Below are 71741 nucleotides of genomic sequence, written 5' to 3' on the forward strand. Positions count from 1 at the left end.
GATTTCGAATCAGCTTTTATCAGTGTCCGTCATTTTAATTTTCAAATTCTGATAAAAAATTGTTAGAAAAGACATATTTTGCATGCATTCTCTTAAAACTGACTGTTTATACTAAATCCTGATGATATTTCTACATTTCCAACTTATTACATGATTTTTTGCCAGCTATAACAAAAATAATATGGTACTAAGTGTCCAGATTTCGAATCATGACGTTACAACTTTTTTTTGCAATTCCGAAAATACCCTTTGAACAGATTAATACGATAAATGTCCATGCATTGAGTCAATGAATCGTTTAATTAAAAAAATGTTGAAAAGTATAACTTTTCGAAACAAGTGCTGAAAAGTTCAACTTTTCAGCATCAATTTCAGTGCTGAAAAGTAGAACTTTTCAGCATTTGTTTTGAAAAGGGTTACTATTCGATTCTGTTATTTTTGGTATAGAAAAGTAGGCTGTTTCGTCGTTCAAGAATGACAGGAAAAGTAATTAGTTTCACAACGGAATTGCAAAATAGTAGTTTATGCAACTAGTTGCAAAAAGAAGTTTTTTTCAGCACGTACATTTATGAACCTCGTTGGATAAATACGACGAATGTCGATGAAATCAAGTTTTGCAACGTGTTCCATACAACATTTTTTTGCAATTCCGAAAACAACCCTTTGAACAGAATTATAAGTCAAATGTCCATATATTTTGTCAATGAATCGTTAAAAAAAAAATGAAAAGTATTATTTTTCCACTTGTCAGCATTTGTTTTGAAAACCCTAACTATTCGTTTCTATATTTTTGGTAGAGAAAAGTAGTTTCACGACGAAATCGCAAAAAATGCATTTTAAAACACTTTTTTCAACGAAATGTTGAAATCTCGGCTTGTAATTTCAATGTTGTCCTCACGCATTGAAAACAGTTTTGACAACCATTCGTTTAACTATTTTCAGTCAGAGAACGGTCATAACAACTGCTGCACAACATGATAGTTAATAATTAATACCATTAATAATCTTAATTTTAAGCTGTTTATGAATATTTTGACAGAATATCAAAGATGCCAAACAAACTTTACCAGGTTAATCCTAAATGTTGTGTGATCCGAACTATTGATAATATTACAAATAATGTTTAGAACTGAACATCTTAAAGTTCGGGAGGGAGAAAAATTCTCCTCTCTTCCCTCTATCCGACATGACATGGCTTCAAAAAATCGTATAAGGGTGAGTCGGGGTGGGGGGATGGGGCTCCCTTGGCTACGTGCCTGTAGTTTGTACTGATTGACTATATTTTATATACTAATGCAAACATTTCAAGTTCTCTATCTGTTTTAAGCGTTAAATCTATTTTGTGAAACAATGGATCATTGTCTGATGAAAACATATGATTTGTTATGGATTTTGCTTGAATACAATTTAACATTCATTATTTTCAATATGCGTGCAATTTGAGTAGGGCTGTGCGCATGGTCGATATAAACGTACGTATGAGACCTGCCTTGTATATAACACACACATTGAAACAGTTTTATTTGTAGTAGTAATGAGCACGCTTCTGATCGAATATGAACAGACCGTTTTAAGTATTACATATACCTATAATTTTTAATTGACAACAAACTTTTTAAAGACAAAAAATAACTTGTATCGGAATTTTGTTTTATTGAACAAATTGTACATGAGTAAGACATACTTTGGACAAAGCAGACACCGCCCAAAAATTACGTCTGTCGTAGGTAGCAGAACGTATTCAAAAAAGATTTTCTATTTCAGTTCAACCCAAACATAAATATTACGATTTTGAAGCACTTCTGCGGTCCCATGATCTCCCCTTAATCTTCAATTGTTTAAGTTGAAATAAATCAGTGATGATTTACTGCGCATGTTTGCATAAATGTCCCATATGCAAAAAACAGCAAGCTGAGAAAAACACAAGGCAAGTTTGTCCCATACAAAAAGGAAATAACTGGATTTATTCCAGACTTCGACAAAAAGGGCTGGATATTTTTGATTTTTCTGAAAGAACACCCGTTTTTTTTTGAGACATTTATGCGATCAGGGACAGATTACTGACACTTCGTTATCTGAAGAAACTTGATAAGAGCTAGCAAATTCCCATCATAAAGATGCAACACAGAGCAGTTTAATTCATAGCTGTGCTTCGTGCTTGAAGTGAAAACATGGAGAAACAAATTGTAAACAGCGGTAAGATTTTATACGAAAAGCTATTTAAATAAATAATCATCACATTTTTTTGTTTTCCAGTATGTGGGCCTATAGATCCCAAGTCACTTGGATTTACCTTAACGCATGAACATTTTTCGTTGGATTTTGAAAAGTTTTATGCATCACCTCCAGTAGGAGTAGAGGATTATATCGATGATAAAATAACACTGAGCAATGTGGGCTACGTTCGTCAATATCCATACAGTAGCCGATTCAATATAAATTTTCAAGATGATGAAACTCATCAGGCAGTATTGAAGGATGTTACAAACTTTAAGCATTCTGGTGGTGGTGAGTAGGTCAATTTTACATTCACACTGATGTATTTTTTGCAAAATAATGTCACATTTTTGAAACCTTGTACTATTATGAATATAAAAGACTATAGTTTCTATTTCTAAATTTTAGGAACTATTGTTGAAAATACATCTCATGGACTCAATAGAAATTTAGAGCTCATGTATCAAATTTCAAAGAAGTGTAATATTCACGTTATTGCTGGTACTGGACACTACGTTCAAGCTGTACAGACAGGTTCGGTGATAAATTCAACCATTGAGGAACTTACTGATCTATATACAAAGGAGATATTGTTTGGAGTACCTGTTGTTGGATGTGATGATCATGGTGGCCTCATTAAATGTGGAATCATTGGTGAAGTTGGTAGTTCCTGGCCAATAACAACATTTGAGAAAAAGGCCATTCAAGCTACTGCAGAAACGCAAAGCATTTTGAAATGTCCAGTATCTTTTCATCCTGGCAGAGATAAAAAAGCTCCTTTTGAGATTATTCGTTTGTACTTGGAAGCGGGTGGAAACGCAGATAAATGTGTCATGTCACATTTAGGTGATAAATAATTTGGTAATTGTTCTCACAGAGATAATTTCACTTTATTTAATTGCAGACAGAACATTACTACACGATGAGGATTTACAAGAGTTTGCAAATTTAGGAACATATTGCCAGTTTGATCTATTTGGAACAGAGTGCTCATACTATCAGCTAAATCCAACGAGCTATATGCAATCGGATGAGCAGCGATTGACCCACATCTTAGAGCTCATAAACGCAGGGTGTTCTGATAAGATCCTTATTTCTCATGATATCCACACAAAGCATCGACTGGTAAACCTGATAATATTAAAAAATAAAAACAAGGCAATTCAAATCTTATATTAAATTTTTTTCAGATAGAATTTGGAGGCCATGGCTTTGCCCATATATTAAATAATATTCTTATGCGGTTCTCATTGAAAGGTGTGGATTTGAACACAATCGACGATATTACCATTAAAAATCCTGCCAAGTGGCTACAAATGGAAGCTTAAAGAGTGATTGATAAGAAGCAAGAATACGGTAAGTTTACATATATCTAATTTTACTAAGGCAACATATTGTTGTATGAATAGAGTGGTTGTGGCTATACACAAAAGATTGTGGGCTGTTAAGATTTTTAAGATAGTACAGAATTGGCCACTGGAACCATGTTCCGGATCGACCAGAACGGTCCAGTTCTTTTAGCATGTTGCAACGTCTTGAATCCAACAGAATAGGCTTCTACTAGTGTCCAATTAATCAAACAATCTATTTTGAACTTTTGTGACCGGTTCCTGCTGCCCGGGAGAAGAATTGGCCTCTTTGGACCAGTAAAAAGGGCAAGATTCATGTCAAACTTCAACATTTTTCAAATCTTCTGCATGAGAAGTATTTTCAAAATCTAATAAAGAATTTAAAAACTTTTCTTTCGAAAATAGGAAAAATAAAAAATATTTAAAAATTTAACTTTAAAAATGCTTCTTATGCACAGGGTGTTTCAAAATAACACGATACGCGATGTAGGGGTAAGTGTGTGTGTGTCGGCCTGGGTTCGATCCCAGAAGGTCCCAGTGGCATTTTTCGAGACGAGATTTGTCTCATCACGCCTTCCGTCGGACAAGGAAGTAAATGTTGGCCTCTAACCTAGAGGTTAAGTCGTTAGCTCAGTCCAGGTGTAGGAGTCATCTCCCTGAGTCCTGTCTCGGTGGAGTCGCTTGTAGGCAGTTATACTCACAATCCAAAGGCCGTCAGTTTGAATCCCGGGGTGGATGGAAGCTAAGGTGTAAAAAGAGGAAGAATCTCGCAATCGAAATCGAGGCAAAGCTGTAGAGCGAATAATTTGATATTTTGATAATTGATGTTTATTTATTTGTTTATTTTGCCTTCTAGGTACGACGAAAAGCTATAATAAAATGTTATTTTTTAAATCGTGTGTTATGTTTTAAGAAATGAATGGTAAGTACTTTAATTTTTTTCTTCTCCATGAAAAATAAGTAGGCCCTTTGTTTTCAGTTCAGCTTTGACAGTGGACAATTTGACTATACATCCAGTTGCAAAATTTCTTCTTAAAAAAATCAATGAACGAGATTTATGAAACAGAGCAAGGTGAGGAGATTGTAGCAAGTATTCCAGACGAAACAGGATTGAATAATCATCAAAAAGTAGCATTAATTGGTGCATGGAGCTTGGTAAAAAAAGATATAATTTCACACGGAAGAAATATTTTTGTAAGGTAAGTCTAGCCTACGACGATTTTTTGCACTGATAATGATTGCATTATAGACGTGTTATGGATTTTTTTCTAGGTTTTTTGAAGAACATCCCCAATATTTAAATTATTTTGACTTTTCACAAGATAAAACTGCATCGGAAATAGGAGAGAATAAATCGCTCCATGCTCATGCATTGAATGTTATGCATTTTATTGGTAAAATTTTCAATCTATCGATGTTTAACTTTGCATCTTATCAAATGCCTTTTTAAAAAGTGCTATCATTAAGTAGTCAGAACAGTCAATTAAAGCGAAGAACTATGCACGGTTTTATTTTCAGGTACTCTCATTGATTATGGGCTACACAATCCTCTTATGTTCAAATGTAGTTTGTCGAAAATGATGAAAAATCATAAAAAACATGGAGTACACAAAAAAGATGTGACGGTAAGTTATTTATTATGAAAACAAATCAACCGTCAAAATGAAGCTATAATATTTTACGACGAAATATCAATGCGTTTTTCGGAAAATAATACATTATGAAAAGAATGCATCATTTGTTTTCAATCGACTTTTTTCAATTTTGTTAAATACAATAAAAGAATCCATACATTACAGATTGTTTGTGAAGTTATAATGAAGTATTGCCTGGAAGTACTTGATCAACATCACTCCACAACATTGGAAGCAGCATTTAAATCTTTGATGAGGAGTATTGCTGATACATTTGATGAATAATTTGATAAATATATGGAAGAAAAAAATCCTTAAAAAGGGTAGTTTATATTTTCTATTCTGTCATCACACAAGCTGCCAAAAAAGGAAAAATGCATGCACATTGTTAACTAAAGAGTAGAGAGCAGTTTAAGATCTTTTATATACCTAACACATTAATTTTCCATTGTTTTTTTTACCAAAAAAATGCAAGAAATGGGGTTTGAAATTTAAAAAAGGTCCACGTGGTTTATGGGTGGCCTTATCCATTATGAGCTTTTGACATCTTACCTTCTGTCTTTTGACAATTTCTCAGTATTGGGACTGATTGTTTATTTACCCAAATTGTTTTAGTCACCTTAAAATGTGTTGGAATTACGGGTTCTTATCGGTATTTTTCGGTGAAATTAAACTCTCAAATTAGAAGAAAAAAATGAAACTGATAGGTAGATAGGTGACTAGTGCCTTAGAAGAAGATTGAAAATGACGGAAACTAAGTCAGCAAAAGGGCTCAATGAGAAAGCGTGCGTGTGTGATCAAGTCTTTTCACCGTCTAATTTGGCTGTGTAGAAGTACTGAGTCGCAATCGCAAGTGTACACATACAAATCATCCCTGTGTGTCATTCAAATGACTCCAGGACTGTGACTGTGTTATGTTTTCGCGAAAAAGTGGATTTCCTCCAGATCAATAGAACAAAAATACTAGCACACGATTTTGAACCAAACTGCACCAATAACAGAAAAGCGATGCAAGTGTATGGATATTGGACATTCGTGCGAGCTGCCCACTATTGGAAAAACGGCTTCTATCCACTTTTGGCAAAATCGAAATTTTTGCTCCGGGTGGTAGAGGATGTTCCAACGAATCTTCTGAAATTTAAATTTCACTGAAATATTGTTTAGTTTTGGCTGCCGATGCGAAAAACCAAACGGCTAATATCCCATTCCCATTTGAAATAGCCATGGCGAAAAATTGATGACAAACACAAAAACGCGTTTTTCACGGAATACTTGGAATTTGGCATAATAGCCGAATTTTTAATTATGGGCTGAGGGGCAGTCCCTAAACACTGGAACGCCCAACGCATTTCCAACTTACACGGACGCCCAAGCCTCCCAAAAAAGTTGGAACGGTAACTTCAAAACGCCGGTTCTCGGGCATAACTCAACCAATCGGGACGATTCTTGTTTCCAGTGATTTGTAAGAATGTCTAGATGATCCTAAAATTTTGCAGAACTTGATTTGAACAAATCTGTAATTTCTGCGACCGAAAACATCGTTCCACTTTTTTTCAAAACGACTGCCACCGCGGAATTTTTGGCGATTTTTTTTTAGACGCGAAAAAAAGTTGGAACGATGTTTTTGATCGCAAAAATTACAGATTTGATCAATTTGAGTTCTGCAAAGTTCTAGGATCATCCAGACATTCTAACAAATCACTGGAAAAAAGAATCATCGTGATTGGTTGAGTTATGCCCGAGAAACAGCGAGTTGAAATTACCGTTCCAACTTTTTTGGAACCTTGGGCGTTGGAATGTTAAAATGAATTGGTTGAATGAGAATCTGTTTGAATGCTTTGTTTTTCAAATATTGATTGAATATTATTGTATATGATTATTCCTTAATTTTAGCAGTAAAAATATTTTAAAATCCATCTGCAGGAGATATCTTAATATATCGTGAGACCCGTCAACGGGTGATCAAGTGACAAAAAGTTGTTTTTTTTTAACAAATGATAAGATATTTTCTAAACAAGTCATACAATAAATCGAATACAGTTGCCCCCACCTCTCATCGATTTTCGTGAAACTTTGTTCTAAGTGGTAATTTTGATCGCTGATTACGAATCCGTGCTCCATTTGTTATACCTCTGACGGACTGGAGTTCTTCGAATGTTCGCGTAGCAGCAAGTCCAGCTGCGTTCACTAGTTCCTTTGTTTCGTTTTGGCACGGAAAAAAGTGGGAAAAGATTCAGCCAGTTTCGCGGATGTTCTGATTGTGGAACAGTGGAAATGCAAGTATTATTCATTAAATATGCGCTGATCTCATTTGTACTTTATAGGATTGGAAGTTTAAAGACAAATCGAGATCCCGTCTGGTGTTTGCTCTATTTTTAGTCTATGCAGCCGATTTTGCGTAATATCAAACCTCTACATTCGACAGTACTCAACAAATGAAAATGAGTGCAGAATGTTGATTTGCACATTCCAGTCGTATCTTTATTGTACCTGCATAAGTGGCTTGTTTATCTTTTGAGCTACATTTATCTTGACGTCTGGAATTTAGTAAACAAAAACAAGACATAAAAGAACTGAGGATGATAAATTCCCAAAGAAAGGAATGCTTAAACGACTCGATATTATGTACAACCACAAACGGTGGTCGCATCGTTTTGCTACAATTCTGCATGGAAGTATATCAGAATCTGTGCTCATTATGATTTGATCTGGTTCATCATGTCTAGGCTGTGGAGTCGGATAACTTTTCAAAAGGGCACACTCAAATGACAGTTTACATAAAGTGTGAGAGTGAAACACATTTGTTTTGTAAGGCACGTTTTAGTAACTCCGACTCAAACATCGTCATCCTTCTCCCCAAAGACCCGACTAAATTATTTTCAGAAAATTTTCTGTCATGTTATGAGCTATCTGCAACCACTTAGCTTAGAACATCTAAGTAAAGTAAAATAGATAAGTTACTTAGGAAAACACGTAACTATGCAGTTGTTTTTTTACATTTGATATGGAAACGTCAACTTACCGTAGATTTTGAAATTTTCCAATCCATACGTCAAGGTTCTAATTTGATTACTTTTCCATGGTAAAAGATCAGATTCATTTACATTGATTCAAATTCGTAAGCTAAGTACAATTTTCTAAGCTAAGTGGTTGTTGATAGCATGATAGTTCATAATTCCATTATTGTTTCAAAGACTGGGTGAATTATTTGCAATTCAGAATATATATTTCTTTTTATGCAAATTTTACCAAAATTTGCCTAAAATTAAAGTTTTGATTTGTAAATATTCCCATTACGTGTATATATTACTCATTTAATAAAAAAATACAAATTGAATTACCATTTCAAATGAGAAAGGTCCTATTTGGCTTCAAAATCATTTCCGCTAAGGATACTCTAATTTTTTTTTCTCGAGCATGCGCAACAAACGAAACGTAACAACAAAATATAGAGAGCATAAAGAGAGTGATTCTCGTGAAATGTCCTTCGTCGAGGGATATTAGCCTTTTGTCCAAAATAAACCAAAAATTGTATGACAATTTTTATATAAAATTTTCTTGTGGAATTAAAATTAAAATTTAAATAGCCCGTGTTGTCAATTACACAAGTGGTATTTACACATCTGTTAATAACATTATATAAAATTTTAAGCGTTACACAAAGGACCATTTTGTCATTTCAATATGCCTAGAGTTTACCAATTGACTCTCTCTTAAAAAAAAAGCAATACCGAAAAATATGACTCTTCAAGTCTCAGTTTTCAGACCATTTGGTGCTAGTTGCACCTATAAAAATGGAGCAAAATAAGTTCTGCAAGGATATTGAACTCTAGTTCTAGTAGTTACATAAAATGGACAACCAGCATCATTGTATCGTAACCAAGTGAACTTTTTGCATTCGCTGGTTGATTGAACTGGTTGAAAAACTCGATTCGCATTCCGAAATGAGAAATAAATCAATATGAATAATGTAGTCAAGTTGAAAATATCGTAGAAAAGAAAGTCTGAAATTGACTCACTGGCAACCAAAAATTGAGATTCATCGTAATGAAAATGAATAGAGATAAACAATTATCAGATCAATTTGTGCATATCGAATAATTTTACTGAACCTACTAGAGAAATGCTGACTGTTCGTTTGTGATAAAAAAAATGGAAAGTTCCAAATGTGTTAGAGGCTTTGTTGTTACTGCATCGTCCAGCATATCAAGTGCTATAAGATTGTTTTTGTGCTTTTTATTTCTGTTGAACTCGGAAATATTGGGATTGAAATGTGTGTGTAATCCCAACGAGTGCGAAACCATAAGGTCAGAAGATTGTCCAGGAAGAGGAATGATCGTATGGGATCCTTGTAGGTAATTAAAATCTTTGGCAAAACATACCTAAGTTAAACAAGTTTGACAGTTTCGGAAACGAAGACGACAAGAAATACATGAGTCTGGAATGTACTCGATTATCCGAAGCCTCGATTATGCAAGGTTCGATTCCAAAGGTTTTGTGAGATTTCGAATTATCCAATCATAATCATTTATACTTAAGCTAAACTATCAAAAATAAGGCGACGAAACCAAAAATTATTTCGTGATTCGATTATTTTTATTATTGTGAATTCAAATCAGACTAATTTACCTATTCTTCATTTGTTTTGCCTAGGTGCTGCCGAGTCTGTGCGCGTACCTTTGGAGAAGCGTGTGGTGGACCTGGAGATTTTTCTGGAACCTGTGAACCACCTCTTAGCTGTGTGTCGAAAATTCCAGTAGGAGGTTCAGGAATATGCCTAGGTGAGTAACTAATCGAGTTTCGTTCTTTGATTAGAGTTCTAAATTCAACATGGTTTGGATAAAATATGAAATCGTCTTATTGTAAACCGACATTGTATCCTGCTCATTGGCAATTTAGACACTCATAAAAATTAGCGGGATCCATTGTTGAATACGCGCTGAACTGTATAATAAGCCTATGAATTATCATTTTAGAAATACCAGAGTATATCGATGCGGATACACATCTGTTTCAAAATTGTTCTGAAACAATTACTATAGAATCAGGATGTGAGATAGTCAATAGAAAGTGTAAGTGTTGGGACGAAATGCAACTATGTAAAACTAAGTCGATCACAAAATGGGATTTTAAAAACTTAGAGGTAACTTAGAATGATAAGTGTGTTTTCCTCGTATTGATCATATATTTTATTTAAAGGAATGCCAACTTAACGCAGCAAACCTTATGAAATCTGAATTAGACTTTGACGACGATTACACAATGTCTCCTAAACTTTTTATTGGTAAGCGATAATTATAAAAATCATAATTTTTATTGTTTAATACATGATTTTTATATGGTACTATTTATAATTTGGAAACTGTAGAATAACATATAGACATAACATCTTCCAGTGTTTAGTCAGTTTGTTTGAAAACAATTAATTTAATTTTTATTCAGATCACTTAAAAAGTTTTTTTTGCTGTGGTTACAACAAAATTTACATTACATTATTAATTTCAAATCAAAACTTACGACACTCCTATATCAAATATATATTTTTTAATGTTACATCTCCCGTGACCAGATAATGTCATCATGTCTGCAAAGCAGAGGAAATTGGATTTTTTGAAAGTAAGTATTTTTGACATGACTGATATTTTTAGAAACAAAAAACTGCTTTAGTTTACTTGTTGTTTTTGATTGGTTTGGAAAAGCATTATAATATGTTTCTTAAGTTGAGTATGTTGGCATTTTGTTCACATGGTATGTTTAGTCGTTTTTAAACGAATTGCAAAATGAAGATTTATTCAGCATGATAGGCGATGACTTGTAAAATTATGTGACGTCAGGATGAGTGTGGAATAGTTATCAGCTGACGGTGACCGGCTCGATTCCCGAGGTGGATGGATCGATGTAATCTAACTACAATATTAATATGGGTTTCGGCGCATGCATTCTACGAGCTGTAAGTAGCGTTGTCCCTATTGCAAAAAAAATGCAAAAAAAGGAAAGTTATCCACTTTAACGACCCCCGGGTCGTTTGTGGTCTCTGTTGCAAGTTTCTGCTCATTTCTAGGCGTCCGAAGGTTATGTGTGGTGAGTCACCCAAAACCTCTTTTACGCAAATGGACCGACGTTTTACTTCCCCATCCGATAGAAAGCCAGGGGGATAAGGCGGGAATCAAACCCGCGCCCGATAGCAACTTAGGAATCGGCAGCCAAAGCTGCTAACCACCGCGCCACGAGGCCCTTCGCAAAAAAAAAAATTAAGCAGAAAGCAATAATAGCCAAATAAGGATCCTACCCATGAACCGATGGGTTTAAAGCATTATTCTAGCGCTGCCCTTAAGGTCACTAATTTAGATACCATGTTGAAGTCAAGTTATCAACCGTGCACTTTAAGGTTTGCTTAACATATCTTCCTTGCTCTTTTTACTTTTTGGGATGGGGTGTTGCATTAGGTGTGTAGGTTTACGAACGTAATGCAGATAACCATTTACTCATTAAATGTTGAGATTTATGTTTCAACTCGACATAAAATCAACGGTAATGCAAGGTTATTTTTTTTTATACCAACAGCACACATATTGTCAGGTTATCAGGTTCTAGCAGTTGAAAATGCTGGTTAATTTCTGGCCTGGTTCATCTAAAGTGAATCACGTTTTGCTGAAATTGCATTTAATTGTCTCAACACGAAGAAAGTAATGTGATTTATATACCATAGCTTTGCATTTTATATCGTATTGTCAATGTACTACTACTAACGCAGACATGTGTATGGTACAATTCCTTACGATGTTGAATTTGTAAACATTGCTTGTTTTTGCAAGCAAAGCGATGACCTAAGCAAGTAGAGATTTCAATGTGTTAGTTTGATGTGACGATATGAGCGAGTTTCGCTATGACGATACGCGATATAAATTTACCCTTTAAACTACCACATTTGAATTGAATCTTCAATACACTCATAATAATGCTGTATTGTATTGAAAGCCAAACACATTCATGTGTTGAATATTGTATGTTTTCAGTTGTATCAGTGGTCCAAGAGCGACAATTTAATCGTGTTTTTAGTTTCATATTAGCGCTTGAATCAGTTAGTCGATCGTACCTTGAAGTGAATAATAGTAAAATGAAGCACGTAAATTTGCTGTGTACAGTAATTGTAACCGTCTTGTACAAATTTTCATCTTTTTTTTTGTCGAGGGCAAATCAAAATTTTGTAATTCTGAATAAGTCGATTTCACTGATATTGCAAAAAACAGTGCTATACATTTATAATAATCAGCACTGCATATTTTGGTTAAGAAAGGTTGTGTGCTGGTAATTTGCTATGACATATCTGGATATAGGTTGCCATCGATGCTGAAAAACTAATAATTATAGAATTTGATGAGCATTTTCTGGTCAGAAAACAGTGACAAGCGTTGAACGAGAATGTTGTTCTAAAATTTAAAATTATGTCATGAACATCTAAAACAACTAAACAAATGTTTTCGGCAGAAAAAAGTGTTCCTTTGATAGGTATTGAAAAATACTTGGATCATGTTACATGATCGAATGAACACCATGACTATGACAACTCAGATCAAGGAAATACTATTACATTGAATGATCGTAATTGGACTACACGCCAGCAGGATTTTTGTTTGCATTTTGAGAACTGTGCAGAGTTAAAAATATATCGTTGTTGATAACAGTGTCAAAAAGCTAGGAGTTTGGAATAAAACCTAGTCCTTTCACTAGTGTTAAAAAATAAATAGAAAATAAAACAACCCCAGGCTAGCTGCATTGCACCATATATGCATGAATATTTCGGATAACTAATAGAGTGGTATTGTATAATGTTGTACTTTTTGCGGAAGTGTGTTGTACTGAGGTGTACTGTGCTCAAATACAAATAAAAAGTGTAAACGATCCGATGGTTGGGCCGTTTTTAACATTACTTATTTATTCAGATTTTCTTTTTACTCACGCTCATTCCTACTTAGATTCTATTGAGTGTCGAAACACAATAAAAGACTTCTTAGCTAGATGATGCTAGAGTTATGGGTTTGTTTTGTTTATAGATGAAATTGTATTGGAAGGGATTATATGAATCCAACAAAAAGTGTGTTTACAACACACTGGTAGCTGTTTTGTTTTAGTATTTAATACATTAAAGTTTTTTTACAGAACTAATTACCCTGCTAGTGCATTAGTGATCTCGTGAGTGATATCGACTTTTCGAAGAAAACATTGCAGTGACAGTAACGCAGTTTCTGAAAATAAGTGCTGAAGAAATGATTTTGTTTGCCATCTTTACATTGTTGCTTATTCTACCATCTGGAATGAATGCAGGTAATAACTAGATTTAAATATTTTGTCATAGATATGATTGATTAAGCGATTTTTAGGCAGTCCTGCGCAAAACTTATTATCTCAAATCGCTTGAAAAAATATAATCGAGAAATGCATTTTTGTAATTTGATTTAATCATGTAAATATGATATCAGTATTTAAACAAATTATAAAGTTAATATTCTAAAATTGATTGAAAAGACTTGAATTGTTGATAAAATTTACAATTCACTTGAATATGCGCGTGTCTCTATGTGTGTTATCTCTCATTTTTGTTCAATCGTAAATTTTGATGATAAGAATAAACACGATGTGTTTGTTAATGAACTTCTTGATACCGTGCACGGAGAAACTAGCTTTGGCAAATCCAACAAACGATGGCTTAATATTCATCTTAAAGAATGACTAGATTTGATTAGCTCAACGATAAGCTAATTCACCTGTGCATAAAAATGTGTTGAAGAAAGATTGTTAGCAAAGTCAACTTTCGCTAGAACAAAAATGTACAGATCGATTGTTGGATTTGCTTCGCTTAATGTTCCCGTGTTGTATGAAAATCGTTATTTTGGTATGCCCTAAACATATCTGAATCTATATATATATATATATATATATATATATATATATATACAGCAATTCCATTTGAAAAGAGCCTAAACCAAAAAAAAAGTTCTCCGATCGGGCTCAAAATTTTTCTGGGGGTTCCTTGGCCAAAATAATTAGACCCGTATTTTTTTGTTTGGCCATTAGGGTGGCCTACATCGTGCTAGGGTGGTTCAAAAAATGGCAATTTTCGTCATTTTTCGCAAAAACCACTTTTTTCTAAAAATCATATCTCCGCGCCATTTCAGGCTCAGTCCTGTTTTTTCGTGTTATTTTCCGTCTCTTTTGTGTCGCTGTTCGAGTGCATGGGGTGATTGGTCATTATAATTAAATAATGGCATCAGTAGTGCGGTGCCTGTGTGGACGCTCAGTCCTGTTTTTTCGTGTTATTTTCCGTCTCTTTTGTGTCGCTGTTCGAGTACATGGGGTGATTGGTCATTATAATTAAATAATGGCATCAGTAGTGCGGTGCCTGTGTGGACGCTCAGTCCTGTTTTTTCGTGTTATTTTCCGTCTCTTTTGTGTCGCTGTTCGAGTGCATGGGGTGATTGGTCATTATAATTAAATAATGGCATCAGTAGTGCGGTGCCTGTGTGGACGCTCAGTCCTGTTTTTTCGTGTTATTTTCCGTCTCTTTTGTGTCGCTGTTCGAGTGCATGGGGTGATTGGTCATTATAATTAAATAATGGCATCAGTAGTGCGGTGCCTGTGTGGACGCTCAGTCCTGTTTTTTCGTGTTATTTTCCGTCTCTTTTGTGTCGCTGTTCGAGTACATGGGGTGATTGGTCATTATAATTAAATAATGGCATCAGTAGTGCGGTGCCTGTGTGGACGCTCAGTCCTGTTTTTTCGTGTTATTTTCCGTCTCTTTTGTGTCGCTGTTCGAGTGCATGGGGTGATTGGTCATTATAATTAAATAATGGCATCAGTAGTGCGGTGCCTGTGTGGACGCTCAGTCCTGTTTTTTGTGCTATTTTCCGTCTCTTTTGTGTCGCTGTTCGAGTGCATGGGGTGATTGGTCATTATAATTAAATAATGGCATCAGTAGTGCGGTGCCTGTGTGGACGCTCAGTCCTGTTTTTCGTGTTATTTTCCGTCTCTTTTGTGTCGCTGTTCGAGTGCATGGGGTGATTGGTCATTATAATTAAATAATGGCATCAGTAGTGCGGTGCCTGTGTGGACGCTCAGTCTTGTTTTTTCGTGTTATTTTCCGTCTCTTTTGTGTCGCTGTTCGAGTGCATGGGGTGATTGGTCATTATAATTAAATAATGGCATCAGTAGTGCGGTGCCTGTGTGGACGCTCAGTCCTGTTTTTTTGTGCTATTTTCCGTCTCTTTTGTGTCGCTATTTGTGTACATGGGGTGATTGGATTTCTTCTTCTTCTTTTTCATTTATTTTTGTTCGCGCGTTCGTTGGCCGATGAATTTTATTTTTGTTCTCTTTATATAGTTTTCGATAGAAACGATCCGATTTTTGTTTTTGAGACAAGCAAGTCGTATTGCTGGATTAAGTCCTTTCCATATCATCGAGGATCGGAAGGCACGTCGACGGATATGTTTTAAGGCTTATGATATAAAATAATTTTAATGAATGAAGCCCTTCCTACATCACCGTTGATCGGAAGGCACGCCGACGGAGAATTTCTGGAGAATCGCGGTCGAATTAAAACTATATTTAAATCCCTAGATAGGTATCTTTCCGCAGCCGGCTGCCTAAGATTTTTAAAATTTCAACCGATAAACTAATTGCTCAAGGTCGCATCACCTACCACAGTGAATCCTGACCTCATACCCATCTTACTAACCCCTCAAAACTCATGTGATACTTTGTCGGAGACGCAGTCGATTTGGCGGTCCCATCACTCAAGTATCGGACTAACATTCCCATCCACTTCCCCGTGTCTTACCACTGGTCGTGGCCGGCGTCGGTATTGATCAGCACGATAGGGACCTTTGAAAATTGCGAAGGGGTGATGATTGGTTCCTACTTTTCATCTGTGGTCCACGGAGCAATGTTTGGGGGTCCTGGTCAATAACGAAGTAGCAGCTACGGGTAGACACCAATGCTATGCTATGCTAAATCATATCTCCGCGCCATTTCATCCGATTTTAGCTGTCTTAGACGCAAAAGAAAGGTGATGAGTTTGGCTATTTGGGAAAAATAGTAAAAAGTTCCAAAAATCTAGCTTAACTATTGAAAAGTCGTATGAAAACTTAAAATGGCGTTTTGACCGTGTCTGGACCAAAGAGCCTATGTCTGAAAATATTTTATCGGATTCCTCGAAAATTTCACATAACATATCAAAAATTGGCGATGTCGAACCGTACGTTTCGAGATATGATTTTGAAAAAAAACTGCGCGACGCCACGAAAACGGAAATCAACTTTTTCCACTAAAACTGCGATTTAAAATTTCAGCGATGACCTGTAGATGTTATGGTACCAAAAGTTGCGTCTCTCAATTACGAAAATTTTGGTACCCAGACATGTATAGGTCATCGCTGAAATTTTAAAGTTATCGCAGTTTTAGTGAAAAAGTTGATTTTTGCCGATTTCGTCATTTTCCCGTTTTTGCGCGTGGCGCGTCGAAAACGCAGTTTTTATTTTCAAAAAATCGTATCTCCAAAACGTACGGTTCGACATCGCCAATTTTTTGATATGTTATGTGAAATTTTCCGAGGAATCCGATAAAAATATTTTCAGACATAGGCTCTTTGGTCCAGACACGGTCAAAACGCCATTTTAAGTTTTCATACGACTTTTTCAATAGTTAAGCTAGATTTTTGAACTTTTACTATTTTTCCAAATAGCCAAACTCATCACCTTTCTTTTGCGTCTAAGACAGCTAAAATCGGATGAAATGGCGCGGAGATATGATTTTTAGAAAAAAGTGGTTTTTGCGAAAAATGACGAAAATTGCCATTTTTTGAACCACCCTAGCACGATGTAGGCCACCCTAATGGCCAAACAAAAAAATACGGGTCTAATTATTTTGGCCAAGGAACCCCCAGAAAAATTTTGAGCCCGATCGGAGAACTTTTTTTTTGGTTTAGGCTCTTTTCAAATGGAATTGCTGTATATATATATATATATGCTTGCTACATCGTGTAATTAGTAGGCCTTGCTTCTGAATTCTGAGAAATTTTGAAAATTGGCACTTTTTTCCTCACTAAAACTCAAATATCTCGGCTCTGGAGTGTCGAAATTGCATTTTCTCAGAGGGAAAAATGTTCGCCATGAAATTTCCTACAAGCTGCACGTATTGGTTCTACTGGGAAAAATAAGCTACCCTAAATTAAATGAACATTTCTGAAAAAAGTTTCGAAAAAATGCGATTTTTTCGACACAAATCTGCCTGGGAGAGTCCAAAAACTTAAATTTTCGTCCAATATTGATAGTGCATCTTAATCTATGGACAAAAACCTATCGTTTGAAGATAATACACACCTGATCGAAACAATTTTTGTATTGATTCCAAGCGATTTTAGAAAATTTGTTCAAAAAAGTGACTTTTTTCAGTAAATCGACTAGGGGGTGCGAGAAAGTATTTTATTATTTTTTCTTGTCTAAGAAAACATTGTTCCTAACATCATAATCTATCATTTAAAAAGTGAGCACCTGAAATTCCTCGACATGACCTCAAAATGGGACAGGCTACTGATCACGAATCCGATGTTCGTTTTTTGATATCTCGTGACGGAGGGGCGGTACGACCCCTTCCATTTTTGAATATGCGAAAAAAGAGGTGTTTTTCAATAGTTTGCAGCCTGTAACGGTGATAAGATAGAAATTTGGTGTCAAAGGGACTTTTATGTAAAATTAGACGCTCGATTTGATGGCGTACTCAGAATTCCGAAAAAACGTATTTTTCATCGAAAAAAAAACACTGAAAAAGTTTTAAAAACTCTCCCATTTTCCGTTACTCGATTGTAAAAAAGTTTGGAACATGTCATTATCTGGGAAATTTAATGTACTTTTTGCAATTCCGTCGTGAAACTACTTACTTTTCCTGTCATTCTTGAACGACGAAATAGCCTACTTTTCTGTACCAAAAATAACTGAATCGAATAGCAACACTTTTCAAAATAAATGCTGAAAAGTTCTACTTTTCAGCACTCAAATGGGTGCTGAAAAGTTGAACTTTTCAGCACTTGTTTCGAAAAATAACACTTTTCAACATTTTTTTGATTAAAACGATTTATTGACAAAATACATGAAAGTTTGACATAAAATTTCACTCAGTGTGTGTTTTTTGGAATTGCAAAAAATGTTGTATGGAACCCGTTGCAAAACTTGATTTTTTCAGCACTCTTCGTATTTATCCAACTCGGTGAACCTCGTTGGATAAATGTACGACTCGTGCTTAAAAAATCCTCTTTTTGCAACTTGTTGCATAAACTACTATTTCGAATCTACATTGACTCAGAAGGGTCATTTTTTCATTTAGAACAAAATTTTTCATTTTAAAATTTTGTTTTTTTTTTTCTAACTTTGCAGGGTTATTTTTTAGAGTGTAACAATGTTCTACAAAGTTGTAGAGCAGACAGTTACAAAAAAATAAATATATAGACATAAGGGGTTTGCTTATATACATCACGAGCTATCGCAATTTTCCGAAATTTTTTTTTTGAAAAAGTTACTTTTTGCGTTTCTCTTTGTTTCGTCGTCCGTGTCTGTCGCGGATGACCATGAACGGCCATGATCGACGACGACCAACTTTTTCAAAACTTTTTTTCGTAAAATCGCGATAAGTCGTGATGTTTATAAGGCTTCATCCATAAAGTACGTCACGCTAAAATCAGCCAAAATTTACCCCCCTCCCCCCTTTTGTCACGCTTTCCCTATACTTATAACACGCAATGTCACACTTTCTCAGACCCCCCCTCCCCCCCTAGAGCGTGACATACTTTATGGATGACGCCTAAGGAAACCCTATATGTCTATATATCATTTTTTTGTAACTGTCTGCTCTACAACTTTGTAGAACATTGTTACACCCTAAAAAATAACCCTGCAAAGTTAGAAAAAACATGAAATTTTAAAATGAAAAATTTTATTCTTAATGAAAAAATTACCCTTCTGGGTCAATGTAGATTCGAAAAGTACATTAAATTTCCCATAAAATGACATGTTCCAAACTTTTTTACAGTCGAGTAACGGAAAATGGGAGAATTTTTAAAACTTTTTTATTGTTTTTTTTCGATGAAAAATACGTTTTTTCGGAATTCTGAGTACACCATCAAATCGGGCATCTAATTTTACATAAAAGTCCCTTTGACACCAAATTTCTATCTCATCACCGTTTCAGGCTGCAAATTATTGAAAACACCTCTTTTTTCGCATGTTCAAAAATGGAAGGGGTCGTACCACCCCTCCGTCACGAGATATCAAAAAACGGACCTCGGATTCGTGATCAGGGACAAAAGTTACTCCTTAGGACAAAGTTTCACGCAAATCGAAGAGGGGTCGGGGCAACTGCTGTGTGAGTTGGCGGAGAATTACCCATCAACAAAAACATTAATACCCTTAGTTAAGTATAAAAAATCTGAGATTTTTTGTTATTTTACTGCATCTTATATCTCAATATAAATCCATAAAATAAAATAAAAAACATAACTTTATAAAATTTTCTCAAAAATACATTTTAACGATCAAAACTCAACAAATCAACAAATTAGCACAACTAATTCAAGCTTTATTTTGATTTTTCTTTTTCTTTCCTCACCTCAATGAGGAAAGGCTATAAAATCACTCGAAAAATGAAACTCTTAATTTGAATACCTAGACCAACCTTCACGTATACATATCTACTCAGAATTAAATTCTGTGTGTGGGATGTTGTTAAAAATAAATTGCACTGGATTGCATCGGCACTTACCTCATTCGATCCGTCTTGGGGTCCCATAAGTCACTATTGAAAATTATAAAGTTTAGTTAAGTACTTCAAAAGTTATGCTAAAAAACGGTTTTAGCAAAAGTCCGGAAGATTTTAAAAAGGTTGGTTTTTGAAAGAAACCTCACCATGTTATACATTTTGAGAAAGGTATTCAAAAGACCATTTGACCGAGCTCAAAAGATCGAAGATCTGTCAACCCTATCAAAAGTTATTAGCACTTAAGTGTTATTAATGCACGTTTTGGAAGCCGGATCTCAGATATTTTGATAACAACGTTGTCCGGGTCTGTCATGCTACCTGTTAAAAGCACTTAAGTGTTATTTATGTACCTTTGGAGGCTGGATCTCAGATATTTTGATGAAAACGTTGTCGTGATCTGTCATGCGATGTAACTTTGGAAAGGTAATCAAAATACCTTTCAAACGAGCCCAAAAGATTGGAGATCTGACAACCCTATTATAAGTTGTAATCACATAAGTGCCCTGGATCGTGAAGACCTGACTACTCAATCTGATGGCATGAATAATTAGTCAAATTAATAGAACACTGAAAAATCCACCATTTTGTGTCTATTTTGGATAGCATTAACCTCTAAATGTGAGGAAGGCTCCAACCACTTCCCGAGCAGGGGTAAATAACACGGGAATACCAAATTTTGGTATTACTTGGGCAAATAACAGCGATCAAAATGTGCCCTTGGGTGCCCAGTAATAGATGGTAAAATACCATGAAATCATACCAAAATCTTGTATGTGTAAGGGCACAACAATACCAAACCATGTTATTCCAAGGGTAAAATAATACCTCAAAATAAAACCATTTCAATACCAAGTTGAGGTCTTCTGGATTTTTGAACATTGCTTGAATACCAAAACTTGGTATTGCCATGGTTTTATTTTTAGGTATTCCCGCGCCCTTGGAAAATCATATTTTGGTATTTCTGTGGTCTTTCACATGCATGATTTTGGTATGATTTCATGGTATTTTACCATCTATTACTGGGCAACCAAGAGCACATTATGGTCGCTGGTATTTGAACAAGTAATACCAAAATTTGGTATTTTCATACCATTTTTAGTGCAGCAGTTGCAGTTAGTGAAAAAACGGAAATTATTCATATGCAACAGCCAAATCTACTCACCTGATGATTCCATGTTGTTATTAGTGATATTCTTCACCACACCGAATGCATTTGTCATTGATGAACGGCCTGTGCTTGAAGTTCTTGAAGCTTCTGAAAAATAACAAGATTGAAAAATAAGTATTATTAAAATGAAACTGAATTGAAATTCACCAAAATTCATTAATCTGTCGATTGACTCGTTTTTCAAAGTATTTGGTTATCCCGACTTAGAGATATTTCAACGTTTTTGAAAAAAATATTAGTGGGTATATCACACTAATTTTTAAAATTATCTTTAACATTTTTGGGTTTCAAGTCATTTTCGCGCAAAATTAATTAACTCGTAAAATTTTTTTAACAAATTTCCCATAGTTTCAGAGAAAATTGATAAAACCTTTCAATATTCAAATAATACCAAAATGTGCCATCCTGACTTAGAAAATTTTCCACAATTTCAAGTCATTTCTATAGGGGGTATATCAAAAATGTTTAAAATCAAGTTTGAAATTTCCGGTTTTGAATGAAAGCATTCGCTTTGAGACATGATTTTAGCGCAAAATTAATTATTTTGTCAAAATTGGTCAAAATTTTCCCATAGTTTCAGAGGAATTTGATAAAACACTTAAATACCAAAATAATACCAAAATGTGCCATCCTGACTTAGAAAATTTTCCACAATTTCAAGTCATTTCTATAGGGGGTATATCAAAAATGTTTAAAATCAAGTTTGAAATTTCCGGTTTTGAATGAAAGCATTCGCTTTGAGACATCATTATAGCGCAAAATTAATTATTTTGTCAAAATTGATCAAAATTTTCCCATAGTTGCAGAGGAATTTGATAAAATACTGTAATACCAAAAGAATACCAAAATGTGGTGTTCGATCATTGACAAATTCTGCAATTTTGCAATAGAGCAGTTCTCTAGGATTTCGGTCATTCGATTTTTTTTGTATTTTTTAATCCGACTGAAACTTTTTTGGTGCCTTCGGTATGCCCAAAGAAGCCATTTTGCATCATTAGTTTGTCCATATAATTTTCCATACAAATTCGGCAGCTGTCCATACAAAAATGATGTATGAAAATTCAAAAATCTGTATCTTTTGAAGGAATTTTTGATCGATTTGGTGTCTTCGGCAAAGTTGTAGGTATGGATACGGACTACACTGGAAAAAAATAATACACGGTAAAAAAATTTGGTGATTTTTTTATTTAACTTTTTATCACTAAAACTTGATTTACAAAAAAACACTATTTTTAATTTTTTTTATTTTTTGATATGTTTTAGAAGGCATAAAATGCCAACTTTTCAGAAATTTTCAGGTTGTGCAAAAATCACTGACCGAGTTATGAATTTTTAATCAATACTGATTTTTCAAAAATCGAAATTTTGGTCGTAAAATTTTTCAACTTCATTTTCGATGTAAAATCAAATTTGCAATCAAAAAGTACTTAACTGAAATTTTGATAAAGTGCACCGTTTTCAAGTTATAGCCATATTTAAGTGACTTTTTTGAAAATAGTCGCAGTTTTTCATTTTTTTAAATTAGTGCACATGTTTGCCCAGTTTTGAAAAAAATATTTTTGAAAAGCTGAGAAAATAATGGTCCGATTTTCAATGTTAATATATGAAACATTTGTGAAATTTTCCGATCTCTTCGAAAAAAATATTTTTGGAATTTTCAAATCAAGACTAACATTTCACAAAGGCCAAACATTCAATATTACGCCCTTTTAAAATGTTTGTCTTGATTTGAAAATTCCAAAATATTTTTTCGAAAAGATCGGAAAATTTCACAATTGTTTCATATATTAACATTGAAAATCGGACCATTAGTTGCTGAGATATTGACGATAGAAAATGGTGGGTTGTTTGGGTGAAACTTAGAAAACATCAATTTTCCTGTTTTTAAACCTTTGCATTGCAATATCTCAGCAACTAAAGGTCGTATCAACATAGTCCGAATAAGCAAAATATAGAGAATTTTCTCAGCTTTTCAAAAATATTTTTTTCAAAACTGGGCAAATATGTGCACTAATTTAAAAAAATGAAAAACTGCGACTATTTTCAAAAAAGTCACTTAAATATGGCTATAACTTGAAAACGGTGCACTTTATCAAAATTTTAGTTAAGTACTTTTTGATTGCAAATTTGATTTTACATCGAAAAATGAAGTTGAAAAATTTTACGACCAAAATTTCGATTTTTGAAAAATCAGTATTGATTAAAAATTCATAACTCGGTCAGTGATTTTTGCACAACCTGAAATTTCTGAAAAGTTGGCATTTTATGTCTTCTAAAACATATCAAAAATAAAAAAATTAAAAATAGTGTTTTTGTAAATCAAGTTTTAGTGATAAAGTTAAATAAAAAATCACCAAATTTTTTTACCGTGTATTATTTTTCCAGTGTAGTCCGTATCCATACCTACAACTTTGCCGAAGACACCAAATCGATCAAAAAATTCCTTCAAAAGATACAGATTTTTGAATTTTCATACATCATTTTTGTATGGACAGCTGCCGAATTTGTATGGAAAATTATATGGAAAAACTAATGATGCAAAATGGCTTCTTTGGGCATACCGAGGGCACCAAAAAAGTTTCAGCCGGATTAAAAAATACAAAAATTAAAATTGAAGAAAAAAGACCGATTTCGTAGAGAATTGCTCAATATCAAAACAATACCTTAAATTGGTATGATACCACATTTTGCTCTTGCATAATCATTAAGACAAATTTTAAAGGGTCCAGGAATACCAAAATTTGGTATTGATACCAGAGAAAGGTATTATTACGCATTTCCCTTGTTATTTACCCATGCTCGGGTTAAGGGTGGATTTAGTAACGTTTTTTACAATCAACATGTAGAGGAAATTATTGTATGTTTGGTAGGTTAAAGATTTTGTTCTATTCTCTACCAAATTATTTTGCAAATCAACATGCCGTTCTCCTAAAAACGGAATCGAAGTTACACCTTATAATGTAGCCCTCTTAAACCTTGCCGGTTTCGTCAACGGATCCACAGTAGCGTGGTTCACGTTTCTATGAAAAAGACAAAAGTTGTTATTTTGTCTTGCATCAACCGGAATTTCGTTCTTTTATGTCCCCAGAAGCACTCCTGAAAATTTGAGCCCTTTTGGTAATGTCTAGGAGCTCCAGTTTTAATTTGAAATTTATATGGGATTTTGATTTATTTTCCATGGAAACTATCTTTTACATTGTATTAGATTTTTTATAAATCGATGAAATGACTTGATTCTTATAGTAGGAGATAGGTTTGAACTGGGAACAACTTTGTAGAACATACCAACAAGCTAGGAAGTGACCCTTTAAAGATACAGATACTTTTAGATGGTGGCTGGCCCCTTCAAAAGCCACCATCTAAAAGTATCTGTATCTTTAAAGGGTCACTTCCTAGCTTGTTGGTTTGTTCTACAAAGTTGTTCCCAGTTCAAACCTATCTCCTACTATAAGAATCAAGTCATTTCATCGATTTATAAAAAAATCCTAATACAATGTAAAAAGATAGTTTCCCATGGAAAATAAATCAAAATCCCATATAAATTTCAAATTAAAACTGGAGCTCCTAGACATTACCAAATGGGCTCAAATTTTCAGGAGTGCTTCTGGGGACATAAAAGAACGAAATTCCGGTTGATGCAAGACAAAATAAAAACTTTTGTCTTTTTCATAGGAACGTGAACCACGCTAATCCACAGGTGTATCGTTCTTTTTGCGACAAGACTTCGCCTCCCGGGTCTCCTAAGTGTAAATGTATGGCACGGGGAGAGGGCACCGAATACCTATATTAACACTTTTTTTTTGCGTCCGCCTCGGGATTCAAACCGGCGACCTCTGGATTGTGAGTCCAGTGCGCGGTCCGATTGATCCACACAGGCAGATAAAAAAAACGAAGTTGACTTTATAGCTGTCGGCCACCATTGCTAGTACCAACCACTAGTGTCTTCCTTTTATCTACAAGGACTTCGCCGCCCTGGGTTCCTAAGTGTATGAAAGTATGGCACGGAGCGACGGCGCCGAATACCCATATTTACACAAAGAATTTTAGAGCGCCCGCCGCGGGATTCGAACCGGCGACCTCTGGATTGTGAGTCCAGTGCGCGGTCCGATTGATCCACACGGGCAGGACACCGTTCTCCTATTTATAACAATTAAAAAGGTTTTACAAAAATAATTGAACTAACACGCCAACTCGTCTTGGAATCATGAAACAGGCAACCCGAGCAGACGGAAATAACTTGAGAATAACATTTTTTTTATATATTTGAAAATACTAGACATGTTATGTTACTTACAACAAGATTTGTTACTCGTCGTTATGATTTTTTTGTGAAAATACTAGACATGTTATGTTACTTACAACAAGATTTGTTACTCGTCGTTATGATTTTTTTGTTATTGGATTGTTTATGTAATAACAGGGGATCGAAGTAGGTTGCGCGGCGGGTCGGACGCCAATGCATGGAGTTTTTAATTTTTTCAAATTTAAATATATTTTGAACGGTTTGTGAAAACTATCTGTGTACCCGGTGAAAATGAAAGAAATTGTTTCGTCCGCGCGGAAGTGGAAGTGAAAAATATTGACAATTCATTGAAGACAAACAAGCCAACCTTATTATACACGCAGTAGGGTATTCGACTAAAGGGCATGCTTATTAATTTCTCGTCGCTCCATACTTTTAGTGACGTGATGGGGGCAAGGGCGTCTATACGAAGTGTCCCTACACCCGCTACAAATTTCTGGTGCTTGGGGAGGGAAGACGGGATTATTTTTATTCTTAGCGCCGGTATTTGTAGCACTAAAATTCGTGCAAAAAACATATGCACGTGGGTAAATAGATTACGGAGTAAAATATGATCGAATTATTCACCTAGCGCTTACATTCGATTCCAAGTTGTCTGCGAGTATGGAGATCATACATACATGCATACATTGGATTGTTATTGTAATAACAGACTAATAACATTTTTAGTTATTCTTCGAACAAATCTTTGTTATCATTTTTTTTGTCATTTTAACAACTAATAATCCGATCATCCCAATAACAGTTGGAGGTATTCTTGCATAACAAACAAAATTATTCCAAAGATGTTTTGGCTTTCAACCAATTCAAGACTAATAACAAATTTGGGATGTTTCAAGAAGATTCAATAACACTTTCTGTTATTTTAACAGTATTTGTTATTGAAATGGCATGAATTTTGTTATTAACGTCTGCCCGGGAAGCGCATTCGTGTCATAGAGCGCACAATCAAAATCTAACGCGGACTGAAAATTCTCTTAAGCACCAGCCATCCTGTCCGAATATCTCCATGCACGAGTTCCCACACAATGCATCAAAAAATACACTGAAAGCCCTCTAATTTATACACGATGGACGCTATGAATGTGAGTGTTCAGGGTGTGCATGAAAGCTTTTGGACAGCCGCCAAACAAAGGTCGTCAGTTCGAATCCCGGGGTGGATGGGAGCTTACACTGAAATAATAATCCTACAATATAGGAATTTGGTACTTTTCATTAATTTCAGTGTAGGTGTTTGAATTGTCTCACCGTTTCAAGCCTTCGGACACCTAGTTTCGAGTAGGAATCTCGCAATACTTTTTACTCAATTCCACACTGGGCTTTCCTAAGCGTATGGCGAGGATTTAACAAATGGGTCAATTACGGGATTTGAACCGAAAACCTGTGGATTGGTAGAGTGAGGTCCGATTGATTTACTTGAACAGATGAATTGTTCCCCCTTTCGAAATGCACAAAAGAAATTAAGCTTCCACACTAATCTGAGAATATTTTTGGTGTTACTTTTTTAAATGTCCAATGCACAGGTGGTGTTTTTGGAAATTTAATCTAGATAAGGAAATGAAAGACTAAATTAAATTACTAGCAAGATTTTATTCATGTTCAGTTTTCAATCATAATGATCTACAAACTAACTATATCTCCTGGATTCTAGAGAGATGTTCACTTCTGATAGGGCATTTCACAACGCACACGTGATTGAGCTTCACAAATTTGTCGTTCTAGATCAAAATATAGTCCAAAACTACACTGGCCCTCTATCACTTGGCCAAGGAAACACGTAAGGTACCCCTGGCAGGATGTTGGATGGGGATAAAAAACGACTGCGTTAGTTTGACTGCAATCAATCTCGTCTATCTGGACACAAGTTGAATTTATAACAAGCATTGTTACAGCAAACAACAACCGTATTCCAACCATTTCTAACGATATGACAGTATCGAGTCTTCTAAGGCACTGAGCAACATGCAATATACGGAAGAAATTTTATAGTATATCTCTTCAAGTGATAATGAACTGATAAAGGCAGTTCGTTTGATTTGATTTTTTCAATGTCTATGTATAATGGTGTATATGTACAAATGTGTGCAGAATGTTCCGAACTTATGTTCCACGGTTATCATTTTGTTAGAAATCACATGCACTAAAATGTAGCTTCAATATGCCCAAGGTACATTCTTCTTTTTTTAACAATTTTTATGTAACTTTAGAATTAGGGCCATTTTAAATTTACAGGTTAGCTTTTTCAATTCATTATTATTTTATTTTATTTAATTTTTTCAGAAAAAAATGAATGCAGAGGCGTAGCATGTCCAACGCCGGAACCATGTCCAGTAGACAGTTACCCAAAGGCAGTAAACAGTCATTTTACGGGCTTCTATCCTGATGTTTTGAAAGGTGCTGGAAATGCAGTCCGCAATGAGCGTGCTATCGAATACAACGGATTACACCGTGGATCCACAAACGTTAGTTCAAACACTAAGGATCGAACTAGACATAGACGTAGTGTTATTGAAGATGAATTGCTAATCCAGTATTGTTGTCCTCGCTACGAATGTGCCTGCAAACCAAACTACTGCGACCAGAAATGTTCTCCCAAACAAACACCGTTGAATTTAACTAGTCCCACCGATTACAAGGACATACAGTACGGAGTTCCTGGTAATTGCTGTTTTCCCTGCAAGGAAAATTACTGTCTTCATCCCACTTTCCGAAGACATGGTGCAACATGGCACAGTGACGATTGCACCACCTGTGTGTGTCTGTATGGTGAAGTGAAATGTCAGCAATCATCTTGTAAGGCACCAAATTGTGTCGCATATAAGCTCATACCGGGTGAATGCTGTCCTGTTTGTGATAGCGACGCTTCGAATTTTTGTAAACATGTGGGGAATTGTGACATTCATTGTAAATATGGATATGCCCGACAAGGAGACTGCGATCTCTGTGAATGTATTCGGATATCCAAACATCATCCAATAGTCGAAACAGATATCAGCAAAACTGAACGAAATTTTTCAATTTCAAATCATACCATTAGCAAAGACAATACTATTGAAAAACCACATCAGCAACATACTCATAAATCAAACAGCAACCCTTTTAGTACAATCCAGTTCTGGATCCTGGTGCTGACTAATCTCGTAGCTGTTCTAGTATTGATACTTCTTATAGTATGGTGTTGTCATTTTCGTAAAAGCGCCAAGTATAGTACAGTTCAAGTAGCGTGAGCTTTATATAAAGTCATCATACATATAATTGAACAAATTATAATGTGGTGTTATAATGCACTGAAATAATTATTATCTTTATTATTATCATGATATGATATGTTCTGCTTCCCTAAGATTGTTGTCAATAATTATATTGTTAATGATAAAAAGAAACATATTTTCGAAATTCTTAAACCTGGAGTCTGAATAGCACGAAAAAGTCAAGGAAAATGTCTTCCGAACATGATGAAGAAAAATGTGGGTCTGTAATAAAAAGTAATAACTATTACTGAGTAGCAACTATTGTTATAATACATCAATGATTACTATCAATCAAAATAAGTTTTGAATATTGTGATAAATTGTATATAAAAGACATAAACATGCAATCAATAAGTTTTTAAAATGAAAACTGTTTACCATACTGTTATCGTTGGCATAGATGCTGAATATATTTGCGATAGTTATTTACATATGTCTTAAGTTATGTGTACTAGATAAAAAAATGTTCATTTTGTTTAAGTCAGACTGTTTTACACAAAAATAAAGTATATTTAGTTAAAAGTATTTTGTTAAACAATTGAACAAAGCACAACTGATAATATAAAAACAAAATTATCACGATTGTAATAAAAAACGAAAATCGATGTTTGTAATCAATTACCGCCGATAGTTTAAGATTTTTTAGTCGTACTTTATTTAAATAATGAAAAGTATTATTTATTATTGTTTTGTTGACTTTGTAAAAGCCGTTGAGATTGCTAGATGCAAAACAAAGAAACATGAATATTACCTTAATTGTTGAAAATCAAATGCAGAAATCAATAATTCTGAATGAATGATTTTAAATCCCAAGAATAAAAAATAACAAAAGCAAAGCAATCCCACTGAAATCAAAATAAAATTTAAATTTTATGAATACTGATAGCAGTTGCTTTTGTTGTACATTGTCTGCAAACTATGGCTTTTCCTATTGATCCAAATTATTCCAATTCCAATGTATTAAGCAGTCTAATGTATCGTGTCTACTATCTGATTGTTCAGCAATAGATGTCTGCTATTGCAATTGAATGTTTCAACAATTAATTTGATTACAAAAATGACTAACTATAGACATATCAACCTTCTCACGCCTCGCTTGACACATATAAATCAAAGGATATTAAATATTTTGAGTTGTTACAAATAAGAAATGAGCTATATTCATGTGAACAATGATCAAGTAAAATATATCTATTCTTCTCAATAAAATCAATACTATTTCCGGGCAAATTATAATTATTTTCAAAAAATACGGCATTGCATTCAATTGTAACAAGGATTTGTAATAATGTCTCCTAAAGCATAAAGCAAAGCAAAATATTAAAAATAAGCTGCTACAAAAGAGTCGAATGTTTATCATGTTTTATGCGACAAAATTAATAACTAAGCAAAATATATGTGCATGCAGTAAAATCAACTAGCGACATCGTAATACAAAATATACTGTAAATAAATAAATAAATAAAAAACAATGGGCATCGAGTGTTTGTGTATGATTCAATTTTCCCATAAGTCTGATATTAAAATCGAACGAAGTGGTCTGTATGGCCAAATTGAGTATAATTGAGCGCACGATTGTTGTTCCAAATCGTATAGAATCTTCACGAAAATGAAAGGAGAAATGGTGAGTATAGTTTCACATGCCATCGAATTTTCAGATTATCAAATTATATAAACAAATCATTTGAAATAAAACCTACTTGCAAACTCTCTCAATTATATACGAAATAAACTGTTTAAAAAAAATGTATTCGATCTTCAAATGAAAATATTTGCCTTTCACCTTTTGATTTCCTACACCCAAAATTCCGAGTCCAGAGAATCGTTCCCTAGAGAATAACGCTACCAACCCGAGCAGGGGTAAATAACACGGGAATACCAAATTTTGGTATTACTTGGGCAAATAACAGGGACCAAAATGTGCCCTTGGTTGTCCATTAATAGATGGTAAAATACCATGAAATCATACCAAAATCTTGTATGTGGAAGGGCACAACAATCCCAAACCATGTTATTCCAAAGGTAAAATAATACCACAAAATAAAACCATTTCAATACCAAGTTGAGGTCCTCTGGATTTTTGAACATTGCTTGAATACCAAAACTTGGTATTGCCATGGTTTTTTTTAGGTATTCCCACGCCCTTGGAAATCAGATTTTGGTATTCCTGTGGTCGTCCACATACATGATTTCATGGTATTTTACTTACTATTACTGGGCAACCAAGAGCACATTTCGGTAGCTGGTATTTGCACAAGAAATACCGAAATTTGGTATTTTCATACCATTTTTAGTGCAACAATTGCAGTTAGTAAAAAAACGGAAATGATCCATATGCAACAGCCAAATCTACTCACCTGATGATTCCATGTTGTTTTTAGTGATATTCTTCACCACATCGAATGCATTTCGTTAGTTGTGTGCTATCTTGTGACAACGACCATTTAGTACTTTTCGAGAAAATCGATTTTTAAAGTTTGTTGGTAAATAATTTCAAAACTATGAATGATAGACCCAAACTTGTTGAAGCAATCGGTTCGTATACTATCGCTTAACAAACGCTCCAAGTTTCAACTGATTTGGTTACACCAGTTAAAAGATACAGAAAATAATGTAAACAAAAATCTGAAAAGCACGTGTCAAAAGTGTGTTTCGAAAATAAAATTGTACTACGTGTCACAAGTGTGCACAGAATTCCAATACAAACTAAAATAAGCTCAAATCAATGGTTTAATCGACTTAATCAGAATATTTTTATAAACAAAAGGTTGCATTGCCTTTAGAAAGTAGGGGAGAGTGGGGAGACTTGATCCCCTTTTTTTGTATCGCACATAACTCTGTCAATTTCTCACAAAACTACAAACTTTTTGCATGAATTGAAAGCTTCAACATTCAACTATGTTTAGTTGTTAAGGGTATTTCATCAGAGGAACTCTTCGAATCATGCCAAGCGTTTTTAAAAAAATATTTTAAACAGGCATTTTAAAAATGTTAGGGGTAACTTGATCCCCCTTTCAACATTTTGAAGAAATCTTAAGCAAAATGTTTCTTTTTCATCCAAACTTTTAATTTTCTATAAGTTACAGCAATTTGACATAAAACCTGTACGTTTGTGTTCAAAATATAACAAGTTTAGTATGTAAAATATTTGAAAACTTAAAATATTATTTTTTAGAACAAAATTAAGCATGTTTACAAAAGCTGGAAATTTTTGTTTACAAAACTTTTGAAAAAAAAGTTCAAACTGCAGTAAGTTATGTACAACTATACTAAAGGAAACTATGTATGAAAGCCCAGCCCAATTAATTGATCTTGAGGCTGATTCCAGTGACTGTAAAAATGCAGGGATCAAGTCTCCCTAAACGCACTTTTTTCAACAATTGATTGTAAAAATAGTATGACGATAAATTTAACATAAAATGCGTATGGGTTTTTGAGTTGATAAGTTTATGAAACAATTCGTGTATAAAAAATATTTTTTTGAATAAATTTTGAGTGTTTTCTATACCTATTAAAACTAAGAAAAAAGATCTCTTTGAGGTTTTTGGCAGCACTTTTTAGAAAAATGTGTGTAACTCGATCTAAACATTTTTTAATTTTTTTCTTTGTTTTCTACAATGAATTTTAGTTAATTTCGCACAACTTTCTAGAACAAAGCTAATTGTTTTACCCACATGCTGACGAGATACAGGCTTGGGATCAAGTGTCCCCGGGGATCAAGTCTCCCCACTCTCCCCTATGTGTGTATTTAAATTTGTGAAAAACAAGAAAAAAAATCCACATTTTCCAGCAACATGTATGACGTGTCACAAGTGTGCACAATCATTTTGATGATAAATTGGACTATGTCACAAGTGTGTATTGCGATATCCGGGAAACGGAAGCGAGTTTCCAAAATCGGGTTAAAGCATCTTGTAGTGTATAGCAAAACGTCATATTTAACTCATTTTCGACCAAAATGGTCTATGTCACAAGATAGCACACAGCTGACGATTTGTCATTGATGAACGGCCTGTGCATGAAGTTCTTGAAGCTTCTGAAAAATAACAAGATTGAAAAATAAGTGTTTTTAAAATGAAACTGAATTAAAATTCACCAAAATTCAATAGTCTGTCTCGTTAGTCAAAGTATTTGGTTATCCCGACTTAGAGAAATTTCAACGATTTAAAAAAATCTTAGTGGGTACATGTAAATAAGCTTTAACATTTTTGAGTTTCAAGTCTAGAGTTTTTTTTATTAGGTCCTATAAACATATGAAAGACAATAGTTTATTGGTCCTTTTCAAAAAAAACTCTGGAAGTCATTTTAGCGCACAATTATTTATATCGTCAAAATTTATAAAAAATTTCCCTTAGTTTCAGAGGAATTAAATGAAACACTTCAATACCAAAATAATACCAAAATGTGGATTTCTGACTAAGAAAATTTTCCACAATTTCAAGTCATTTCTATAGGGAGTTTATCAAAAATGTTTAAAATCAAGTTTGAAATTTCCGGTTTTCAATGAAAGCATTCGCTTTGAGACATCATTTTAGCGCAAAATTGATTATTTTGTCAAAATTGGTCAAAATTTTCCCATAGTTTCAGCGGAATTTGATAAAACACTGTAATACCAAAAGAATATCAAAATGTGGTGTTCGACCATTGACAAATTCTGCAATTTTGCAATATCAAAACAATACCTCAAATTTATATGATACCACATTTTGCTCTTGCATAATCCTCAAGACAAATTTTAAAGGGTCCAGGAATACCAAAATTTGGTATTGATACCAGAGAAATGCTCGGGAACTCCCACCACCACAACAATTGAAACGATAAATCTCCAACAAGTGTCATACATTCACATCTGACCACACTCCTTGTTCACAAAGCTGTGGTGGCCGAGGCAGTTAAGTAATTGAGTTAGTATGTCAAAGGTCTCTGGTTCGATTACCGTAGTCGACACTTCTGGTTTTTTGTTATGACGGATGAACTTTTTTGGCAAATGAACTTAGTGAGAATAATTTTTTGCCCATCTCGAGCTGTGTTCTCTGTGTCTTTTTATTTTTTCACGATTAGGTTGACAAACGAGCATTTACAATGAACTCAAATTGATGAGCGATGAACTCAAATGCATATAAAAAGTCATAAACAGGAATCAAGGAGTAAGAAGTAGGACGCGAATGTCAAGAAAATGAAGAAATTCGAAGATAATTGGGAGAGAATTGAGCGAAAGGACACCGGAAATGGTAATTTGTCTCTCAATTCTCTCTCGTTTTGCACGAACGATGAACGTTTTGACCGAACGATGAACATTTTGCTTCGTGCGTGTTGGAAAAGATCTCAGTGAACAAAAATAACAGGCCATATATGCCAACATTTGCATGGAAAAAGTGTTTAAATGTATTTTACGCTAGTTCAGTTGTTTTGCAATCATTAGTTTTCAAAAACGAAAACAAAAATTTTAGCAAAAAAAACATTTTGCAATACTACCCCATCGACAATTTTCAATAATTCAAAAGATTTTTAAATCAACCCAAACATACTAAAAATGATTCTAAACGCAGTTGAATGCATTTTTAATTGATTTCAGCTGATTGCATTTCAATTTCCATTGAAATTTTAAAGTTCTTTGAAAAAATATTTTTTTGCCCCCTTGATTTTTCGGGCAAATCTTGAAGGCCTCCCCCCCCCCCCTTCAAAGTTTGCCCGGAGACAAAAACTTAAAGTAAAATTTGTACCATTCTAATCGAATCATGATAAAAAAAATATTTTCGTGTATTTTATTTTCTCACTTTTAACATCGAATTCGAGTTCTGCGACCCCATTTTTGTCAAATTTAGTTGTTGATTGCCTGTTAGCATACCAAATACATTTTTTCAGTATTTCAACACCGGCCACCATCTTCATTTAAACATTTTAAATCACTTAGGAGTGGAGGTGGGCAAAACCGCTCTTTTTAAGGAGCCGCTCATTTTCCCTTACTCATTAAAAAGAGCGGCTCTTTTGAACAGCTCTTTCGCTCTTTTTAAAAATTTTGATGAAAAGGCTATTTTTAGGAATGGTGTGATTCTTAAAGTTTTTTTACTGGATTTTTAAAAATTATTTAAAAACCTAAAAACGAGAAGATGCGGTTGGTTTGAGCGGTCTCTATGTTAAAATTTCTACTCGAAACTAAACTCAAATCTTTTTCTTTTTTATGTTTTGGAGAAAATTGCAATTAATTTTACGAAATTGCGTTTATTTCTGCCAAAATTGAACAGATGCCGATTTTTTATTTGGAGAAATTATTCTGCGAGCTCTTTTCTACATTCTGATTTTATCGAATAAGTCTATAAATGATAAAGTTTATTCGAGCAAAAAAAAAGCTACGAGAACAGCTAAACATTCCATTGAGCACCTTATGGTGGCATATCAGTACTTTGGCGTTCAATTACAGCCTTTTACAAAATAAATGGCTTTATGGCAAAAAGAACAAGCAAGTTTCTTTTATCTTAAAAAAAATCTCAAATATAAAAAACAATAAATAATAAAACAAAAGATTTCCCTTTAATACATTTATTAACTTATGTAAGGACATTAGTTTGTCGTTAAGTAATTAGCCTTAAAGCTAACCTATCACATGTTTCTTTGTATTTAGTTTTTATTTACCCATACGTGAAATTGATTCTATAAATGGGTTTAAACACTGACGAAGATAATTTATACGTTTTAAGTTCTCTGGTATTAACAAACTGGTTTTCATAATTCTTTTGAATCTGACAGCTATTTTTACTGGACCGCATACATGTCATTTGTGTGATACGCGTGTCCACCGTAATTAGCAACGTTGAATAGTCTTTGATAATCCTGCGTTGGAGCAACTGGTAGGACCGGCAACATCATATCACTGCAAAATAAAATGAAAAGAAGACGTTTTTTTAAACCTTTAATTATTTTCAATTGTCAAGCACTGTCATCATAAAGAATGAACCACCCTGAATAAACCAAAAGAAAAGTCTTTGACAGACTGTTGCGCTTTAACAGCTTGCAAGATATATTATGAAAAATGCTTTACTCAAATCATGTTCAACAGAAAAAAAAAATCTGGTAAAGAAACTTACACAACTTAAAGAATGGTGGTGGCCACATGCCATATGTGTGAAGTCAGGATTGAATAAATTAGGAGGACAGTGCATTTTTCACAGCACTTGTAAGATTTTTGTGCAACCTTCACATTCATTTTGACACGCTTGTGTTGTAAGTTACAGGCCTAATTATAAACACGTGTGTATTATGTAGTGCTAGAATACTTACGGCCTTGCTTGTGGCGTCCTGTCGCGTTGTCTTCGATTCTTAAACCAGTTGGACACTTGGGTCAGTGTGAGTCCTGTTTTTTTGGCTAGGGTTTTCTTCTCATCTGGTGTTGGGTATCGATTCCGTGTATAGCAGTCTTTCAACGCGTTGCGACTTTTTTCTTTGAAGCAGTAAACTGTTTCTTCGCCGTCCCAAATAGTTTTTGGTAAGGGGTACTTTTTTCGTAATCTATATTTATCTACAGCACCCAAGGGCCTTCCTCTGACTTTCTCAGCCTCACGGTAATGAGCCTTAAACCATAAGTTTTGCAGATCCGAGTGGTGTTTGGGGGAATAAAAATGAGATTCTAATAACGCATAGAGCTCATGAAATGATCCTCGATGATAAGCCACGAGACATCTGGCTCTGAGCAAACTTTCATTGTTGCTGACGATCTCATTCTGTGGAATACTCCACAAAAAAGATGTAAGCTTTTCGACATCACCTTGTTGCTGCAAAGCTTCACACATGCATTGAATTTGTTCAGGATTAAAATTCAGAAACTTTCTATCTACATCCTCACTGTTGGTTTGCGGTTGAAAATTATTAAGAAATGAACTTGAACTGTTTTCTTGTGCACTTATAGTCTTATCTGTAAAAAAAAAAACGTTATCATTTTCGAAATATCTTAAAACATAACACACTTACTCAAGTAATAAGAGCCCTCAGACTGAGTTTGAACTTTTATTGGGTAAGTATTTTCATTACATTTACGTTCATATTCTTTGTCGGTGAACTCTTGTAGTTTGTCAGAAAAAAATAGAGTTTTGATGGAATTTCCTGTGTCTCGATAACCTGTAATAAAAATCCAGCATGAAACTCTGCGTAGGAATTGATAACGATTGCTATATAAAGAATGACAAGTAGCATTGCAAAGGAGAATGGGCAAATTTGTATGGGAGCTGGTCCAAGGATGTACACAAACGGGAACATCTTTTTTCGAAAGATCTCGCCGAGACATGAAAAAAAGTCTTCTGGACCAACTCTCTAAACCCCGGGGTTCAAAAGTTACATGCTGTTGAAGTTTGAGCATTTTGAGTAAAAATATACAAAAAATCGTATTTTTGCTATTTCTAAAATCATTTATAAAATCTCTGTTTCATTATGGATTTCGATTTTCTGGAGATCATTCGACGCGTATCAGCAACAACTATAAATTCTGATATGTCTTAGCATGATTGAAACATGATTTCTCTTGTTTTTATGCGTTTGAACCGTTTTTGCAAGAGTCATCCCATAGAAACAAGTCGAAACTTCAAGGTTTTGAAACCGGATCCGACCCAGACTGCTTCAGTGAGTATGGAAGGCTTCAGTGCAATGTTGTAACAACTTATTTGGATGGTCTGAGTCATCCGAAAACTCCCCCCCCCCCCCCAACCTATAACAATTCCTCCGTTTAATCAACGATACTGGACAACGTTGTTTATTGTCAAGCCCTGAAGAAGGTCCCAACCAAGGACCGAAACGTTGGCGACGACAAAATATGAATCGACGCGTTTTAATGCGACTGCAAGCCGAAACAATCTCTTTACGTTCTACTTTGCTAATGTGTTAGGATGTCCTGGGTCATCCAATGACTCCCTGGAGTGTGGAGCTACAGCCGTAACAAGCAAGAGGTCGATGGTTTTTGACCCCGGAACATACCCGGATAGCTTAAGTCAATATGGTAGACTGCTTTATTAATGTGTTGGGATGTCTTTGATCATCCTTGGAATCCCTGGTGTTATGACCTTTTTCTTGTTACAGTGACCCAAATATCTTGGAAGACCCAGGACATCCTAACACATTAGCAAAGTAGTCTACCACACTCACTGAAGCTATGCGGGTATGTTCCGTTGTCAAAGCCGGTCGACATTTTGCTTGTTACGGTAGTAGACCCACAGATCTTAACTCCAGGGAGTCCTATATATAGGAGAACCCAGGAACCCCCTCACTGAAGCCATGCGGGTATGATCAGTGGTCAAAAACCGCCGACATCTTGCTTGTTACGGCGGTAGACTCACCGGTCTTAACTCCAAGGAGTTCTCGGATGACTCAGACCATCCAAATAAGTTGTTACAACATTGCACTGAAGCCTTCCATACTCACTGAAGCAGTCTGGGTCGGATCCGGTTTCAAAACCTTGAAGTTTCGACATGTTTCTATGGGATGACTCTTGCAAAAACGGTTCAAACGCATAAAAACAAGAGAAATCATGTTTCAATCATGCTAAGACATATCAGAATTTATAGTTGTTGCTGATACGCGTCGAATGAACTCAAGAAAATCGAAATCCATAATGAAACAGAGATTTTATAAATGATTTTAGAAATAGCAAAAATACGATTTTTTGTATATTTTTACTCAAAATGCTCAAACTTCAACAGCATGTAACTTTTGAACCCCGGGGTTTAGAGAGTTGGTCCAGAAGACTTTTTTTCATGTGTCGGCGAGATCTTTCGAAAAAAGTTGGTCCCGTTCGTGTACATCCTTGGACCAAATTCGCCCATTCTCCTTTCTCTGAAAGTCTTTCCACAAAATGCATACTTTCTACAAAAAAAAAAAATGTTTCCGTTATGTATCCATGTTTGAATAGGCGAACAATGAGTGGAAATTGGCGAATTTTATGGAAATAGGACCGAAATCTTAACCTGCCAAGCATATGAAAATTTCCCTTAAATAAAAGACGCAACTTTTGGTACCGTCATCAGGGGTAACTTTGGGTCTGGGAATGAGACCCAATCTCATCCCCAGACCCAATGACTGTATCCTAAAAAACATCGTCATCGGTAAAATTTTGATGTTATCGCAGTTTTAGTGAAAAAAGTTGATTTTTCCCATTTTCGTCATCTTTCCGTTTCAGCGTGCGGCGCGCCTAAAACCCCAGAATATTTTCAATAAATTCAATAAATCTTTCCGTTTCAGCGCGCCTAAAACCCCAATATAATAAGTTGTCTAAGGAATTCCAAAGAAATCTTTTTAAGTATAGACTGTTTGGTCCCGAACTAGTATATTTATCTAAAATCTCAATCAATTACATTTCATTTGCGTCCAAGAGAGATAAAAACGGTTAAAATGGTGTAGAATTAAGATGTTTTGAAAAAAATCGTTTTTTGCGAAAATCGACGAAAATTGCCATTTTTGAACTACCCTAACACCTAAAATAGCGTAGGTTACCCTAATGCCCAAAGGATAAATTACGTGTTCAAGGAACCTAATTTTGAGCCCGATCGGACATTTTTTTCGAATCATACTGTTTTCGTTGGGAATTGCTGTATAGAGCAATTCCAGCCCAAATCAGGAAATTTTCTGGTACTTTTGTACCCAACCCTCTCCGATTTCAATGAAACTTTGTAGACATGCCATTTTTGTGTATAAGGAGCCAAAAAAAAAAATCAAACCATCCACATTAACGACCCCCGGGTCTTTTGTGGTCTCTATTGCAAACCTCTGCTCGAACCTAGGAGTCCGAAGGCTTGAATGGGGAGAGCACCCAAACCTCTTTTTACTCCAAGGAACCTTCCACCCCAGTGTTTGAACTGACGACTTTTGGAATGCGAGTCCAACCGCCGCCAGCGATTCCACCGGAGTAGGCTTGGTTTGGTGTGTTGTTTGTACTTATGGCATGGAGACGACTCCTACACCTGGAATGACTTAGCGGCCTAACAACAACCAAGGCCGGGACCGACATTTTACTTCCTCATCCGATGGAAGGTTGGAGCAGATGGGAATCGAACCCAGAATCATCCGCTTACAAAGCGGACAGCGTAACCATTCGGCCACGCACTGCCAATAGTACTCGAAAATAACATTTTTTCATCAAAAAAAAATATCTTAGCAGGCAGTGCCCAACATGTGGAAGGTAATTAAATTAAGAAATTTTGGAGAAAGGCACTATTTATTTCAGGAAATTGGGCATATCTCTGCTTATATTGAACCAAAACTGATACTTTTTTATGGAACTTGTTCAGAAAACTGTTTGCTACAATGTGATTGATTCTAAAATGTTTTAAAATGTAATAGTGTGATGTGGCAGAGGATTGAAAAAATAATTTTCGGAGCCTATTGGGTAGTAAAGAGCTTATTAAATAAATAATCTATGTTTTGCATTGTTTAAAGCACAAATTTGTATCCAGGCAATGTGTTGCTCTGATTTCATGACGAATTGCACACAGAAAAGATTTACTTTCGGTCGTATCGATTTTTTTTATTGGAGATCAAATATTGGTCAAATATAGTTGGTTATATTCCCCAAAGTATATTCGTAATAAATTTGAGTGATATCAACATGAGTGCACCGATTTTCTGTGATTTTTTGGAAGAAATATCCCATAAAATCGAATTATAATGTTCAAAAAAAAAGTTGGTCTAGACCCCCCGACGAAATATTTCGGTATACCCTGCAAAATGTCGGGAAAAAGCCCTTCTTTCACGGTGCCAAATATCAGACATTCCGAAATTTTTTCTTTGAGGTCTCGAAAAAATACACCGTGTTTTAAAAATAACAAAGTTGAAAAAATAGGGTTTTCTGGTGGTTTTTGGCGATTTCTATGTGACAGACTTGGTTTTTCTGTCTCGTAAATATTTTTACCGGAAAGCTCGTCCCACTTCCCATAAGTTTGCCTTTGACAGTTTTTCAATTTTACTTGTCTTATTATTTACGTAAGCTTATTTACTATCCAGGTTTCTACCACACTGAAAAAAATATTCTATTTATAGTTATGAGCAATGTAATTAAACTTATATCTGTAAGCCCAAACATTTAATTGAAATGCTGTCAAAGGCAAACTTATGGGAAATGGGACGAGCTTTCCGGTAAAAATATTTACGAGACAGAAAAACCAAGTCTGTCATATGGGTAATTCTCTACCAACTCACACGAAATCGGGAAAAGTTGCCCCGACCCCTCTTCGATTTGCGTGAAACTTTATCCTAAGGGGTAACTTTTGTCCCTGATCACGAATCCGAGGTCCGTTTTTTGATATCTCGTGACGGAGGGGCGGTACGACCCCTTCCATTTTTGAGCATGCGAAAAAAGAGGTGTTTTTCAACAATTTGCAGCCTGAAACGGTGATGAGATAGAAATTTGGTGTCAAAGGGACCTTTATGTAAAATTAGACGCCCGATTTGATGGCGCACTCAGAATTCCGAATAAACGTATTTTTCATCGAAAAAAACACTTAATTTTTTTTTAAAATTCTCCCGTTTTCCGTTACTCGACTGTAAAAAATTTTGGAGCATGTCATTTTATGGGAAATTTAATGTACTTTTCGAATCTACATTGTCCCAGAAGGGTCATTTTTTCATTTAGAACAAAATTTTTCATTTTAAAATTTCGTGTTTTTTCTAACTTTGCAGGGTTATTTTTAGAGTGTAACAATGTTCTACAAAGTTGTAGAGCAGACAATTACAAAATTTTGATATAGACATAAGGGTTTGCTTATAAACATCACGAGTTATCGCGATATTACGAAAAAAAGTTTTGAAAAAGTTACTTTTTGCGTTTCTCTTTGTTTCGTCGTCCGTGTCTGTCGCGGGTGACCATGAATGGCCATGATCGATGACGACCAACTTTCTCAAAACTTTTTTTCGTAATATCGCGATAACTCGTGATGTTTATAAGCAAACCCCTTATGTCTATACATCAAAATTTTTGTAATTGTCTGCTCTACAACTTTGTAGAACATTGTTACACTCTAAAAAATAACCCTGCAAAGTTAGAAAAAACACGAAATTTTAAAATGAAAAATTTTGTTCTAAATGAAAAAATGACCCTTCTGGGACAATATAGATTCGAAAAGAACATTAAATTTCCCATAAAATGACATGTTCCAAAAATTTTTACAGTCAAGTAACGGAAAATGGGAGAATTTTTAAAAGTTTTTTAGTGTTTTTTTCGATGAAAAATACGTTTTTTCGGAATTCTGAGTACGCTATCAAATCGGGCGTCTAATTTTACACAAAAGTCGCTTTGACACCAAATTTCTATCTCATCACCGTTTCAGGCTGCAAATTATTGAAAAACACCTCTTTTTTCACATGTTCAAAAATGGAAGGGGTCGTACCGCCCCTCCGTCACGAGATATCAAAAAACGGACCTCGGATTCGTGATCAGGGACAAAAGTTACCCCTTAGGACAAAGTTTCACGCAAATCGAAGAGGGGTCGGGGCAACTGCTGTGTGAGTTGGCGGAGAATTACCCATATAGAAATGAGCATGAGCATGAGCATGAGAGACCACCCATGGTTGCCCCTCCGTTGCTGATCAGAACCGTAATATCCTTTCAGCACTACTGATCATAGGCTTCGACTATCAAGTGGTGTTTCCCTTATCAACAGCATGTATGAATGCGCTGAAAAGATAAAACACCATGATTGCCAAAACAAGATCAGTTGCGAATAGGTAACAGTCATTGGCCACCAACGGTGCCCACCATGTCAGTTTGTAGATCTCGATTTTAAGGGGCGGGAATGTTAGTTAGCACAGGTTGCTACTAGGGCAGCTGATTTACTCTGTGCTTACACCCCACGAGCGCCAGGAACCTGAAAACTTGTTAGTAGGATAGGGTGTTTGGTCAGGATTCATCATAGAAAATGATGATGCGACCCAAAATCATAGTCTTTGTTGAAAGGTATTATATTTCATTCTCAAGGCAAACAATCGGATGCTGCTGATGAGACATTTCCCGTTTAACTGTTTGTTAAATTTTTAATGAAATGGTTTAATCTTAGACAGCCGACTGTGGAAAGATAAAGCCAAATAATATTTATTTATAAAATGAGGTGTTAAACGCAATGCTGCAATGATAGCGTAATCTGATTTTGAATTATATAATCACTTAGTTCATGAATTTGTTACGGAATAGACGCGACGAACTCGACCATCAAGATCAAGTGCCTTCCGATCTTCTTTCTTTTAGCTAGATAAGGTATTGATTTTCGTTGCCCAAGTCTGTCATATAGAAATTGCCAAAAACCACAAAAAAACCTATTTTTTCAACATTTTTATTTTTAAAACCGCTGTATCTTCCCAAGGATTGGACTTTGGGCAATGGTCAATATGGAGACTTTTATGTAAAATTGTCTAGGGAATCGATTCCCACTATCGATTCTGAAAAATTTTGACGTTTAGACCACTTTTCAAAAAAACAGTTTTAGTAAATGATTTTTGTTTTTATTTTAGGAGAGACATACCATCTTGTATTTTTCGTGAGTCTTTTTTGTAACATTTTAGGCTATTTCCTCAAAAAATTTGAGCGAAAAAAAAATCGTGACATCACCATCAAATTTAACTTTTAAACTTAAAAACTGAAAAATCTCATATAAGTGCCGTGCATTTTTGTTTCAGTGTATTTTTTTAGAAAGCCCGTCCAATTTCCTACAAGTTTGTCTTTGACCACTTTTTCACACTATGCAACGGCTTCGAGATACAGTAATTTTTAAATTGCAAAATACAAAAATATTTAAATATCTTACGCCCTTCTCGAATGATATTTTCGAGTACTATTGGCTCCATATATACAAAAATGGCTTACAAAGGCCTAGGATAACATGTCTACAAAGTTTCATTGAAATCGGAGAGGGTTGGGTACAAAAGTACCAGAAAAAATTCTGATTTCAGCTGGAATTGCTGTATATACGCAAAAAAACAATTCATTTAAAAGTCGTTTTAATGATTTTTAGCTCAATAATGCCGTGTGGATCAAAGATTTTTTCTTGACTTTACGAAAGTCTATTCAAAATTTCTTTAATCGAAGAAAATGTTTCATCATAGGGGAACAGCATCTTATTTCATAATGCTTCTATTGTTGCCATATCAGCACTTTGACTTTCAATTACAGTTCATAAAATGCTTTTTCAACAGAAATCTATAAATAGCTCAATAGGAAGTGAGCAAGCAAGTTTCTATCAACAGTTTTACAAAATAAGTAGTTGTTGAAAATCAGCAAATTGGACGGACTAAGGAGCGAGTGATTACCTGCAAAACGTACGAGAATTTCCCCTAATGACTCAGGAATGACTTAGGATTTTTTTTCGATATTTTAATTTTTCGTGATTAACTTGCAGCCTGATGATCATTCTACAATCATTCTTTTTAAATCAAACAATCACTGTTTTATCCAATGGAGAGTAAACCGTTTCGAGTTTAAACGAATTCGACTCCGACTCCACAGCCCTGGTGTAAAGCCAATCAACTATTTCTTGCAAATAAAAATAGCTATGTTCGAAGTCCGTCTTTGCAAAAAAATAAATAAAAAATCAATTTGACATAAAAATATTCAATATTTTTCTTCTCTAATGAGTAATCATCCAATTTGCTTGAATTCCGAAGTCAATTAAAATTATGACGAAAAATGTTAAGTTATGTTATAAATTTTGAGCTCTAATCAAAAATGTTTTTGCTCATATTTATGCACCCTTTGCATTTAAATTTATCCAAATAAAAAAAAACATACTCATAAAATAGTAAACAAACAGTCATCTTTCAGCCCGAGTTGGAAATCTTCTTAAGAGCGAGTTTTTCACCAATGTGTAACAGGTCGTATCGAGGTGTTCCGATTTGGATGAAACTTTCAGCGTTTGTTTGTCTATACATGAGGTGAACTCATGCCAAATATGAGCCCTCTACGACAAAGGGAAATGGGGTAAAACGGGCTTCGAAGTTTGAGGTTCAAAAAACCTAAAAAATCTTAAAATTGCTCGCATTTCCATAAAACTTCATCAATTCCAACTCCCGTAGATGCATTCGAAAGGTCTTTTAAAGCACTTCAAAATGTGCCATAGACATCCAGGATTGGTTTAACTTTTTCTCATAGCTTTTGCAAATTACTGTTAAAAATTGATGTTTTAAAAACCTTACTATCTTTTTGCAACAGCCTCCAACACCAATACTCCCATAGGTCAAAAGATAGGTAATTACATGGACTATAAGCTCACGGTATTAACTTTTTGGCCCATCGCAGTTTTTCTCATAGTTTTTCGATTTTTCTACAACAAGCATTTTACAACGTTAGTTTTTGCCCTGTAGGCCTCCCTAGCGGCACTTTTTGGTTTCATTTTTTCATATTTGGAATCCTCAGAAAATGGATAAAAAAAGATTGTATTATAGATTGTATTTATTAATTTCCCATTTTTTGGAACACGATTTTATCAAACATTTCTTTTTGCCGAAATTGTCAATAAACGTCAATTTTAAAATTGTTTATTATTGTGTAAAGTTTTAAAATTAATAATCAATAATTTTTGACGAGCAGAAATGTGTCGAAAAGTCGTGTTGCCGAAAATGGGTTGACACTAACTGAAATGTTTTTTTTCGCACATTTTTTCAGAAAAACTTAACTTTTGAAAATGATTGATTGCAACAAAAACTATTAGGAATAATGCTTTTAACAACATCTCTTTTATTTGAATTTTGAAATCGTTGCCTTCAATTTGAAATTTGACAAATAATTGACAAAAAAAAAATAGCAAAATCTCGGGTGAGTTTTCAAAAAGCCGTAAGAGCCACCATGACCTTCGGCACTAATATTCGTTTTTCTCCAAATAGTAACAAAATTTAATTTGTTTTTGAGTTCGGGGCACTTGAAAGACTTGTAGACGAACGATCCTAAATTTTGAAATTTGTTTTCGTAAGTAAGACGAATACCGATGCAAAAAAGGCTTTGTTTATTCATTAAAATGATTTAAAATCGGTAGCGCTAGTGCCAAAAAATATTACAAATTTTAAACAAAAGAAACACATACATTCATTATGAATACACATACACATACAAGTATTTTATCAAATTGTGATTCAGAGTCCAACAAATATCTTTTCAACAGAAAAAAAGGAAATCTCCGACGCCATTTAATTTTAACGATACATAACAATTCAATTTTATAATACATATTATATAAATTTACAAAAAAAATAATATTACCTTTTTTTCAGTCATATTACTCAAATAATGTATAAAAATGTGAACCTGATGAATATTCATAAGAACTGATGAAAATTCACCAATTCCTGATGTAATATTACACATTTTTTGACACAAAATCTGTCACCATTTCCTGATGAATATTACCATCATTATTTTTCTGTGTATATAACTTTTGGTAGCCAGATTTTTTTGCGCCGCAAAAAAACCGTTCCTTTATAACTCATGTTTAATTGAAAGGCAACCTTCAATGAAATTTTAATTGTCTTTTTTATAAGAGTCGAACATGCAATCAAATTTCAAATCAAAATCAAATAATCAGTTGCTGCAATACTAACCGTTTTGAGTATTAAACAAGTTTTGATTGGGTCCAAAACTTATGCTGTCTGATCCTCCAGAGTTAGAATCCAAATCGGCTAATGGTGATAATCCAGTGGTATCCATTTGTTATGGCACAACGATTTGGCGAAAAATCTGCACTCTCAAATATATAATTTAATTTTTATCACTTAACACTTCTTAGCCCTTAAGAATAATCTAGTGGAACGATTTTATGCTCAATTTTCACTTCTTTCACCGACACCCACTTGCATCTGTCTCACTCAAGTGCCAGACCCTAACTAAATCAAGGCTGGCAGAAATTTCATTCATGGTTTTTGTTCTTCTTCGCTTCCCCTTGTACATTATTTTCTATAGAACCAATGTAAGCAAGCGCGACAATTCCAAAAACAAAAAATCTAACAGGACTGTGTTTTCCGTACATTTTGCGAAGGGAGACAAAACACGCCCATTATGTTTTCAATGCATTTTTATCTGTTCTGTTACTTTTTCAAATAATCTTCATACGTATTCAGAAAAAAATGATCGGAAATTTTCTTCCGAATCTAATAAAAGTTATGTTTTGTTGCGATGTCTTCAATTGATGAAAAACTGGTTTTACTGGAAATCTATGCATGTTGCGTTGTATGACAAACTAACAATAACAAAATTTTAAAATACAGGGTACAAAAACGACGCCAAAACAAAATACACATAAACGAGAAAAAAAGACGCGAAATCGGTTGGTTTTGCTGCGCATTGCATATTTGAAATTTGTTGCCAAGGGCAACATTGAATTTGAACAGCAAGAGAGAGTTATGCTCCTCCTACCGTTTGGATTTGGGGGCATTCATATAGTACGTAAAATTTTCAGGAGTGATAAAAAATATGAAATCTGTTTATACGCATTACACTATAAGCTCGTTGATTTATTTTATTACTATAAACAAAATTTAAAATTATAGAACTATTTTTAACCTATTCCAGGAAGATGTGTTGAACTTTACTTTAGTGAACTTCACAAAAATTGCTCATTTGAAAAGTTATGTCAAGCTGTTGCATTAATTTTGTCAAGCCCTGATTGGTGTGATACAAAAAAAGTAGGCGTGGCTTGAAGTCCTTTGAAAGGATTCCTTTGTTCTTCACTGTGGCAAGTTGTAAGTTTGAACTTGGAATGTCAGCTTTAAAGGCGAAACTGAAAAAAGCAATACTAAGAATCTCATCTTAATTTGTGTTGACAGTAACCACAGCTTGAGCCCAGTAAGGAATAAATATTTAATCATTCAACAACATTGGCGACTACTTCTTTTCTATCTTGAAAACTAAAATTGCTGACACACGTCAGCGGAAAATGTCAGTATAAAATGAAACCGGAGCTACTTATTTTACCGTTATTGGAATGATATTTTCAACTGCTTACGCCACCAAAATGCATTTGACGTTGTTATGAGAAATGGAGCCACGGAAACGATGCACGATGTTCGTCAGAAAATTCAATTCATTGCCAACATCAATTTTTGAATTTGCTTTTCCATTAAATGCAAAATCTTTACTCGAATGACACAGTAATTTACGCAAAGGAAAACATGTGTTTTGTTGATTTAATCTTATTAATTAGCTTGTAAATTATGGTATGAGTCCTAAAACCAGCGAGAATCAATAAGAGTTTGTGGCATTGAAAGGAACGGCACATATATTTTTGATGCGACAGATTGTTTAACATTTATTCTATTAGAAATCTAAGACAAGAAAATCTTACAGCTCGGCTGAAAATAGTTGCAGGTCAGTTGATATACCGCAATCCGATTTTTTTTTTTTTGCCTCAGAATAATCCTGTTAATGGATGTTTACCATGTTTGAATATGTTTTGTGAAAGTGAGTTCTTGTGTCACGAGACCTTCAAAACAGCAAACAATGTTTGCCTTTTTGGAAATTTTATTTATTATATTTTTTATTACCAAAGAAATGCTTTTGCATCATTGATTGAGGCCCAGAGTTTCTGACTATTGTTTTTGTTTTTGGTAGGACAATTCAGAAAACCCTTAAAATATTCTAATCTGTCTTTTTTTATTATTTCACTTTAGAACGAACAAAATCAGCTATCAAAAATATCGTTTTTTTGAAATTTGAAATTTTCAAGAAAAACTTCCAGAGCATCTGAATACCAGCTCGGTTTTGATACAGCGTGAAACGTCGATTTTAAAACATCAAAATCCAAAAAGTGAGGACTAAACCAATCGCTCCCAAACTTTGGGGATTTGTTTAGGACCTCAATAGAAACTGGAAAACTGCTTTGCCCACTTGTTCGAATATCTTTATTTTTTCATGCAATCATATTACACACTAATGGCCATACCCTACGCAAAATGTTCTGCATGGAGTTCATAGAACAAGCATAACGTATTAAAGAACTTTAAAAAAATCGGAAATGAGTTAAAAATCAATTGATTGCATGATAGAAAAATTCATTTATGCTTCTGCTTCTTGATCATCCGCTGACAAGGCAAAACCTCTAACTTTTAAACAGCCAAGGTGTGGTTTGTCTACTTTGCTTTGGATCTGTCTTCCCAGATATTCTTAAAAATTGTTTCTTTCAAGAACGAGATTTACCAAAAAAGCAAAAATAAAAACATAATTATATTTATTTAACAAATTTATCTAACTTTTTTAACACTTATGGTAGAACAAAGCTGCGCAACTATTGAACATCGTTCTGTCATTGTTGACCATGAAACATTTTAGATTCGTTCTATACACCAAAAGATACGCTGGTCCCTGGCCTCTAAAACGTAGTTTTATTATTTATCAATTGCTTGTACCTCGCGAACCTGGGAATTGCTCTAAAAAAATAAGTGCGCACCTTTACCACGTTAAGGTGCACTTATGCGGGCTGAGGGTTTTTATTTTTAGTTATTTTATGAATAAAAGTAATTTTTCATTCAGTTTGGGGATACAAATTGGGGAATGTTTTTTTTACCCCACATGAAATTACATTTATAGTAAATTTAGCTTATTGCACTAAATAGCACTAGTATAAATAATGTATCATTTTTCAGGATAAAATCATTTCTATATTGCATAAAATCATATTTTCGGTTCAATTTTGGGCCAAGTATTATTTTTGCGGTTATGAATCTATTTTACTAAAAATAAATGTTAATCAGACTGTTTTATTTTTCTTCATGCAAAAATACGTGTAAATTTGAGTGCGCATCGTTGCCCCGAAAATTTCTTTTTAGGAAAACAAATGATAAAAAATAAAAAAAGGTTAATTCCAAAAAATCTTTGTTTGTTAGCAAGATATTTGGTTAAACTAAACACTAGTTAAGAGGTTTCAAAGATTTATTGAGTTTTTTTTTCGACTTGCCATGACTGCGACCATTTATTTGAACTATTGTAGACCTGCTGATCTATTTTTGATCGACGAGGCTCCTAATTTGCTGTTCTTGAGCAAAAATATTGAACGAAGAAAAATCGTGGGCTTTGAAATTATAAAATAAAAATTAAATTAAAAGACGTGATTTCCCATCGTTCTCATCGCAGCACCTTAACAAACAAACAAAAATCCAATCAAATTGTTCGCTCTACAGCAGGGGTGACCAAAGTATGGCCCTCGGGCCAAACCTGGTTTTTATTATTCAATCAAGTGTTGATTAGTGTTGATGAATAACTGAATAAGATTAAAAATATTAATTTCGTCAAAATGTTCATCAAACATTTTTGAAAATGATATGTTCAAAGAAGAAAACTGTAAAATAGCAAAAATATAGGTATTTTATATGAATAAGAAAGTTATAATACACAACATCCTTATGAGCTGGGCCTCAAAATTGTTTTGCACTTAGACATCTTCCAACTTGGGATTTAAACTAAGATTCATTTGGGTTATGAATCTGATTGACTAAGACCTGATTCAGATAAACCGATTTTTATTGGATTTGGAGGATTATTGTTAAAAATGGCTTTTACAACAATTTATTATTTTAGTTGCACTTTATTAAAATATAAAACTAAAACAAAAAGGTCAAAACCTCTCGACCTGCAAATAAGATACTCACATAAATATTTGCAAAGGCCTAACATGCATTTTTGGTGTTGTTGAATTTATTAAATTCGAATCAATTGTTTCGAAGCTCTCTTGACAAAATTTTTGGAGAAATTTCAAATGAAATAAATAACAAAAGCATTATCATTAGCAATAAAGGTCGCACAATTCCGGATGGCTGCACAACGCTTATATTGCTGTTTAACGTGAAGATTTCCATCATTGTCATGATTTTTCGTTCGAAGATATAAATTTTGCGTCGCTTTCAATATTTTGACAAAATTCCTTCAACAATTTGTTAAGAATAGTGCCCTACACATTCTGATTCCTTTTGGTAACGATTATCCCATTCCTTGTGAAGTTATGGAAATCGTCATTAATCAATGATTACCAACTAGGACGTAAATGACTGTGCCACAAAATTATATAAATTTTGAAGCACAATTGATTTAGATCAAAAATTCCTTCAGTGGCTTCAAGAAGGGAACAACCGGCACACGCTGATTCCTTTTGGTGCTGAAATTCGTCAAATTGAATTTAATACAGAATATTTTATAGCGATGATTAGGGTTAGTGAAATTTCACGATTTCGCGGACAGCGTGAAATCCGCGAAATTTTGCTTTTTCCGCGAAATCCCGTGAAATTTCATGTTTGTGTGAAAATGTAACGATTTTTCTCTAAATATTTAATCAAATTCAAAAAGGAATAAAAATAACTCTATGAACTACTGTAGAATTAAGCGAGTGAATACCCTGGTTTTATTACTAATATGGGGTTAGTATTTTTTGACGATTTCGTGAAATTTATCAATTTTCTCAAATCCTTTTTATAATAACAACAACAACTTAATAAATATTTCATCCAAAAAGACAATTTCATTGTATATTATTAGTTTTCAATTAAAAAGCTTGAATATACATGTATGTCAAGTTGATACGAACCATTTGAAGAAACATTCAGTATTTGAGTTTTTTTTAAACTAACAAAATTTAGTAATATTTTCATTCGCTGTATTAAAAATTTTACTGCTATTTTATTTGAATTGTTTAGTTTTGGAAGAAATTAAAAGAATTAAGCTTTGTTTTATTGAAAATAAAATGAAGCGTATCTTTGGAATCATATTTTAAAATCATATCAAATTTTCATTTTGGGTCTGTCTAATTTTAACACTACATATTTGTTTATTTGGGTGGATTATTCCAGTGAAAGTTAAAAAATATTACTTATTTTTGGTTTCCTTTCTCATTTAGAATAAAAATTTAAATTTTTGTTAAAAATGATATTATATTTGCAAATTGTTAAATTTAGTTTTTGAAAAGTGATCTTACACCCTTAAAAAATATGTTTAATGGGCTAAAAGTCAGAGAAAATTTAAATTATTTTACTCATTTTGACCTTGCTTTGTTATTAAATTCAATAAAAAGTAAAATGATATGACAGAAGCAAAGTAGCAAAAACATTTAAGCTTTATTAGTCGAATATTAAAAGAGCAGTTCAGTTAATGAGAATACGCGTGCCCTACATTTTGTTTCTAAACCAGGATGATTTTTTTTTGAAAATTAGGAGAATTTTTTTGTGTCGCATTCAAATTGAGTGAAGATTTTTTTTAGTTTATTGAAGGATAATATATAATGAAGCATAAAAAGTAGTTTCTGTAATTTAAGCAAAGGATTTTCAGGGTCATTTGAACATTTTTAAAGTTCCGCGAAATTTGCGTGAAATTTGGTGTTTTGAAATTGTGGTCCCCGTGAAATTTGCAATTTTCGAGCGTGAAAAATCACTAAGCCTAGTGATGATCAATTTTCTTCAAAAATGATCAACGGCTTCACCTTAACTGTAATTAAACGTATAGTAGCACTAGACTCTCATCCGGTTACAATATTCCAAAACGGGAGATACCATGTTTTCATCTTTAGATGAGGCCGGTATCGTGCTAACCTCGGGGATTGGAAGGTATGTTAGTAAACATCTATCTTGAATGCGCAGAGATCTCTACATCACCTCGTGGTATAGATGTGTGTAGGGAGGTTTTGGACTCAATGTTACTAAATTGAATGTTCTTATTATTTAACACCATCACCACCACAACCAAAAACAATTCCATCACCACAAAGAACCATGCTAGGTTTTAACACAAATACATTACAAAACGAATACGACAATAAAACCATCATCCTGGCATTGCTGCTCACACGATACTCAATGTCGAATGAAATAAATAACAAAAATGTAAAAAATACATGAAACAGCAAAAAAAACTTCGAATATTATTTGAATTTTTTAACTTCATAATTCGTTATAACGTCATTTATTTATTTTTCAAATAAACATTTTCTATGTTTGGCTCGCAAGCTTATGTGAGCTTCAAATTTGGACCGTCATTCAAAAACTTTGGGCAGCCCTGCTCTACAGCATTGCCTTGGCGTTCTCGATTGCGAGATTCCTACTCGAAACTAGGAGTCCGAAGGCATGATTGTTGAGGCAATTGCAAACCTCTTTTTACACCTAAGCTTCCATCCACCCCGGGATTCGAACTGACGACCTTTGGATTGTGAGTCCAACTGCCTACCAGCGACTCCACCGAATCTCGCCTTAAAAAATGCCATCGGAACCTGGTATCGAACCCAGTCCAACTGGGGTGAGAGGCAACCGAGCTTACCACTACACCACCGGTTCCGGTCGAAACGCCTTTTGAAGATCATATGACCGATTCTTAGCGAAGCTACACCAAAATGTCACATTTTTCAAAAATGTGATTTTTAATATGATAAAAATCATTTTTATTATGATGCAATAATTGCAATGTGCTTTAAATGCGTTTTCTTACCTTAAAAGCCAAGAATATTGACCAAATGTGGTCTTCAAGCCATTGAACGGGAGAGGAGTTTTTTTTCATAAATCTGCTCCTTTCGTTGTCCCGTCACAAAAAGAAATGGCTGGCAAAAACTCAAATTTCAACCAATTCTTTCAGTTCAAGGAGCAAAACATTTGTTTTTTAATTTGTGATAATGTGTAGAAGAGCAACAGTTTTTAAAAATCAAACTGGCAAAACTGTAACGATTTTTGTAGTGTTCCTTTTAAAAGTCCAGTTTTACGATGTTGTCCCGTCACGCTACATTTTTATTTCAGGAGAAGCACAGGTACTATATGGTTGATTCTGCATGATATTTCTTTTTAGGAAAATCAATTATCTTTCCAAATATGCTATAACATTGAGGGGTTTCTTCTTTTATTTTGCCACTACAGCCAAAACGCTGAAAAAACTTGGATTTTTTTTTAACGGAGCCGAAGAATCGGTCATATAATAATCTTTGAATTAAAAAAATACAGCAAATCTAATCGGAGCAACCAATTATATGACACTGGCTTTATTATGAACAAGACAAAAATTGTTATTTTCTAGCGCATCAATTAGAATTAGTCGGTTCACTTCTGACAACAAATTTACGCTTGTTAGGGCAAAAACAGAAAACTCAACCAAACGATCTCACTCTATTAGGGATCAACACTGTAGAATAACACAAAACGCTAACAATTATTGACTGGTCAGCTGAAGTTAAACAATGGATCAAAAATGATGATCCCTATTTTATTAGTCAATGCCGGTGCCCTCCCGAGAAGCCTGCAGTTCAACAAGGGTGGGAATATTAGTTCAATACTTGAATTTGCAGACTCTTCAGACATGGAGTTTGTAGTTTCATTCCTGACGACACCGCATGAGACCGTTGAATCCATAGCATCTTATCCAATTACACGCGAATGATATGCTTCTTTTCTTTATGGAAGTAGGATAAGCTATTGGGTTTTCGATGCCACCCAAGCTACGATGCTAAGGGGAGGACTATGATCATATAGACCCGTCGCCGAGCACTCCGAGCTACGATGCTATGAGAAGATCTTTCTGGTCAGTACAACATCACTCGCGCATTTCAATGTCTAATAAATATAATTTTGCACCACCATTAACTCAACGACCCAAACGGCAGCGTGCCATCCGATCAACAATGATATAGAAAGGGTTTTTTTTTAAAAGCTATTCGGAAATTTTACATATCATTTCATACATTAAATATCTTCCGATCAACGATGATGTAGGTAGGACTTTCCAAATACTCCAAAATATACGCACAACAAACGCACTTAACAAAAGATGATTTTTCCCATAACAATACTAATAATAACTTAACAACCACGTGGTCTCACTGCTCATTCACCACTTGAAGAAAAACAAATGCTGCACTTTGTGAGGCTAATCACTTCCCCATGCACACAAGTCACAAAACGTTCACGAAACAATCTTTGAGGGATTTAAATGGAAATCCATTACAACATTAGCTCAAGGGTAAGTTAACTAAACCTTTACCAACTGAGCTTTGTGATTTTGAGGGGGACACCCGTGAAGAGTATCGGGGCCGGCATTTACATAGCGGATTCAGTGACAGTTCATTGATCAACTTAATGTGAGCATGTTAAGATTAATTTTAACATTAGGTTGTCTTCCTAAGGTGTCTTGATAAGGTCCAGTTTGTGACGATACACTACCTTCCGTTTACTAAGCAATCGAATCCAGAAGGGGAAAAAAATCGCCAGTTGTGCTGGTCCGAGACGAGATTTGAACCCCGATCTACCGCTTACGAGGTGGATGCGTTACCACTGGGCTAGGTGGTTCGGTCATTTAAGTTCATAGCTGGACTTTATTTTGGTGAGTAAATAAACATGTCTTGGCAAAAATCAAAATCAAAAAGGATAGCAAAAAAACCCACACATTTCAAACGATAAATCTATATACACAAGGTCTAGTTTATTAGATTCCAAGAAAAATAAATGGTCAATTTAAGCAGAACTTTTTCTTAATACTCAGATGGATTTAATGATAACGATATACTTCCAAAGAAGTTCAAGCCTAAACTTATCAGATGAATCATTTTTGCTCGGAAGTAAATGAAGCAAACCACATTTACTGCTTCCAAATCACAGGTCATGTTATTTTTACTCAAATGACAACAAAAGGCAAAATGCCGATAATCCTCTTTACAGCCTCTTCAGGAGAACATAAATCTAGGATCGAGTGGTATTTAGAGCAAAAACATGTTGACACCTTTCATTTATGTCATTTCAAGGGCCCTTTTCTGGTTTCCTTTGCATAGACTTCCTATAGGTTGTATGAAAAAAGAATTGCATTTCAAATCGTTAAAACCAATATTTGAGTAGGGTATTACGAGAGGTGAGCTCTTTCACAGTTTATAATAAACTAGAGCATCCTGTTATTTGTACCATTTGACAGACAGACGTGTGAAAACTGCAAACTTGGACCTATTTCCAAAATCGCATAATCACCATGCCAAACGTTTGCCTACCTAAGTGTCGTAATGTTCAGATTATCGCTCCCTAATCGGCCGGTTTCTGTCCTGTTTTCAATTGCCCTGAACAAATTGTAAGTAGGTATAGCTCAGCATGCACTCAGCATGAATCAACAAACACCGCAACAAAAAATGCTGAAAATGCACATCAAATCGCTTGTGAATGGTATTTTTCAGCTTGAAATGTTTTTATTGTTTCCTAAAAAAGGACTTACTACCGTTTTTATCTTGGGTACAAATGATAACACTGCAGCTATACACTGGACTGCGATATGTGTATTTAAAAAAAAAAAACAAGAAAACATAAAATTCAAATTTTTTGTTAAAATAAGACATAACTACGTAACCACAAGTCTTTTATATTTAAGCCCCAAAAAGAGTAAAAAATACATTCAAAATTTTTATTTTGTATTTTTAAATCATAAACATGTTAAAACGAAGTGTTGAAGTACGATGATTCGTAACTACCAGCAAATTTTAATTAAACAATTTCTTTCTTCCTTCTCACATTACAAACCAATCCTGAAATACTCGATTGTGCACCAACGCTGGGGCGAACACATCAAAGAGAGTGTGAACGATAGAAAACGCAAAGAGCGAAACTCGTAATCTGTGTATTTTGCTGGGGTGAACAAAAACGTCTCTATGCAACGGCTAAACTCTTTACACTAGTAAATGCTGCCTGTTTGGTGCGGCTGCGACGATGATACCAGATTCATCAAATTAGAGTTTCAAACTGCGGAAGGAAAACTCACAACGGAGATTTATGGGAAAGGTCCTATTTCATTGGAATATACCTGACACCGTCTGGAACGAATCAGGAAATTGGCTTTTCCCACTCTTTCTGTCCATTAATTGTTATTTTTTAACAGGGCAATTGCTAGGTAAACCTGCCACGTACTGTACCAGATATGTTGAACATCACTTATTATAGCGTGTGCAGCTAATGAGATTAACACCAGAGTACCACCCTCTGTTACAATGTTTGAAGCACTGCTGGAACAACGGCTCCTAATTGATTTAATTGGGTGGTTTATAAGATATTTCGATGCGATATCAGAACAGATCCAGCCGATAAGAACATGTTGGTAAACTTGGAGGGGATTCTTTGCTAATATATTCTCAAGAGACTCAATTTATTAGTTATGCGTGTCTAAATTCATCGTAATAAAAAATCTCAAAAAGGCTTTAAAAAAGTGGAATATAGACTTACTCAACTGTTCTCACAATCTTGGAGATTGGACCGTGGTCAAAAATCCAGAGCGTGGTGAAGCATCTTTCCTTGCTAAAAATAATGACAGGACCCGAAAATCATTGAACAGATGTTTCTATGGAAAATAAGTATGGCTCAGATCCTATTCATATAAAGTACCCTTTTTTATCTTTGTAAAGTTGCTTAACCTATACATTTTCATTTAAATATTTGGGCTAAACTTTACGTGGGCCCAATACCGATACTGACCTTAAATACCAAATTTAAGCGTGATTGGACGAACCAGTAGTTACCCTGGTAATCACAAGCATTAAATGAAATAAAACCGACTTATAAAAATTGAGAAAAATAACTGCGCAAGTTCAGCTAGAAGGGAAGCATGAAGTTTAGGGTCCCCAGAACAACGTGTACTTTGAGTTGTTCAAAAATATTTAGACTGGGCCGAATGGTTTTTCTCCAAAGTTTGTATGGAAAATTAGTGCTGTTCGGTTCTCCTACATAGCATGCAATTTTTGGATTGTATGCAATAGCGCCGAACCGCCCTAATTCTCCATACAAACTTTGAAGAAAACCCATTCGGCCCAATATCTTTGAAAAAAATCAAAGAACACGTGGTTCTGGGGACCCTAAACTTCATGCTTCTCTTCGAGTTGAACCTTCGCAGAAATTTTGTTGGTCGGTGTAATCAATAAATATACATCAGCACTTCAATGCATTGAAGTAGTACATTTGCTGTGCAAATGTTTCATGACACATCGAATTTTGAAAATACTATGCATGTGACAGTAGGGTGACAAGAAAAATTGAAAATTTCGGAAAATCGCAAGCGATACCCCCCTGGATCGATTCTTTAGGCAAAAACAAGTGACTGTGCCAATTTTGAGCCAAATCAGTTAAGGCTAAGGGGTCGCTTTTCATCGTTGAAGTTTATATGGGGAAAATCGCAAAAATGTATGGGGAAAAACATCGCTTCAGGATTTTTGCAGCAGGTGGCGCAGGTCTCGCATAAAATTGTCCAAGTGTGAGATTCTTGTAGGAAATGTAATTACCTACAACTTTGTAGAAGGGTGCAAGGTGATCCGAGTTGATCCTGATGAGTTATTAGCAATGCGATGAAAAGAAATCGGCTTATATACTTGAAAGTATACAAGAGGTATATAAAATCAGCATTCCTTTGTGGACCACCAATCAGTGAGGTACTCCTGGATATTAGCTTCTGAAAAGTGCTTAAAACGTGCTAAAATGCCTCACGGCAAGAAAAAGAGGCGGTCCTCACCAGCAGGATCGGCAGATTTGAAGAAGCTAAAGAATGCCGAAGAGCTACCTGCAAAGCCAGGCAGTTTGAGCAAGGGCGCTCAAAATTCGTCTGGAAACCAGTTCGCTACCCTCCCTGTGGACGTGAGCGAGAAGGAAGAATTTGAACGATGGGAAAAGTTGCCACCCATTTTTATAAAAACATCATCATCGGATTCGGTGCGAAAGTGGCTGACCGGATTGATCAAATCTGGTGCTTTACGAGCTTCCATTCACTTGTGTGCTGATGGACTCAAAATTCTGCTACCTACCAGAAAGGATTACAACTACGTTCGGGATTTCCTGAACAACACAAAAATTGAATACTACAGCCATGACGATCCAGGTAAACGCCCCATGAAACAGGTCCTTCGAGGCCTGTACGACATGGATGTGAGTGTGCTGAAAGAAGAGCTCAAATCTCTTAAGTTGAACGTGATCGAAGTCTTCAAGATGACGAGACACAACAAGGACATCAAGTATCGTGATCAACTGTACCTGGTTCATCTCGAGAAAGGATCGACAACACCGTCTGAGCTGAAGGCAGTTCGGGCAATTTTCATAAAACAAAACGAAAAATACAACAAAGATGAAGAGCATTAGGCCATACCACTTAGCATGTAAAAGAAATTCAATTATTATAAGAAGGTTCAATAAAGACATATTTAATTTAAAAAAGGGGTATATAGAAAGTTTATAAGAAAATATTTTTTTTCTAGAAAAATCACCAAAAATCAGGATCAACTCGGATCGTTTTGCACCTTCGACAAAGTTGTAGGGAATTAAATTTCCTACAAGAATCTCACACTTGGACAATTTTGGGTGAGACCTGCGCCACCTAGCAGAAAATTACTGAAACGATGTTTTTCCCCATACATTTTCGTGATTTTCCCCATATAAACTTCAACGATGAAAAGCGACCCCTTAGCCTTAACCGATTCGGCTCAAAATTGGCACAGATACTTATTTTTGCATTAGGAATCGAGTCAGAGGGCATCTCTGATGTCGATTTTTTTTATTGTCACCCTAATGTGACAGTCGTAGTACTACAGCAAATCATTGAACAAAAACGCCATCCAAACCAACAAACTCACAGGAGATAAAACTAAATCGACATAAACTTGCTATGATGCCATAAGCTGATTTACGACTCTGATTTTTCGTTCATATTCAGCATTTCACACCTTGAGAGTGGCTGTGGCTGACTGGTTACGGTGTTCGCTTTGTAAGCGAATGGTCTTGGATTCGATGCCCATCTGCTCCCAACGAGATAATTTAACACTTAGAAATACTTGAAATACTGAATATGAACGAAAAATCATAGTCCGAGCAGGTGGGGTTCGATCCCCCGTCCGTTGGATTGGTAAGCAAAAATGCTAACTAGTACGTCATCACTCTTGGTTGGCTTGGTAAGCTATGACTGGAATAAGCAATACTATCACTACCAACTAAATACGCGCTGGGTCTTTGTCCATTTGACAAGGGTCCGGAAGTTCTAAATAACGTTTGAATTCGATTGAGGCAAGCGTTCTTTAGGGCGGGGCTTGTCGATTCAAGCTGAAGTACCTCGCGCTCGGCTAGCCAGCGTAGAAATGGGTCACCGAAGCTCGGCAGAGCTAACACTATCCAAATGCCTTTGCGAGTTATTTGCATGTATATAGAATGTTAAAAATCTTAAAATACGTGGAAACAACTCAATTTGTAAAAACGGCCGCGTGGTCCCGTTTGGTTGGTTGCACACACACACATACATTTTCAGTATTTCACACCTTTCCAGGGTACGGATCAAAATTAGGCCAAAAAACTCAGAAATAGAGTCATCTAAGCTTGCTCTCACGCACACTAGCACAGCATTTGTTTTGCTGGCCGGTACAAAATTTGTCGTGTACGTACACAATTTGGTATTGGTGACTAGTATAGGTTTTTTAAAACGGGAAAAACTGATTTTGATGTGGTTTTGAAATGTTCAGCTCATTTTAAAATTTTCAAATTTGCCCGTTTCCAATTCAATATTTAAAATTTCTAAAAGCAAAACAAAAATATTTGAATTTTCCAAAATTTCTAGCAATATAAAAATAATAACATATTTAATTATGGACTCAGGATTACCCTGAGTACATCAATAATTAAAAAAAATAACATCCACATTTTTTTTATAAAACTTTCGGGACAACATGTTTTGGCCAAACAAATTTTACCGTGGTTCTAGTAATATTTACTTAAATAGAAAATTCGAACAAATTATTGATTTCCTTGAATCAATCTTTTTTAAAATCAGCATTCAAATTTATTTATTTTTTCTGAAAGATTTAGTTTAAAGACCACATTTTATGGCCAAAGTAATTTCCTTGACAAAATTGGTCAAAGTTTTCCCATAGTACCATGTTTAAAAACAAAATAATAATAACAAATCGAGTTATGGGCACACTGAAAATTTTCGCACAAATAATTGATTTCCATGGGAGGGTATATCACTAATCTGAATATCTTGGAAATCTGTCTAACTTTTCTAAAAATAATTGGCATGTATCGAGCGAGGCTGCTATGACAGTGGTAAAATTCGACTTTTCGCCTTCCATACCCAGGATGAATTAAATGTGAGTGTCGGACGATGCAAGTCTCTAATTTGGTTTAACATTCCAACGCCCAAGGCTCCAAAAAAGTAGGAACGGTAACTTCATTTCACTGGTTCTCGAGCATAACTCACCCAATCAGGACGATTCTTTCTTCCAATGATTTGTTAGAATGTCTAGAAGATCCTAGAACTTTGCAGAACTCAATTAGATCAAATCTGTAATTTTTGCGATCAAAAACATCGTTGCAACTTTTTTTTCGCGTGTAAAAAAAATCGCCAAAAATTCCGCGGGGGCAGTCGTTTTAAAAAAAGGTGGAACGATGTTTTCGATCGCAGAAATTACAGATTTGTTCAAATCAAGTTCTGCAAAATTTAAGGATCGTCCGTTTAAGGACAAATTCCTGGAAACAACAATCGTTCCGATTGGTTGAGTTCTGCCCCGAACCAGCGAATTGGCTTGGGCATCCGTGTAAGTTGGACATGCGTTAGGCGTTCCAGTGTTCAGTGTTCTGCATATCTGACCATTTTTGCTCAAAACTATGAAATAAGAAGGAGATTTGATGCATTCGAAATACAAAATGTTTGTTAAATTGTGTTCCCCATCCCTATAAGACACTCATCGAAACATTAAAAACTGTACCTTAAGTGTAATCATCTTGGTAAGCATTATTTTCCAGCTTGCAATGACTTTTATTTTGAAGAATAACTTGAAACAGCTCTGCTTTTGCTACTGGTATTGTTTTTTTAAAGACGGTAATAAATCAATAAATTTAGGCATTGTACTGATTCTAATCTAACATCATTGAACTTTATTTTAAATATCGTTATTACACATAAAATCGAAAGAGCAAAAGTATCCAGAAAATCTAAAACCATTGCTATAGAATATGTTCTGTGCTTTTATAGGTGCGAGACGGTAGGATATGGATTTTCGATTTGAGATGGCTTTTTCAACCGTTTGCAAGACACCTTTTACTTAAATTATGTACACATTTTTTAAACAACTTGAATGGAAATTTTTCTGTACGCGAACATTTATATATAACGGTTTTAAATTTTACACTAAAGCTTATTCACACGAACTAACTGCAATTTCATCGTCGCTTACTATAACATTAGTTAAATTAAAATGGAAGACTTTTATATTTTGCAATCATGTTGCTCATCCTAATGTTTCATCATATTGTTACTGCATTGTTTTTTTTTGTTTGCTGAACTGGTAAATACTTATTTTTTTAAATTGTTTGTCATTTATGTAATAGCATTTGGTACTATACGACTAGATAATTGTTTCTGCGATTCGTATCCGTTTACGTTTATGATACTCCAGTTTGATACACATTTGTTTGATATGTTGTTAGCAAATTATTTATCTTCACTGGGTATTAACAGAACTATTTGGCCGCATACGTCTGTATCTTTTTGATACTCAGCAAAAATTGACAACATCTTAAGCCATTGTTCCATACTGGAACTTTTTTACTTTGAAATATCTGCAAAATAGCATTAAAATTTTAGTTTATAAAAAAAATACAAGTATGTTATAAATTATCATACCTCCATAAACCATAGCCAACAACAGTGCATACAGTTGCTACAGCTAGCGTAGAACCAACAGCAATTGGTGCTGTTTCATCCCGGTATGTTCCAGTTGCACTACATTGAAAAGTTGGGCCCCATGTATTTGAAGATTTATACATAAAACTTTGCATTCTCAGCTCGCGGAGGTACAGCTTTGCTAAGTGACCTGCCTTATCGTTTTCATCCTAGAGTTAGACAAAAATACGAATTTCCGTTTTATAGACAAATTTTAAGTCGACAAAAGACAATCAGAGCGTTTGCAGGGACGCGTCTAACTCACCTGCGAAAACATTGTTATGACTACTTCTTGGTCACACGTATAAGATTTTCCAACTGGTGTTGGGAACAATAGTGTTCCAGGAGGAGTCGATAGTTTAACGTCCAACCCGGGTCGATCAATGTGCTCGAATATTTTATTCGAAGATGAATAGTATAAATCAACGCTGTTAACGTACCACCTTTCTCCACCCGGAGTCTTGAAAGAATAGTCATATTAAATGTAAGGGTTATTCAAAGTAACCACTTCTATTACCTTTGAGAAGTATATATTTAAAATGAACCCTTTCCAACCCAAGGAAACTTTTGATTCATCTTCCCAACATTCACCGGATATATCCATTTGATCGGGCATGAAAGTATCTGCCTCCTGTAGATAAAACATCATCATTATTATATTAGGATGAAAATAATATCAAAAATATAAACGTACCTTGTCTTCACCATACTTATCACGATATTGAATACTGAGGAGTCCATCAGTTTGAATGAGTATGCACGTTGCACCACTAGTTCCGTTTAGGCGGTAGAGAGAAAGAGATGATGGCACAGCTGTCGCCTGTGTGTAGATGCCATAACGTGAAAAATCGTTATAAGAAAAGAAAAGCAATGAGATTGCATTAGAAGGGAGGAAAGAAAAATCAATAGTTTATTTCATGTGTTCATTCATAACTTAGCTTTGATTTCAAACTAACTTGCTATACTTACTGAACTTACTGTTGGTTTTAATGTATATTTAGTGATTCGAGGCTTCTTAGTGGAAAGTCCCTCTAGCTGTAGGGAAAATGCCACATTGAGGAAAACGCCTTTATGTGAAAAAACGAAATTAAGCTTTTTAATCATAGATTTATTAAATATTTGTATCCTTACCTAATAACAGTAGCGTAAAAAAGAATAATTCAAATGATTTATTCATTTTTATTGCTAATTCGGACGCAGAATATGTTAATCCGAGGCTGGATACATGAATTCGCTAAAATAGCTGTAGTCACCTGAGAACAAGATCCGTGAATGAAAATTTTCCTACCTCGTCAAGATACGAATGCGTACTAGTAGTTGTGCTATATCCTTCATCGATATCATTCAGAAGAGAATCCTGCGCACTGGCACTTAGAAATGTCAGAAAGAGAAATATTTGAATCTATTGTTGGCAATTTTGGTATCCTAGATTTGTACGATTTGAGCGTTTTTTTTTAATGTGTTTTATTTAAATATGATAATACCCGACAACCCGACTAATTAACCCGAATTTAATTTTAATTGTTAAGGTGAAGCCGTTGATAATTTTCGAAGATAAAATGCTATGTATTGAATTCAATTTAACGTATTTCTGTACAAAAATGAATCGTCATGTGCCGGTTGTTCCCTTCTTGAAGCCACTGAAGGAAATTTTGATCTAAGTCAATTGTGCTTCAAAATTTATATAATTTTGTGGTACAGTCATTGACATTCAGTTGGCAATCCGATGCCTCTGTGCTCTCTTGTTCTAAGCTTGCTGGTTTTCCTATCTAGTTACCATAAGAGAGCACAGTGGCATCGAATCATTGATTAATGACGATTTCATTACTTAGCAAAAAATGAAGTTGAATTTATAGCTGTCGGCCACCATTGCTAGTACCAACCACTAGTGTCTTCCTTTTATCTACAAGGACTTCGCCGCCCTGGGCTCCTAAGTGTATGAAAGTATGGCACAGAGTGACGGCGCCGAAAACCCATATTTACACAAAGAATTTTAGAGCGCCCGCCGCGGGATTCGAACCGGCGACCTCTGGATTGTGAGTCCAGTGCGCGGTCCGATTGATCCACACGGGCGGGACTTAGCAAGGAATGGATTAATCGTTACCAAAAAGAATCAGCGTTTGTTGGGCACTATTCTAAACAACTTGTAGAAGGTTTTTTTTTTCAAAATATTTATTGATAGGGATGCAAATTTATATCTTTGAACGTAAAATCATGGCAATGATGGAAGTCTTCACGTTAAACGATATCAAGTGCGTTAAAATTACAAAAAAAATGACGACAAAGTATACGAATACTATTAAACAATATTCAAACTTGCACAGTTAATTCTTTTTCTTGTCTTTTTATCACTGAAAGTTGAATTTCCAAAATAATAATACCTTTTGTGCTAAATTTGAGGATGGTGCCAAATATGGTATCGTAGATATGAGTGTTTTATGATGGTTTTTGAAAAATCTGAAATATTGCAATCATTTTAAGATGCAAAATCAAATTGCAGTCGAAGATTACGTTAAATATTTTTGATGAAGTGTACGGATATCAAGTTTTTGGCATTTCAAGGTGAAATTTGTCTTAACAGTTCAATTTTTATCAATTAAAAATACATGATTAAAGAAAAACTGCCCTGAAAAACATACTTTCGAAAAGCCGAGTCTTGCTGAGATATAGCTTTTATGAGGTTATGTAAAAAATGCATTTTTCTCAGCGTCATCTAATCCCTCATTTTTGAATTCCCAAGATCTCGGAAATTGTTGTTTCGGAAAATTTTCTGCCCTCATCTATAAAAAACATTTTCTAAATGTCAAAATACGGCCCAACTTTTGAAAACTTACAAACTTGTACAAAAAGTGACTTTTCAACCTGTATTATAATTATTGATTACGCTGAGGCTGACGATCCCTGAAAAAAAATCAAAAGAATCGGGAAATTTCCTAAAAATGGTTCATGATTGTAGATTGTTGAGTTGCTGAGATAGAGCCTCTGATAAAGAAACTAACAGGAAAAAAGGGAGTGTCGTCTTGTATTTAGGTAACATTATCTTAGCTTCTAAGAGCAGGCTTGGTTGAATGGTTACGCTGTTAGCTTTGTAAGCAAAAGATCATGGCTTCAATTCCCTTTTGCTCCTGCCTTCCATCGGATGGGGATGTAATACGTCGGTTCCAGCCTTGGTTGGTGTTAGCATTAGCATTAGCATTAGCATTTTAGGACGCAAGGATCCCTGCGTCACCTTTGTGGTATAGATGTATGTAGGGAGGTTTTGTACTCAATGTTAGCAGAAAGATAGGATCCTAGGATATACCTCGAAAGGTATTGCGGGTTGATACAAAGTGGTTTAAGTTTTATGATATTAAACTCATACAGCCGGCTGTAATGAGTAAAGTGGATGATTCAAGTATTTATGATTTATAAGTTTATAATAATAGATAATATTTTAATCAGTCAGCCTGCTGTACTGGGGGAATTTTTTTTCAATTTTACGTTTTAGTAGGTTTTAAACTCATACAGCAGGCTGTATCGAGTAAATAGTAAGAGAAATTTTGGTGTTAAATTAAAATCGATTCATTCTTAGACACCCTGTTGTGGAATAACTGAATCACCGGAAAAATATACTGTGCATTTATTATTTTCAGCAATATCTCCATTGGTATCTCTAACCGAACAATTAACCGAAGGAAAGCAAAAAACAAACAAACACTGGGTAAAACCAACAACGAAAACGGAAATCTTTCGCGACGACCGCGACGTGAACTGTTAAAAAGCATCAACAATAAAAATACAAAAGACGCGGCGTCATTCTACTTCAAATACGAAAATTGAATCTGACATGGATTCGATCTGTGAGTGTTTTCCGGCCTTGGTTGGTGTTATAGGTATTTAAAATCAAATGATCAGTGGTATAAAAATAAAGAACCATCAGCTTTCAGCGACTACAATTATCAAGCCTGAATAGCAGCAACCCACTTTAAAGTGGTAGATGGTGTCTTTCACTTTTGAGGCAATGACCGTCAATGATGATTCTAAATTCAGGGTCCAGAAATAGTAAATTGAAATGAAAATATAATCGCTATAAATGCTTCTACAAACAACACAAAGAAAACAATTTTTGAATGAAACATTCTGAATCAAGATTAGAGTGTTTTTATAAAACAAACATGGCCGCCAAATGGCCGATCGGGAATGATTAATTTCAGAGCCCTTACAGCTTCCGGGTCTGTTGTGGTCTCTGTTGCAAGTTTCTGGTGAGGCCAAGCTTGAATACTCATGCCCCAAATACAACTGCTCTTCGTTTCGTATTGATACTCTCAGCGCCGAACATAGCCGAACATGTTTTTGTATTAAAAAACACTCGCGTTTGACATTCTTCTTTTCTCTCTCATTTCTGCTTTCGAGATCATCCAACCGCAACAGCGTTTAATTTGTAATTTGTAATTTATTGGAAACGATAGCCTGTTAGTATAACACTTTGTATCAGGTTAAGGAAGGACGTTGTGACTTTAGATCCAAAATAAACAAAACAAATTAACACCTAGATCTAATTTTGTAAATGACTTCTCAAACCATTTTTGAATGCTAACCACAAAAGCCGCCACAAAACCAATTTTTCATGCGAAGTTTAGCGGGACGTCATACGTGGTCGGCTCCTAATCGCCGTCTCCCGTTCTTTCTTTGCAGGCCATCTCGACGCTGTGTAAGTAGGACGGTAAACGCCGATCCCGGGCAGACGGTAATAACAAAATGTATGCCATTTCAATAACAAATACTGTTAAAATAACAAAAAGTATTTTGGAATCATCTTGAAAAATACATTTTTGCATAAGGGTTTAATAAGAGTTTATGTTATTATGTATAACAAAACTTGTTATTGGTTGAAAGCCAACACAACATTGAAATAACAATTTTTGTTATGGAAGAATACCTCCAACTGTTATTGGGATGATCGGATTAGTTGTTAAAATAACAAAAAATAATAGCTAAGATTTGTTTGAAGGAAAACTAAAAGTGTTATTAGTCTGTTATTCCAATAACAATCCAATAACAAAAAATTAACAACAACGAATAACAAATCTTGTTATAAATAACATAAAATGATATTGGCCTAGTATTTTCAAATATCAAAAAATGTTATTCCCAAGTTATTCTGTCTGCTCGGGATGTCCCTCTACATATCTCGTGCATCGTTATGTACCGATTATGCAGTAAATACACCAAGAACTATATCGACGTTCATCGACCGATTTTCACAGCGTCGAGATGGCCGTGCGAGTTGGGGTGCGGACTTAGTAAGCTGGATATGGTTATACCTAGTTTGATGTTATTTTAGGATTTGCAAGTTTATTTGCAAATGCCAGAGGTGTAAATTTACACCTTATCAGTGGTAATTTTAAACCTTTTTTCTGACATAAAAGATGTACTCCTATTCAGATGTAGTATCACCATGTTTGTTTTAACTGTTTATCAGATAGGATTTTTCGGTACATATTTTCAGAAAACTTTCTCAAAAAAGTATATTACTTTGTTCGAAAAAACTATAATGATAAGATAAAGTGCTAACTGGAGTGAATAGGGACAGGTAGAGCGGATGGTGACAGGTGGGACAATTATGCGTAGAGCAACAGTTAAATTAATAAAATCTGAAACAAATATTTTAAATTTGCCGATTTACAAAAAAGTCTAAATTTATATCAGTTAAGCATTGCTAGTGGAACTGTAAGAATATTATGTAGCAAGATATTCAAATGATAGGAACTTCGAAAGAATTGATGTTTTTGAACGATGCTAGACAGGATTGTGTGTTTTTGAAATAAAAATAGCTTTTTATTGCACAACTTAATATTTCTTTTGTTTTATTACAAACACATCCAGGTTTTGAATTGTCCTTTCAATATAAAATACAATTATTCTTATTTTTATATTAATTATGTGAACGATACAAATTTTAACGAAACATTGGCGCAAACTAATAAAAAAATAAAAAAAGCATTTTGTTACAGGATTGATTTTTTTTATAATAAGCTATGTTAAATTGACAGTATTTTTTTTATTTCTTTCAATAAGATGAACAGTTCAATTTTCTTTCGGCTGATTGTATGAAAATTAAAACCAAGATTTTTGAGACGGATACCAACATTCTTACGATTTTATGTAAGTATCATAAGGAAAAAAAGAGAGCTACCAAAAAATAATAAGAATCAAAAGTAAATTGATAAGGGTAAAATTATACCTGTTCACATATATGTTCCAAATGTATTTTTATCACCTTTGAGTTGATGGTTCAATATGATTCTACATGCGAACTATCAGAAAATAAAGTTAGTACTAGAAAACTTGTTACAATCCCACTTTTACATGGAAATCCTAACACGTGACCATTTGGATGGGAAAAATTTACCTTGTTTTATACTCAGCTTGCTGTTTTGCATAAAGAACATTTTTGTGAACACTTTGTACGAAGAGGGTGTTTAACAACACTACTTCTAAATGTGAACTTCTGTATAATGCTGCCCGACCCAGCCCAATTTTAATGAAAAAAAAATCACGTGACTCGTCTTGAAGCGACAACTTTTTCCCCCATTGCAAAGAGTTATTTTGGCCAAAGATTTTTCAATCCAAATTCCCAATTTTTACTGCATCTTATTATTCATTACAATCAAAACAAAGAGTAAATAAAAATTGTAATGAAAATTTGTATGTATGTTTTCGTAAGTTCATAGGTCATTAGTTGTTTTTTCTCCTTTTTGTAATGTTTTATGCACTAGTCTAACGCATGCAGAAAATTATTCCGAAAAAAAATCATTTCAATTAACGCCGTGCTCTGAGATGAAATATATGACAACACAATAAAGTATCGATTTGTTATACGTGTCTTGAAAAAAACAATCATTTTGATTTTGAGTACTACAACTTTGCATTGTATCTATAAACTTTTGACAATATTGATTTTTTTTACTAATAATTAATCAACCTTTATTAAATAAAGTTATTTTAATAATACATAAACAGAAGCGAATTCAGAAAATGTGAATCTTTTGCATTATATGCCACTTATAACTAAATTAAACTAATTACTAAGAATAAATGTACAACAGATTTGCAAAAAGTTTGAGGCACCGAACACCTTTGCGATTAGAACAAACAGATAATCATCCTTTGTATGGAAAACTGGGGAGAAATGCGACTGTTGCATGTATTATGACATTTTTTTTTTTTGTTTTTCATGAACTGATCTTTTTGTAGCCAAATCATCCAAATTATCACATTTATTTAAACAATTGTTTCAACTCATAGAAATCCCTTTTTAACAATTGTTATGAACTCTTAAATTGAGCCTAAAAAAAACAAAAAACAGATGTTTTTTACAAAGTTACAAAGCTTTTCAGCCCACATCTTTTAGCAAAATTGTTGTACTTTACAAATAATGTTTTATACAAACACATTCTCAAAACAACAACTGCTACTTTTTTAGTTAACATATTCATCGTCATATTCTTCACTTGACTCTGTAGAAGTGAACGTCCAACGATTATTCGGTTGGTTGTTGCGGTAGGACATATCTGCATGATCAATAGCACCTCTATTTTTAGCGTTACTGCCTCCAATATTTTCAGCTTGCGAGTGGGCCATTCCCACGCCACAGTGGTACGATTTTGATCTTAAAACGGAGCTGAAAAAATGAGAGTGAAATATTAATTCTATATTTTTTAATCATAACAATATATACAGAAAATAAGCAAAATAATAATAAATAAACAGAAAAAAAACACAAAACCTACAATTTAAAAACATTTTATACAAAGCACTTAGTTCTAAATAAATTATGCACAAAAACCACGCAAACCTTTCGTTGAAATTACTTGGACGTTCAGCTTGTGGTTGAGGCTGGCGACTTGTCCGTTTTGCCTCCTCCTGTTTTCGTTTTCCTTCTTGAGCGGCCTTCATAGGATCATAACTTGCTCGTCGTCGCCACATTTCCAACTCTTGTTCTTTTGAATTACGTTGGGCTGGAATTGTTTTAAGATTAAAACTTTAAACATTGCATCGCTATTAAAATGTAATTGTGTGGAATTTAATATGGAATACCAACGTGTTTTACGCATTTGAATTTTAAGTTGAATTTCATCAGTGAAACTTTTCAGCTATTTGGTCACTAATGCAATCATTTTCAACAACAGGTAGGCAAAATGTGTAAATTTTGGTATAAATAACATTTAAGTTTTAAGCTGCCCATTATTTTTTTTTTTTTTGAAAATTGTTTCCAGTAAAAAAACACAATGGTACAGTGTGAGTTTGTAAAAACAAGTGTGAATCCTGCTCAATTCAGTGAATGTGTACATTTAGGAGTAAGCAGAATACACTCTTTGATATCAAAATCACATTGGCCCATTTACATTATTTTGCTTTATATATGCTAACATTTTCGCAAGAATTTGGCCAACGCACCACTTTTTGTTTTACGCGGTGGCGTTATGCTTTTTTATTTTTATTCTCTTAAACCATACAATATTTTTGCATTATTCAAAAATCGTTTTGGAGATCTGCTTTAAAAAGATTGCAAAAATGTGGCGTCGTTCTAGAGAAATCAACAAATTAGAAAAAAGTAACGCATCGCTTAAAAAGAGGTTTCCCTGTATCCGTTTCAGAAAAAAATATTATAAGCCAACTCTTGATGTCTTCCCAGCGTTCGGAAATTTGAAAAAGACATCACACCGTCTGTTCAGACTGAACTTACTAACTAAACACAGAACACTCACAGGAGATGGGCGGGAATCGCACCCGGGCCCCTTAGCACGCATCAGGGATCGGCAGCCGAAGCCGCTAACCACCGCGCCACAGGGTCAGTCAAATTCCTAATAGAAAACATGTAACGAAGTGAAACATAATTCCTACCTTCTTTTTTCGCATTTGGAAGCTTAGCTCCAGCTGATTTTACACTTCTCGTACTCATTCTATTGTGCTCTGTACGGCCCAACGCAATAGAAGCACTACTAGGGCTTTTCTTGACTTCTGTTTTAGCTAAATAGCTTTTAGATTCATCTTTCTTAAGAAAATTACTTGCAGCTGGAGTCTTATATTTTGAAATATCCAAGTATTTCGGTTGCACTTTCTGTTTACCAGCCGATGTTGGTTCTTTGAATGACGCTAACTCCTTACTCACTGATTTTCGCGAAATGTTCAAATCTTGTTTCATGCGGTTGAGACTGGAGTCTCGTGGCATAGACGCACGATCGCGCGTTGCCCCTTTGATTTGAAGTGTCCGTCGTGGCAACTCTGGAGTATTTGGGCATGCTGCTACCCCTTGTTTTCCTCCGGAACTGAGCTTTTTGTTTTGTTCCATCCGCATAAGGAATGTTTTATTGTAGCGAGTATTTGTAATAGGCTCTTTCTCCGTTTCCTCAGTATCA

General features: G+C 34.7%; 5 protein-coding genes across 13 annotated transcripts in view; 2 read left to right on the forward strand and 3 right to left on the reverse strand.

Moving 5' to 3' along the window:
* The first annotated feature begins 1537 nt into the window (after nt 1-1537).
* On the forward strand, nt 1538-4586 carry LOC6040522 (phosphotriesterase-related protein). 2 transcript variants are annotated; one of them, XM_038256304.1, is made up of 8 exons: nt 1546-1673; nt 1765-2196; nt 2257-2508; nt 2626-3063; nt 3122-3342; nt 3408-3573; nt 4423-4488; nt 4546-4586. In XM_038256304.1, exons 2-6 carry the CDS (start codon nt 2172-2174, stop codon nt 3543-3545), a joined length of 1074 nt encoding a protein of 357 aa, XP_038112232.1. In that variant the 5' UTR covers nt 1546-1673; nt 1765-2171; the 3' UTR covers nt 3546-3573; nt 4423-4488; nt 4546-4586. The 2 variants fall into 2 exon arrangements, with proteins under 2 accessions (XP_038112233.1, XP_038112232.1); XM_038256305.1 differs by lacking the exons at nt 4423-4488; nt 4546-4586 and having other exon boundaries at nt 1538-1673; nt 3412-3572.
* A 4329-nt stretch (nt 4587-8915) lies between these two features.
* Nucleotides 8916-30206, forward strand: LOC6040527 (cysteine-rich motor neuron 1 protein). 7 transcript variants are annotated; one of them, XM_038253725.1, is made up of 6 exons: nt 8916-9555; nt 9854-9981; nt 10177-10343; nt 10400-10484; nt 10770-10816; nt 13361-13525. In XM_038253725.1, exons 1-6 carry the CDS (start codon nt 9353-9355, stop codon nt 13364-13366), a joined length of 636 nt encoding a protein of 211 aa, XP_038109653.1. In that variant the 5' UTR covers nt 8916-9352; the 3' UTR covers nt 13367-13525. The 7 variants fall into 7 exon arrangements, with proteins under 7 accessions (XP_038109653.1, XP_038109652.1, XP_038109646.1 ...); XM_038253724.1 differs by lacking the exon at nt 13361-13525 and adding an exon at nt 27754-27925 and having other exon boundaries at nt 8917-9555; XM_038253718.1 differs by lacking the exons at nt 8916-9555; nt 9854-9981; nt 10177-10343; nt 10400-10484; nt 10770-10816 and adding exons at nt 12241-12350; nt 27754-30206.
* Nucleotides 30207-35248: 5042 nt separating this feature from the next.
* Nucleotides 35249-46754, reverse strand: LOC6040524 (homeobox protein six1b). The gene is made up of 4 exons (XM_038258371.1): nt 46278-46754; nt 36690-36836; nt 36003-36633; nt 35249-35595 (listed from the first exon to the last, which is right to left on the reverse strand). The coding sequence occupies exons 1-4, from the start codon at nt 46381-46383 to the stop codon at nt 35478-35480; spliced, it is 1002 nt and encodes a 333-aa protein (XP_038114299.1). The 5' UTR covers nt 46384-46754; the 3' UTR covers nt 35249-35477.
* Nucleotides 46755-61521: 14767 nt separating this feature from the next.
* On the reverse strand, nt 61522-63656 carry LOC6040526. 2 transcript variants are annotated; one of them, XM_038257771.1, is made up of 7 exons: nt 63472-63656; nt 63319-63407; nt 63035-63160; nt 62858-62971; nt 62606-62800; nt 62302-62510; nt 61522-62237 (listed from the first exon to the last, which is right to left on the reverse strand). In XM_038257771.1, the coding sequence occupies exons 1-7, from the start codon at nt 63515-63517 to the stop codon at nt 62195-62197; spliced, it is 822 nt and encodes a 273-aa protein (XP_038113699.1). In that variant the 5' UTR covers nt 63518-63656; the 3' UTR covers nt 61522-62194. The 2 variants fall into 2 exon arrangements, with proteins under 2 accessions (XP_038113699.1, XP_038113698.1); XM_038257770.1 differs by having other exon boundaries at nt 63310-63407; nt 63472-63654.
* A 6145-nt stretch (nt 63657-69801) lies between these two features.
* Nucleotides 69802-71741, reverse strand: part of LOC6040529 (bromodomain-containing protein DDB_G0270170) — a 5091-nt gene continuing 3151 nt past the window's right edge. Inside the window, exons 3-5 of the mRNA XM_038255674.1 lie at nt 71227-71741; nt 70178-70340; nt 69802-70003 (exon numbers count right to left, since the gene is read on the reverse strand). The exon at nt 71227-71741 is cut by the window's right edge and continues 1043 nt beyond it. Of these exons, the coding sequence (XP_038111602.1) occupies nt 69802-70003; nt 70178-70340; nt 71227-71741 (880 nt within the window). The remainder of the gene's footprint in view (nt 70004-70177; nt 70341-71226) is intronic.

The sequence above is a fragment of the Culex quinquefasciatus genome, chromosome 2, assembly GCF_015732765.1.
Source record: "Culex quinquefasciatus strain JHB chromosome 2, VPISU_Cqui_1.0_pri_paternal, whole genome shotgun sequence".
Lineage (NCBI taxonomy): Eukaryota > Metazoa > Arthropoda > Insecta > Diptera > Culicidae > Culex > Culex quinquefasciatus.

What these genes read in the sequence shown, in the direction of transcription:
- LOC6040527 (XM_038253718.1), top strand. Translation starts at nt 13,468, where the DNA reads ATGATTTTGTTTGCCATCTTTACATTGTTGCTTATTCTACCATCTGGA. An exon ending in ACCATCTGGAATGAATGCAG is followed by an intron (nt 13,526 to 27,753) that starts GTAATAACTAGA and finishes TAATTTTTTCAG; the next exon opens with AAAAAAATGAATGCAGAGGC.
- LOC6040522 (XM_038256304.1), top strand. Translation starts at nt 2,172, where the DNA reads ATGGAGAAACAAATTGTAAACAGCG. An exon ending in CTTTAAGCATTCTGGTGGTG is followed by an intron (nt 2,509 to 2,625) that starts GTGAGTAGGTCA and finishes TCTAAATTTTAG; the next exon opens with GAACTATTGTTGAAAATACA. An exon ending in TCCACACAAAGCATCGACTG is followed by an intron (nt 3,343 to 3,407) that starts GTAAACCTGATA and finishes AATTTTTTTCAG; the next exon opens with ATAGAATTTGGAGGCCATGG.
- LOC6040526 (XM_038257770.1), bottom strand. Translation starts at nt 63,517, where the DNA reads ATGAATAAATCATTTGAATTATTCTTTTTTACGCTACTGTTATTAG. An exon ending in TAAATATATACTTCTCAAAG is followed by an intron (nt 62,801 to 62,857) that starts GTAATAGAAGTG and finishes TATTCTTTCAAG; the next exon opens with ACTCCGGGTGGAGAAAGGTG. An exon ending in GTTGGCTATGGTTTATGGAG is followed by an intron (nt 62,238 to 62,301) that starts GTATGATAATTT and finishes GCTATTTTGCAG; the next exon opens with ATATTTCAAAGTAAAAAAGT.
- LOC6040524 (XM_038258371.1), bottom strand. Translation starts at nt 46,383, where the DNA reads ATGGATACCACTGGATTATCACCATTAGCCGATTTGGATTCTAACTCT. An exon ending in TGAGGGCTCTTATTACTTGA is followed by an intron (nt 36,634 to 36,689) that starts GTAAGTGTGTTA and finishes TTTTTTTTACAG; the next exon opens with ATAAGACTATAAGTGCACAA. An exon ending in AGGACGCCACAAGCAAGGCC is followed by an intron (nt 35,596 to 36,002) that starts GTAAGTATTCTA and finishes TTTATTTTGCAG; the next exon opens with TGATATGATGTTGCCGGTCC.